At 71.9% G+C, this 63914-nt stretch overlaps 7 protein-coding genes across 8 annotated transcripts; 3 read left to right on the top strand and 4 right to left on the bottom strand.

Moving 5' to 3' along the window:
- Window positions 1-4727: 4727 nt before the first annotated feature.
- On the top strand, window positions 4728-15565 carry TBKBP1 (TBK1 binding protein 1). Its single transcript, XM_064524659.1, has 10 exons — window positions 4728-5004; window positions 6564-6795; window positions 6865-6987; window positions 7071-7175; window positions 7307-7460; window positions 8115-8284; window positions 8368-8417; window positions 13434-13552; window positions 13708-14438; window positions 14534-15565. Exons 2-10 carry the CDS (start codon window positions 6574-6576, stop codon window positions 14660-14662), a joined length of 1803 nt encoding a protein of 600 aa, XP_064380729.1. The 5' UTR covers window positions 4728-5004; window positions 6564-6573; the 3' UTR covers window positions 14663-15565.
- A 13372-nt stretch (window positions 15566-28937) lies between these two features.
- On the top strand, window positions 28938-37661 carry TBX21 (T-box transcription factor 21). Its single transcript, XM_064524504.1, has 6 exons — window positions 28938-29770; window positions 35604-35758; window positions 35854-35975; window positions 36214-36372; window positions 36884-36945; window positions 37031-37661. The coding sequence occupies exons 1-6, from the start codon at window positions 29277-29279 to the stop codon at window positions 37659-37661; spliced, it is 1623 nt and encodes a 540-aa protein (XP_064380574.1). The 5' UTR covers window positions 28938-29276.
- Window positions 37662-38240: 579 nt separating this feature from the next.
- OSBPL7 (oxysterol binding protein like 7) lies at window positions 38241-46221 on the bottom strand. 2 transcript variants are annotated; one of them, XM_064524658.1, is made up of 23 exons: window positions 46151-46221; window positions 44375-44561; window positions 44040-44162; window positions 43858-43911; window positions 43625-43738; window positions 43387-43512; window positions 43166-43286; window positions 42977-43080; window positions 42808-42900; window positions 42563-42692; window positions 42347-42471; window positions 42022-42129; window positions 41810-41941; window positions 41137-41227; window positions 40799-41064; window positions 40379-40516; window positions 40197-40260; window positions 40043-40121; window positions 39813-39957; window positions 39285-39429; window positions 39081-39207; window positions 38871-38993; window positions 38241-38794 (listed from the first exon to the last, which is right to left on the bottom strand). In XM_064524658.1, exons 2-23 carry the CDS (start codon window positions 44465-44467, stop codon window positions 38686-38688), a joined length of 2610 nt encoding a protein of 869 aa, XP_064380728.1. In that variant the 5' UTR covers window positions 44468-44561; window positions 46151-46221; the 3' UTR covers window positions 38241-38685. The 2 variants fall into 2 exon arrangements, with proteins under 2 accessions (XP_064380728.1, XP_064380727.1); XM_064524657.1 differs by having other exon boundaries at window positions 40799-41227.
- A 1210-nt stretch (window positions 46222-47431) lies between these two features.
- MRPL10 (mitochondrial ribosomal protein L10) lies at window positions 47432-50000 on the bottom strand. Its single transcript, XM_026115021.2, has 5 exons — window positions 49906-50000; window positions 49437-49606; window positions 48820-48984; window positions 48552-48696; window positions 47432-48224 (listed from the first exon to the last, which is right to left on the bottom strand). The coding sequence occupies exons 1-5, from the start codon at window positions 49940-49942 to the stop codon at window positions 47995-47997; spliced, it is 747 nt and encodes a 248-aa protein (XP_025970806.2). The 5' UTR covers window positions 49943-50000; the 3' UTR covers window positions 47432-47994.
- A 61-nt stretch (window positions 50001-50061) lies between these two features.
- On the top strand, window positions 50062-53810 carry LRRC46 (leucine rich repeat containing 46). Its single transcript, XM_026115036.2, has 8 exons — window positions 50062-50431; window positions 50544-50640; window positions 50739-50847; window positions 51316-51362; window positions 51771-51880; window positions 52702-52771; window positions 53078-53250; window positions 53362-53810. The coding sequence occupies exons 1-8, from the start codon at window positions 50401-50403 to the stop codon at window positions 53742-53744; spliced, it is 1020 nt and encodes a 339-aa protein (XP_025970821.2). The 5' UTR covers window positions 50062-50400; the 3' UTR covers window positions 53745-53810.
- SCRN2 (secernin 2) lies at window positions 53786-56724 on the bottom strand. The gene is made up of 9 exons (XM_064524655.1): window positions 56654-56724; window positions 56115-56280; window positions 55849-56030; window positions 55566-55765; window positions 55195-55410; window positions 54946-55111; window positions 54606-54783; window positions 54289-54458; window positions 53786-54200 (listed from the first exon to the last, which is right to left on the bottom strand). The coding sequence occupies exons 2-8, from the start codon at window positions 56277-56279 to the stop codon at window positions 54300-54302; spliced, it is 1266 nt and encodes a 421-aa protein (XP_064380725.1). The 5' UTR covers window position 56280; window positions 56654-56724; the 3' UTR covers window positions 53786-54200; window positions 54289-54299.
- Window positions 56725-58079: 1355 nt separating this feature from the next.
- SP6 (Sp6 transcription factor) lies at window positions 58080-63669 on the bottom strand. The gene is made up of 2 exons (XM_064524654.1): window positions 63513-63669; window positions 58080-61652 (listed from the first exon to the last, which is right to left on the bottom strand). Exon 2 carries the CDS (start codon window positions 61627-61629, stop codon window positions 60595-60597), a length of 1035 nt encoding a protein of 344 aa, XP_064380724.1. The 5' UTR covers window positions 61630-61652; window positions 63513-63669; the 3' UTR covers window positions 58080-60594.
- Window positions 63670-63914: the final 245 nt, after the last annotated feature.

Here is a 63914-nt window from a genome sequence, read left to right as displayed (position 1 = left end):
AGCCGTTTCCTGCGATTGAGCGTGATGGGAAGTGTCTGTGCTGCAAAACCCAGCAGCGCTCAGCCGTGCTTCGCTGGCTGAAATGGCTTTGTGCCCCCGCCTGACGCGGGAGCGCGGCCGCCCTGCCGCGGCATGTGCCGAATTGGGGCATCCAGATGAGAAACGCTCAATCTTCCCGCTGCGAGCAAGCTGGAGCTCGCGGCCGCGCTGCGTAGGTGCCGAGCGAGGATCGGCGCGGTCGCGGAAGGGCCGTGCTGCTCGGGAAGGGGCTCGGGAGCGGGTGTTATGCTCGCCGGTCACCTGATATGGCTTTCCTGCCGCTCGCGCCCGCCTGCGCTCGTCGCTGCAGATAGCGCTTAAGGCAGCGGTAGGGTTGCGTGAGGATTTATAACCCTTCGCTTGCCCCCTGCCAGGCTGAGCTCTGCGCCCGCCTCCGGCTCACCGTGGGAAACGGCACCGAAACCCCAGTGCTGAGGTTGCAAAGATCCCCTGATGCGGCGCGCAAGCTAGCGTAGCGATTCTGTGTGCTGCGTACAGCTGCCTCGGCTCCTCGGCAGAGCAGCTCTGTGCTCGGAGCCGCGGCTTCGGCGGAGTTGAAAGCACTTTGCGTGCAATTCCCGGCCTGCTGGCTCGCAGCTTCCCCGGGGGTGCTGATATTAGTGCTCGGTTGGGGACGTTATTGGGACACGAGGGGGTCAGTGCTGGGCTGCGGGCGCTTGCAGCCCCCATCCAGGGCTGGTATTGCAAATTGAGTGCAACTCGGAGGAGTTTTTACTGGAAAGCTGTGTCCCCCCCCGTCTCCCCCCCCCAGTAATCTGCTGAAGGTCACTTTTCTCGGTGCGTCCCTGGAAGACGGCGTCTCAACCGGCCCAGGGATGCCGTGCGCAGGTGGGAGCCGAGTTCGGCATTGACTTCCGAGGACGCGGTGCTCTTCTTTCAGCCGAGTGCTGCTGCTTCGCGGGTACAGATAAGCCAAGTGGAAAATGATCTGAGGTTTTCCACTCTAAGTGGATGTGCGGCAGGATGATTAGATTCGCTCCGTAAAGACGCATCTGTGCTGGCCTAACCTCTGCGCTTAAAATAGCCCTTCTACAAATGTGTCTGTGGCTTCTGGGGTAAATTAAGCGAGTTTCGTATTGCTGCATTAGAGCAGCATTTGCGAGCGGAAAAAATCCTGGGAGGATTTGCAGGATTCCTGCTCATCATCCCGGCGGCGCTGGGGCCGATGGAGGCGGTTAGATACCACGGCGCGGAAGATGAAGCCTCTCCTGGCTGCAAACTAACGCTGTTGGACGTGGCGTGTGGGATTTTTAAGCGTCCCCTGCTAGAAGGCAGCCGGGTTAATCTTTTGTCGGTAATGCCCGTTCCCCCGGGCCCCCCCGAGCAGCAGCACCTTCTCGGGGCGCTTGGGCCGGGAGCAGCTTTCTGCCACCCGGGACAGTTATTTTTCCTGGCGAGAGAGCGGGTGAGAGCCACCCCCCCGATGCGAGGAGGGTGCGTGGCACGGTCCTTCACTGGGGAAATGATGTGCGTTTTTAATCCCCTGCCTCTGCCAGTCGCGGGTGTGCGGTGGTGTGGAAGTGCACGGATTAGCCGAGACCCCGAGCGTGCCCAAAATGCACTGGAGTTAAATAATTCAGTTATCAAGTTAACATGGGAATCCGAGAGCGGGATGTGGCAGATGTCGGAAAACCCGGCAGCCGGGGAGGAGGCCGCCGTGGCCGAGACGTGCGCGGCGGGGAGCGGGCAAGGCGGCTGGACCCCGGCAGCCGGCGGAGACGGCACGCGGATGCTGGGGGAACGTGAGCCGGAGCAGGATTTTGGAGCAGCTGAGCAGCCAGCGGAGCTTTGTGCAGGGAGGTAGGTGGCTGTGTTTCCTCTGCGACTATCAAAGCCAGGAGATGAAAGCCGATCCCTAATGAAGCGCACGGGAATTTTGCCAGGCTCCTTCCCCAGCGGCGTTCCCCAGCGCGGCCAGGTGGTGCGGAGAGCACGGGGCTGCCGGCGCGCAGGGCTGCGGCAGGACGAGCGGTGGGCGCTCGCTCCTCCAAGGTAACTTTCCTTGCGCAGACATCTGGAGGTTTTATTAAGGAATAATTACCATTTCTGCAATAATCGCTGTGTCTGGAGCAGCAGAGCTGGTTACAGAGGCTTCGGAGAGCTGGTCCCATCGCAGGGTGTTTTCCTTCGGGTGCAGGCGTGCTGTGCCCCAGCCCCTGCGCGGCAGCCGCGGGCTTGCGGGGGCCTGGAACAGCCCCGGGCTCCCCCCAGGCCGCCGGCGCGGGAAGCGGCACCGCAGCACCTGCCTCCTTCGCGCACCCGCAGGGGTGAAGACGGGCTGTTTTCTTTGCATCAAAATTAACTTCCAACCTGATGAAGAAAAAAAGCTTCATTTGCACTTCAAAGCAGCTTGCAGCAATGTGCGAGCGGGAGCAGATCCCGAACGGCGCCGGCGCCTTTTCCTGGGCCCTGGTCGGGGCAGGGAGCAGCCCCGCGTCCCCCCCCCCGTCGTTGCCCCTCGACTTCTGCCTTGCCGAGCAGTGCCGTCCTGTGCTCGGAGCGACGGCACGATGCCGCCGACCCCCCGAGCTGTTGGTCTTTCTCCGGCCGTGCGCCAAGGCGAAGGAGCCGATTTCCTGGCAGAAATGCAGATGGAATCGTTGCGTTTTGCCCCTAAAAGCCTATTAGCGACCTCGCGCTCGGCCCTCACCGTCGCCTCCCGCCTGCTCCCGGCAGCACGGCCCTGGCGGCCCCCCGGCAGCCCCGGGGCCCACGGCGGCTCAGGGCTTTGTCCGGTTGCTCTCCCGCCGGGAACGCGCTCCCCGAAACGCGGCCGGCAGAGGGGACCCTGGGTGCCAGCAGAGCCGGCGGAAAGGAGAGCAGCTATTAATAAACTGCGTGCGGCAAAGTGCAAAAAAAAAAGAAAAAAGTAATTCCATAATGGCAGCGTCTCCCGGAGAACAATCCAGGGAATAAAATGTTCCGGGAAGGGGAGGTGAGCCCAGCCCCCGCGGCGCCTGCCCGCAGCGTCCCTCCAGCCTTTCTGCCCCGCTCATGGCCGGGGCTGGGGGGGAGGAGGCAGAGCAGGCCGGGGCGACCCCCCCCCCCCCCCATCGTGCTCCCCTCCTGGGGGGCACCCGGGATGCTCACCCAGCTGCTGCGCCGGGTGGCCCTGGGATGGGGATGGGGATGGGGGCAGGATGGAGGCACAGGGAATGGGATGGGGATGGGGATGGGGATGGGGATGGGGATGGGGATGGGGATGGGGATGGGTGCAGGGTGCTGGGGCTGGGATGGGGCTGGGATGGGGCTGGGAATGGGGACAGGGGGTGGGGATGTGGGATAGGGAAGGGCACAGGGCTGGGATGGGGATAGGGGATGGGGATGGGGACAGGCCTGGGGTGGGGAATGGAATAGGGCAGCAGATGGGATGGGGATGCAGAATGGAGCAGGAGAGTGGGGATGGGGATGGGGATGGGGATGGGGATGGAGGATGGGGCCGGGGACCAGGGCTGGGGCAGGGACGAGGCAGCTTCAGAGCGGGGCCGGGGCCGGGGCCGGGGCCGGGGCTGGGGCAGCACCGGCGGGCGGGGGGGCCGGTACCGGGCCGGGGCAGCGGCAGAGCAGCCGGGGGGGCGGTGCCGGGACGGTACCGGGGGGAGGCGGGGCGGTGCCGGGGCGGTCCCGGCGCGCCGGGGGGAGGGCGCTGGCGGCGGCCCGGGGCCCACGTGGTTGCGCGGTGTCTCCGGAGCGGAAGGAGCCGGAGCCGGGGCCGGGGCTGGGGCCGCGGCGGGGGCGGCGGAGCGGGGCCGCGGCCGGGGCCGGGGCCGGAGCGGGGAAGGAGCCGCATCCCGGCGGGCGCCGCCGCCGCAGCGCAGCGCAGCGCCGGTGAGTGCGGGCCTGGGCCGGGGGAGGGATGCCGGGGCCGGGGGAGGGATGTCGGAGCCGGGGGAGGGATGTCGGGCCGCCCCCGCCGCCCTGCGGCGCCCGGCCCCAGCGGCTCCCGGCCTCCTCCCACCCGGCCCGGCCCGGCCCGGCCGCCGCTCCTCCCCATCCCCATCCCCATCCCCATCCCCATCCCCATCCCCATCCCCATCCCTCCCCGCCGCTCTCCATCCCCATCCGCCCCCATCCCGGCCCCCATCATCCTCATCCGCCCCCCATCCTCATCCTCATCCCGGCCCCTTCGTCATCCCCGGCGCGGCCCCTCGGCCGCCCTGCTCCCGCACCCAGCCCCGGGCTCCGCGGATCACCGCCACATCTGGAGCAGGTGCCACATCTGGCTGCCTGCCGGGATCGATGGGGCGGCCGGCGGGGTCCCGAGCTCCCACTGCACCGGGGCCGCCGGCGGGGCTGAGCCTCCCCACAGCCTCGTGTGCCGGCCTGGTGCGCCCCTCGCCCCGCTGCCCCTCGCCCCGCTCCCCTCGCCCCGCTGGGCGCACGCCGGCATCGCTCCAGCCCCTCGTCCGGCACCGCAGCCATCCCGCATCCCGCGGCACAGGGGAGGCGGCCGAGGGGCGTCGAAGCAGTCGGCAGCAGAATCGGGGATGGTGGTCCCGCGCCGCGATGGAGCTCCTCCCCGCCGAGCTCTTCCTCCCGGTGAGGGGGATCGCGCCCCTCGGCACCGCAGCGGCAGAGCCCCGCTCCGGGCTGCCATTGGGCCCCCGCGCTGCAAGCGCCTCGGCGCCGGGGGATTTGCAGCCTTTTTGGTTCTCTTTAAAGGCGTTTGCAGGCCTCGAGGCCGGGACCGTCACTGGGGACCCGGCGGGAGCGCGGCCGGCGCGGCACCCCGTGGCGGAGCCCACCTCTCCTCCCTCGCCTGCGCTGTTGTCCCTGGAGCCTAATGACAGCGCCGCCGGCTCCTGCTGACCCTCTCGCGGCTGAGCTGAGCGCCCGCCTGCCGCGGCCCGGTGCCCCGTCGCCCCGTGCTGCTGAAGCCTGAGGCCGTGCCGCAGCCCTGCCCAGCCCGCACCGCCTCGCCCCCCGCCCGGGGCCCTCAGCAAGGCAGGTCGGGGGCTGGCGTGGGGGCGGAGGGGCCACGGGGTCGCGGTGGCATTTGGCTTGCTGGGCCGATGCCAGCAGGGATGATAACGGCACTCGCGGGCCTTGGGGCGCTTGTCGCAGATGGATTTCCCTGCATCGTACAGATGGGGAAACTGAGGCAGGGAGTGGTGGCGGCTGGGCTGGGGCGCTGCGGCCACCGGGCTCCTGGGCTCCTGCTCTGGTGGGGGTCACCGGGGGCTTGGGGATCCTCTCCCTGACTTTGGCACGGGTAATTTCAGGCTGTGCCTCAGCTTCCCCACGGGGGACGCTGGTCTGACACTGGCCTGAGCGGCGGTGGGGTCCCCTGTCCCCTCCGTCCCCGTCCTGCATTTCCAGGACACCTTCTCCCCAGCGCCAGGCCAGGCTGCTGGGAGCTGCCGGGCCGTTTTGGCAGCCCCCCAGCTCGGCGGGCAGCAGGGACCCGGTGGTTGGGGCTCAGCGGGCGCCTGGGCTCTGATGGTGGCTCCTGGCCTGGCGCTGGCCTCGCTCCCGCTCCGCTCGTCACCTCGCGCAGATAACTTCCCTTTCCTGGCTTTGTGCTATGAATTATTTGTGCGGCCGCGGCTCCCGGATGTCTGCCGCGCCGGCAAGGCCGCGCGCTGCTGTGGGGACCTGACACGGGGCGGCTGGGCGCTGGGGCAGCGGGGGCCCGTCCCGGCTCAGCTCCCGGGGTCTCCTGGGATCCCGGAGTCGATGCCTGTGCTGGAGAGGGGGTGCCGGCGGGGCGGAGGCCGCTGCTCCGGTGAGCATCCCCCGGCAGCGACTCCCAGGCAGAGGTGCAAAGCCGGCCGGGCCGAACCGGGCCAGGCCGCCGCGGGCAGCTCCGGGCCACGAGCCGTTCACCGGAGGCTTTTCATCCCCGGCTGCTCCGGGCGGCTTTGCAGCCAGGTCCGGGGCCGAATCCTGCCCGGCGAGCGGGACGTGCACCGGGCCGCTGCCGCTGCGGGGTTTGCGCTGACGGCGGAGCGGCGCCGGGCAGGATTCGGCCTCCCCGAGGGCGGCTCGGGGGCCGCGCTGCCGGGCAGGTAGCGCTCCCCGGGCTCCCGGCAGCGGTGCCAGTATGTAGGGCAGCACCGCGGCGTGGGCGGGCGGACAGCGGCCCCGGGGCGCGTGGCAGGGTGGGAGTCATCGGCACCGGGCGCTATTCCTGGCGCTTGCTTCCCTGGGGACGTCGGGAAAGGCGCTCGGCTGGGGATGCCGCCCGCCTCGGCCGGACCCTGCTGCTGCCAGGGCGGCATCCCGGGAGCATCCGGGCCAGGGAAAGCTGCCGGATTACAGCCCGAAGGTGCTGGCTGGGCTTCGGTCTCGGGGAGGGAGCAGCAGCTCGGCTCCCCCCGCCGCGACAGCAGCGCGTCTCCGCTCTCCGTCACCCCTCGCTGCTTCTTAGGGCCTCGAAGTTTTGCAAAGCCGGGGCTGCAGCGCGGCTCTGGGGGTCCCGGGGGGCGGCTCTGGGGGTGCCGGGGGAGCTCTGGGGGTGCCGGGGCTGAGCGCCGGGGCTGAGCGGCGGCGGTGGCCCGCAGGCACCGCGCCATGGACTCCATGTTCGAGGACGACATCAGCCTCCTGACGCCGGAGGCGCTGGGGCAGGACGAGGACTGGCTCGACAGCCCCACCACGGACCTCTCGGGCGAGACCTGCTCGGCCTCCCACTTCGCCCTCATCACCGCCTACGACGACATCAAGAACCGGCTCACGGGGCTGGAGCGCGAGAACTCCTCGCTGCGCCGCCGCCTCAAGACCTACGAGATCAAGGTGAGGGGCCGGGGGGGCCGGGGGGGGCTGGGGGGCACCGGGCCGGCGCTCAGGGCTCCCGCCCCGCAGTACCCGCTCATCGGCGAGTTCGGCGAGGAGCACATCTTCTCCCTCTACGAGGCCCAGGAGACCTCGCTGCTCAAGAGCGAGAAGGCGTCGCTGCAGCAGCAGCTCAACCAGTTCCAGCACGAGGTGAGCGGTGCCCCGGGGGGGGGTCCAGGGGGTCCTGCTGGCCCCCCCAGCCCCAGCCAGACCAGCACCTCCCTCCCCTGCAGCTGCAGAAGAGCAAAGAGCGGGAGGAGCAGCTGGACGAGATGATCCAGGCCTACGAGAAGCTCTGCGTGGAGAAGAGCGACCTGGAGTCGGAGCTGGGCGAGATGGTGGGTGCTGGGGGGGCAGTCTGGGGGGCGGCCGGGGCGGTTTCCCGCGGCCGCGGGAGCCTCAGAGCAGGGTTGCTCTGCCGGCCCCCCCACGGCAGGGCTCACCCCCCCTCCGCTCCCCCCCCTGCTAGCGGGCGCTCGTGGAGACGCACCTGAGCCGCATCCGGAGCCTGGAGCAGCAGCTGCGGCAGCGCGACGGCAGCACCTTCGGCAGCCTCGGCGCCCCGCTGCCCGGCCAGGAGGTGCCGTTCCTGCCGCTGCACGGCAGCCCCGGCCTGAGCCACGGTGAGCCGCGACCCGCCGCCCCGCTCCCCGCCGCGCTCCGGCCTCGAGCATCCCTGCGCTCTGGTCTCAAGCATCCCTGCTCCCTGCTGCGCTCCAGCCTCGAGCATTCCTGCTCCCCGCCGCGCTCCAGCCTCGAGCATCCCTGCGCTCTGGTCTCGAGCCTCCCCACGCCCCAGCCTCGAGCATCCCCACGCTCCGGCTTTGAGCATCCCTGCTCCCTGCCATGCTCTGGCCTCCAGCATCCCTGCGCTCCAGCCTCGAGCATCCCCGCTCCATGCCACGCTCCATCCTTGAGCATCCCCGTGCTCCAATCTCGAGTGTCCCTGCTCTCTGCTGTGCTCCAGCCTCGAGCATCCCCGCTTCCCCGCCGCGCTCCGGCCTCGAGCATCCCCACGCTCTGGCCTCGAGCATCCCCACGCTCTGGCCTCGAGCATCCCCGCTTCCCCGCCGCGCTCCAGCCTCAAGCATCCCCACGCTCCGGCCTCGAGCATGCCTGGTCCCCACCGCGCTCCAGCCTCGAGCATCCCTGTGCTCTGGCCTCGAACATCCCCGCTCCCTGCCGTGCTCCAGCCTCGAGCCCCCCCGCTCGAGGGGCAGCCCCGGATGCCCTGCGCCGGCGCGGTGGGGCTGAGCCGTGCCGTGCCCCGCCGGCAGTGCTGGATTGCCCCGTGGGCTGGCCCAGCCGCGGCCTGGAGCAGCTGGAGGCCGAGCTGGAGGCGGCGCGGCAGGAGGCCCAGCGCGCCCAGCACCGCGAGGAGCACCTCAAAGCCGAGTGCGAGCGGCTGCAGGCGGAGCTCACGCATCTGCAGGAGACGCGGGCGCAGGTACGGCCGGCGCGGGGGCCCTTCCGGGGCGGCCGCGTCTGCTCCGGGGTGCCGGGGCCTCACGGGATGTCTGCTCTCCCCAGGAGCAGTCGGAGCGGGACATGGCCTGGGTGAAGAAGGTGGGCGACGACCAGTAAGTGCCGCGTGGGGTCCCGGGGGGGACGGACGCACGGGGCAAGGGCAGGGGACGTGTGGGTGCGATGCCTCCCGGGGCTCCGCGGGATGCAGGTGGGATGGGGGATGCTCAGCACAGGGCTGCTGGACCCGCAGGACCCCAGTGCTCAGGCCGCTCCCGGGGGGGCTCACGCCAGGCACCAGCACCGTCCCCGCTCGGTCAGGCGGCCGAATTTTGGGGTGGCTCCGCCGTCCCCGGGTGTTTCCCCGCTTTGCGATACCGAACGCTGCCAGGAGCTCGCCCTGCCTCAGCTCCGGGCATGACGGAGGAGCAGGAGCGCCCCGGCAGCCCGGCCCCGCTGCTGTGCCGTGTGGCCAAGTTCGCCTTGGCCGCGTCCCCCCGCGGGTGCCCGACCCGCTGCGCCCCCAAAGCACCCGCGTGCTCCCGGCCCCGGGAGTTTGGGGGGGAAAACGCCAGGAAACGGGAGCCGCTTGCCTTCGCAGAGGAGCCGGGCGTGCGAGCAGGTCGCCAAAGCACCCTCGGGTGCTGGCACGCCGCACGCGTCCCGGCCGAGCCCCTCGGTGCCGGCGCCCACGGCGTGCGGTGTGCGGTGCCGCACAGGCCGGGCTCGGCGAGCGTGCCGCTGCCTCCAGAGGGCACTGACGGCTCGCCGCCGCCGCCGTGCCGTGCAGCCAGCCGGGCTGCCGGGCTGCAGGCCGCCGGCACGCCGCGGGGCCGGGGCGGCACGCTGGGGGTGCTCCGGGGCACCCCGTCTCCAGCGCGCGCCGGCTTTGCGCCCAGCCCCGCAGCGGGTTTGTTGCAGCAGCGTGACTCGGTGCTGTCGCTGTGCCCGGGGGTCCCGGCGTCCCCCCGGGGTCTGCTCCTGGCCTGCGCCCTGCTGCAGCCGCGAGCGCGGGCGGCTTATCCCAGCGCCAGGAACCCCCCAAGTTTGGGGGGCTCAGGCCAAGGATCCCCCAAGGTTTGGGGCACTCGGAGCCGCGGCAGGTGCCCGAGCCGGGCTGGCTCCTGCCATGGTGCTGTTGAAGCTGCCTTGATGCCGTTCCTGCACCGGCGGTTCCGTGCTTGGGGTGCTAATTAGCCCCATTAGCCATCGTAGGGATTGGCGGGTGCAGAGCGGCACCGTCACCGTGCGCTTTGGGCCCAGGGCAGAGTCCCGCCACGGCCGGGAACTGGTGGTCCCATCGGTGCGTGTGATTTTCCCCCAAAACGGCCGTCCGTGAACTTTTAATCAGGCGGCGGCTCCCTCACTGCGCTGTCCCGGCAGTTTTAGGCTTGCGGCCATGTCATTCCCTCCGCGAGCATCCCGGGGGGGCTGGACCACCGGGAGAGGTTCCCAGCGCTCCAGCATCCTCCGGGTGCCGAGATGGGGGGGACAGGACTAAACCCCAAGTCCCGCGGGGCGCAGGCGAGCCGAGGCGAGGCGGGTTGTCTCCTCCAGGCTCGTCAAGCAGCAGCGGTCCAGCCGCCCGGCGTGGCAGAGCCGGGGCTGCCGCGGTGCCGTGTGCGCCGCCGGGGAGGGCGCGGGGCCCCGGCCGCCGAGCTGTGGACAGATACAAGCTGACGCGCGCGCGGGCTCGCGAACGTGGCACCGCCGAGGTGCCGCTCGGCCCCGGCCCCGGGGGCGACGGCGTGATGGCAGGGCGGCTTCGTTAGCGGGGCGCCGCGGCACACGGCGGAGGCCCGCGGGCGCGGGAGGCACAGGGAAACTTTCTCCCCCCTCCTTTTTATTTATTGATGCGCTGGATGCTTCTGCTGCTTCTTGTCTCCGCAGCGTAAATCAGCGCCTCGCGCTCGCTGATTTGCAGTGATTTCCCCCCCCGGGGGGACTCGTCCCCGAGCGGCGGCAGCGACGTTCGGACGAGCATCGCCTCTCCGGCTGCATCCCGCCGCGGCCCCATCGCGTCCATCAATTACCCTCGCTGGGTTTTTTTCCCCCCCTCACCTTAATTCATCTCATCACTTTTAGCAAAGCTCGGCGGAGAGCTGGGCTCGGCCGGGGGCCAGTCTCCACCGGGGTCCCGGCCCCTCTCCTCCGCATCCCCCTGCCCGGCATTCACCAGCTGCAAAGGGAAATAAAACAATTTATTGCTGCTTGCCCAGCCCGCAGAGGGCAGAGCCCGACAGGCGCGGGGGGACGCGGGTGCTGGGCTGGGGAAACTGAGGCAGGATGTGGCCCGCGCCGGCCACCCTTCCCTCCCCGGCACGGCGCCCACGCCGCCGCCCACGCCGCACCGCCGAGCCCGCTCGGACGGACTCGGGTTTAATTTTGGAACAAACTTTACCTCCCCGGAGTTGTCTTTTCTTGTAAATACGGCTTTTTTTTGTAACCTGCTCTTTTCCACCACTTTTGGGTACGAAACACACCCTATCTGTGTTTTCAATCTTTGGGTGACTTTTCTTGCTTTCTTTTGCTGAATTAGTCAGCCTGTCTCTGTAGTGCGCCCGCAAAGGCAGGGAGAATTTCGGATTTGACTCACTGCCTTCGATTTCGGTATTTTTCTTTTGATTTGAAGGCAGAGAAGGAGCTTCCCAAAGCCTGGAGGCGCTGGGCGGCTCGGCCGCTGGAAAGCTCGGCTCCCTCCGGGTGGGATTGGGCTTTAGGGCCGGTTCCCGGCGCAGCTGCACCGAGACGTCGCCCGCGTCCTCGCTGGCCTCTGGAGGCGGCTGCTGAAATGGGGCAGATGCCGGTGGGTGCCTGCCAAGTGGCGATGCACCCGGTGCTCGGCCCACCAGCCGCCTCCCGTGGTCCAGGTTGGGGAATCACTACTGTCATGACAGCGTGAGGCCTCAGCGGAGCCGTCCGGCTGTGCTCCCATGCTTTGCTTTCCGTCGTTCCTCGCAGCGGAGGTATCTGGGCCATGGGGCCAACGGCAAAGTAACAGCGCAAGCTGCAGCGCGGGGCCGGGTCTGCCGGCGGCAAGGAGGCCGCGGGAAAGCGCCGTTTCCCGGTTCCCACCGCACCGGGCACCGTGGTGGTGATGCACGGAGCTGCCTCACCAGCCCTCCGGCACGGGACCGCGCGATGCACCCGGCTCCCCTGGCGCAGGAGGACGCAGCGGCTCCCGGGGACGGTGCACGGGCTGGGGCACCTCTGGACCGTCCCGTTTCGGGGCCGTCGCCGGGCTCGCGGACCTCCGCGCCCTTTGCAGCCGTTGCAAGGTGCCTCCCCGGCCCGGCTGCAGCGCGGCGGCGGCTCCGGCTCGCGCTCCCCCTGCCCGTCCCCTGCCCACGCGCGGCGCGCGGAGAAGCCTGTGGTTTGTGCTCTTTGTCGGAGGGTTTCTTCGCCGGCGTCGTTGTTTACTGGGCGTTACTGCTCGAAGGCGCCCCTGCCTCCCACTCCCCACCCCGCCGGGCAACCGCGGGCCCCGCGTGCGGGAAAGGGCTGCAGCCGGCCTCGGCGGCCCCCCACGCCCCCCCCCGGGGGGGGACCAACCCAGGCAGGGGCTGCAAAAAGCAATACCTGCCCCGAGCCGAGGAAAACCCTGTTGGTGGTGGGACCGGGCTCAGCGCGGGCTGCGGTGCCCCGGCACGGCTCGGTGGCACTTTTGGGGCGCATGGTGCAGCGCTGCGGGCTCCTGCCCCGGCCCGTGACAGCATCGCCGCGGCACCGGGTCGCGGCAGCCCGGCAGCGCTGCGGTCGGGCCCCCCTCGCCGGAGGGGAGTGATGTGGTCGGCATCGCTCGGCTGCTCGCAGCGGCACTGCCCCGGCCGCTGCCGCCGACCGCCGCGCCGGGAGATCGGTATCGCGCCGCCGCGGGGGGAGCTGGGGCAGGGGAAGTGGCACGAGTTCACGCGGGGCCGCGGGGCCCCGGCTCCCGTGCACCACCCTGCGCCCCCCCGCCGGCACCCGGCGGCTCTGAGCCGGGTCTCCGGAGCCCCCGGGCTGTTTCTGCAGCTCCCAGCGGGGATCCCGGGATTTTCCCGGCCGGTGGCCCCCGCACGGGCTCTGCAGCCGGGAGCTTCCCCCGGGGGCACCCGGGGGCTGCAGAAGGGAAGCTGCACCCTAAAAACAGGCGGTTTTGCTCTGCCCGAGCTGCGACCGCTCGTGGAGCCCCCGCAGCCGCGGTTCGGTGCTTCCTCCCCGCGGGGCACCGGCCCCGTCCGCAGCCGCTGCTGGGGGGGTCGGAGCGCGAAGCGGAGCCTGAAATCCCCGTCGGTGCCAGGATGGATCGCAAACGTGGCGGGTTTGGGAAATGGCATGCGGAGCTCCCCGGGCACCGCCTGCTCCTGGCCGCGCAGCGGAGATGGGGATGGGGATGGGGATGGGATGGGGACGGGATGGGGACAGGGACAGGGATGGGGATGGGATGCTCAGGACCATGGGGAAGGGCTGCGTCTGACAGGATGAGGAAGATGCCCGTGCTCGTGTCCTCGCTGCCACCAGGGAACGGCCACGGGGCCTCCGGGGACATGATGTGGGAATCTGGGGAGGGAAACTTTTCTTTTTCTTTTCTTTCTTTTTCTTTTTCTTTTTCTTTTTCTTTTTCTTTTTCTTGTTCTTGTTCTTTTTCTTTTTCTTTTTCTTTTTTTCTTTTTCTTTTTCTTTTCCCACTGATAAAATCACGGCTCCCGTGGAGGGGAGCGCGGGGCCAGACCTGTCGGCTGCTGTTACGAGCGGCGTCTCCCGGGTCCCCGGGGTGTCACAACCGCTCAGTCGAACCCGTCCGCGTGCAGCGGCGGCCGAGCCGGGCTGACAGCCCCGCGCTCACCTCGGGAGACGGCGTTCTCCCATCACGTCACTGGAGCGAATATGTTTTTTAAAAGCGACACGCAAGTTGGGGGAGACTTGATGAGTTTGGCAGGGCTGGGGACGGGCGGGTGGATGGAGCCGGCATCCTTCCCGCAGCCGGGCCGGGGGGGCGCGGGAAAGTCACCGAGCTGCAGTTTTGGGGGGGAAACGGCGGCCACAGCTTTTCCATCCCATAAAAAAGCGAAGGTTTGGGCCCGCTGGGGGCGAGTGCGGCAGCCGCCCGCGCCGGGCCGTGACGCTCGCCCCCGGCTGCCCCGCCGCAGGGTGAACCTGGCGCTGGCCTACACGGAGCTGACGGAGGAGCTGTGCCGCCTGCGCGGCCTCAGCGCCCTGCAGAGCCAGATCCTGCACGCGCTGCTGCAGGAGAAGAGCCTCAACGGCGGTAAGGGGGGGGCCGCAACGCGGGGAGCCCCGGCCGCGCGTCGCCCCGGTGCATCGGCATCGCGGCGCCGGTGGCCGGGGCGCTGCGGAGGGGCGTCCCCGCGGTCCGGCCGGGCTGACGCGGGGCCTTTCCCGCTCCCCCGCTTCGCTTCGCAGGCCAGCGCCACTCGCCGCTGTCCCAGTGCCACTCGCCGGCCCAGCAGCGCCGCTCGCCCGCCCCGCAGGGCCCCCCGCCCGCCGCGCCGGGCCGGGCCCCCGCGCCCCCCTGCCAGTCGCCGGCGCTGCAGCGGCGCTCCCCGGCCCCCGCCGGCAGCCCCTCGCCGGCCCCCCAGCGCCGCTCGCCGGCCCCCGGCCCCGGGCAGTCACCGGCGCAGCAGCGGCGCTCGCCGGCCCCCGCCGCCGCCAGCCAGTCGCCCGGGCAGCAGCGGCGCTCGCCGGCCCCGCCGCCCGGCCCGGCCCCGGCCGCGGCGTCTCCGCACCGGGCGCCGGAGCCGGGCTACGCCAAGCCCTCGAGCCGCCACATCAAAGCCAGCTTCCAGGGGCGCCGGAGCTACTCGGAGGTGAGCAACGTGGCGCCGTGCCAGCAGGGCCGCGCGCTCTGGCTGCAGCCCGAGGCGGCGACGCTGCCCAAGCCGCGGCCCTACGGCGAGCTCTACCTGGGCGCCGCGCCGGGGCCCCGGCAGCCCTTCGCCGAGCACGTGCGCTTCGAGAAGCAGTCGTCGGACGAGGACGAGTGGGCCGTGCCCAGCCCGCCCAGCCCCGAGGCCGGCGCCGTCCGCTGCGCCTCGTTCTGCGCCGGCTTCCCCATCCCCGCCGCCGCCGCCGCGCGCCGGACTGCGGCCGCCTACGCCCGCGCCGAGCACGCCCAGTCCTGGCCCTCCATCAACGTAAGCGCCGCCGTGCCTCGGTTTCCCCCGCGGGACGGGTTGGGACGGGATGGGGCGGCCGGGCAGCCGCGCTGCCGCCTCCCTCTGCCCCGCAGCTGCTGCTGGAGGCGGCGGAGTCGGAGGCGCGGAGCTGCCCGCTCTGCCAGCTCGCCTTCCCCGTCGGCTACCCGGACGCCGCGCTGGTGAAGCACATCGACTCGCACCTGGAGAACAGCAAGATCTGAGGGCGCCGCGTCGGCGCGTCGTGCCGGCCGCCCGCCCCGGGATCCGGCTGCTGCGTGGCCCCGCGCGCGGCGGCACGGCGCCCCAAATACCTCCGAGGCCTCGGGAGCTGCGGCCGGACTGCCGGAGCCCCCAGCCCCCGGCCCGGCCCCGCGCGTGGAGGTGGGTCTCCCCGGCCCTGTGGGTGCGGAGCCGGCCCCCCCCCCCCCCCCCGCCCTCGGGTTTCTCTGCTTGATCTCAGGGAGGATTTGAGGGAACGGATCCCGCGTCCGGGCCCCAGAAAGCAGGCGAAGGGCAGGGGCTGCCTGTCCTCGGTCCCCCCCGGCCACCTCGTCCCACCGGTTCAAGCATCTTTCCAGGCTTTTACATTAAAAGCGTTGCCCCCCCTACGTTCCTGCCCCATCTCCCCACGATGATGCTGCTGAGAAAGGAAACCCGCTGCACCGCGCCGGGTCCCGGTGCCACCGGAGCCACCGCTCCGAGCGCAGCCGGCCGGTGCCAGAGCCCCGGGAGCGCGGGAACGGCCTGCATCCGCCTCCCTCCCTCCGGCCCGCGCGAGCATCTCCCCCTCCGCAGCACGGCCCCCCCCCCGCGCCCCCGGCCCCGTCCCCGGGGCTGCGACAGCCCTGTGCCCCCCTGCACTGCCCCACACCTCCCCACACCTCCCACGTTAAATCTACCTCAAAGCCGCCAGGCTGGGAGCCGGGAGCGAGGGGGTCCCGCGCCGGGGGGGGTCCGCCCACCCGCCGCCCCCGCTCCGCGCTGCATGCCCCCGCGCGACGCCTCCGCACGCACCGAGCAAGGGCTCCGGGGCGGCCCCCCACTACCACCGCGCTCCCACCGGCTCCTCCGCCGCGGCGGCCCCGAAACACCACCGACTCCAATAAACCCCTTCCCCAGGCTGAGACGCTGCCGGGGGCCGATGTCGCCTCTTCTGTCGGGGTCCCTGGGGCGGGAGGGGACGCCGGGGCCCCCTCCCCGGTGAGGGAGGGAGGGAGGGTGCAAGGCCTGAGCAGCGAGAGCTTCGTTTTAGTGCATCGGGCCGGAGAGCGGGGTCCTGGCCGGGGCAAGCGCGGGGTCCCAGCTGGGGCGAGCGGGGGGGGTCCCGGGGCAAGCGAGGGGTCCCAGCTGGGGCGAGCAAGGGGATCCTGGGACAAGTGGGGGGTCCCGGCCAGGGTGAGCGGGGGTCCCAGGGCGAGCGGGGGTCCCAGCCGGGGCAAGCAGGGGGTCCCAGGACGAGCGGGGGGTCCCGGGGCTCAGCGGGGGGTCCCGGGGCTCAGCGGGCGGCCCCGGGCCGAGCCGGCTCCCGCGGCGGGTGCTCGCGGGCGGCGGGTGACTGGGTTCAGGGTGCCCGTTGCAGCGCCCTGCTCGCCCCGGCCCCGTTCCCAGCACCGCCGGGTGTTTCAGGTTTACTGGTCCTGCTGGCGGGGGGGGGGGGGGCGGGCGGGCGAGGAGAAATAGGACAATGAAAAGCAGAACAAAACCCAGGGCACGGCCGGAGCCGGGGCCAGCGGCGCCCGGCAGGATGGGGCCCCGGGAGCATCCCGCCCGGAGCTCGCCCCGCGCCCCGGGAGCGCTCGGGGTCGGCGGCCTCGTCGCGCTCGGTGCCACCGTCGCGTGCGGAGCAGCGCCGAGCATCCCTGCCCCGCGCCGGTGCCTCTCGCCGCGGCCGCTTCCCGGGATAGCGAGCGGCACGGGGGGATGCGGGGCGGGGGGAAAGGCGGCGGTGGCGACCCGCGGGCCGGAGCACCGCGTCCCCCCCTATTTCGGGATAAAGGCCGCGGCCGCGGAGGAGCCGCTCGGCGAGCGGGGCGCGGGTCGGGCGCGGGAGGCTCCGGCACGCGGCGGCGTGGAAACCGCAGAGGAAGCAGGCAGCGAGCGAGGCGCCGGGTAAGCGAAACGCCGAGGGGTGGAGAGCCCCGCGGAGCAAGGGAGGGCGCAGCCGCAGCCATCCCGGCCTCGGGGGCGCGAGGGAGGGAGGGAGGGAGGGATCCCCCGGGCCACGACGCCTCGGTGATGGGCTTGGCCAGCGCCGGAGCCTGGACGGGGGATACGGGCCCAGGGGCACGCAGAGCGTCCCCAATGGGTGCTGGGCGGCGAGCAGAAATGGGTGACGGCAGCAGGCCCGTGTCGGATGGACGGATGGACGCACGGGCAGCAGGTCCCTGCTCCCTGTTAGCAAGCGGTGCTGAGCAGAGGCGCCTTCGGGCCGAGCATCACCCGCCGGCGACGAGAAGGGGCGATACCCCTGCCGACAACGGTGCTGGACCGGAGTGGGCCAGGACCAGCTCACGGCGCTGGCACAGCATATAAACACCCTAAAACTCAGCTTATCTCATAAAACCACCGTCCCCCCTCGCCCCAGCCTGGTGCAGCGGGGAACATCCGTGTGATGAGTTGTGCCCGTCCTGAGGGAGGCTCCGCGCGGGGGGAGCGGGCGCCCGCGGGGAGGCCCGCGATGGGGAAACGGGGCGGGGAGGCTGCGCGGGGCGAGGCGCCGGCCCCGGGGTGCTGAGCCGGCAGGTTTGCAGCCCGCTGCCGCCAGGCAGGGCGCGCGCGGCGGCCCGGCGCGATGGTGCGAAGCAGATAGGCACCGCGCTGCCGCTGCGGCGCGGCCGAGCCGCTCGCTGCCTCCGGCGGGGGGGGGGGTGGGAGGGGGCACAGCCCCTGCCCCTGGGGGGGGGGGGTTTGCACTCGCGGTGAGGCCGATGCCCTGGCCCCACGCTCCCTTTTTGGCTTTCCCACGCTGCCGCCTGCTCCGTGCACCAGCTCGACGCTCCGCCGCGGAGGCCTCGCCGCTCCGGGGCAGGGGCGTGCGGCTCCGGCGCGGGGGCCCCCGGGCTGGCCTGCCCCCTCCCTGCGCCCGCCACCCACTCTCCCCGCGGGCTCCTCTCTCTTTTTTCTAAATCACGTGATAAATTTCTAGCGCCGGGTGCCCCGGCGGTTACTCATCCCCGCCGGCCGAGTCAGAGCGCTGCTTCCCTCCGGGGGCGGCTGCCGATGAGTCAGGAGGCTGCAAGCGTCTCCCCGAGGTGCCGGGCTGGGGGTCCCCGGCCGCTGTGCAACCCCTCGCCCGCGCCGCGGCCCCCACTGCCGTGCACGTCCCAGGGCGCGTTGCACCGGGCCCGGGCACCCCAGGCTTGGACCGGTTTGGGGGTGGCCGTCCCCAGCGTGCGCCCCGAAGCTGCCGGGCTGCAGGAGCTGCCGGGTGCCCAGGGCAGCGGCCGTGCGGGGTGCCCGGCCGGCGGGGATGCCCCGTGCAGCCCGCTGCAGCCCGTGGGCATCGCTCGGCTGCCTCGCGCCTCTGCCCCGGGGGCAGGAGGGGCCCGTGACGCCGGCCCCGCGCCGGGTGGAGGAACCCACGCGAGCCCCGTCCTGCTGCACAGGGAAACAGCCCCCGCCGGAGCCCCGTGCCTCAGTTTCCCCCGTGCACGGCGGACGCAGGGCTGCTGGGGGGTGGGTGCAGCCCTGTTTCCTCCGACCCCTCCTCCTCCTCCTCAGCAGCTCGCCGAAGAGAGCACAAACCGCAGTGCTGGCTTGCGGTTTTGGTCTCTGCCTCCCCCCCACCGGTGCTGCAGGGCTTTCATCGGAGCACCCACAGCTCGCCCGGGCTGACCCGCCTGCGCCCGGCACCCGCGGGGGCTCGGGGGCTGCAGTGCTGCACCCCGCGGCCACCCGGGCCCCGGCACCGGCACCTGCTGCTTTTGCGCCCTGCAGAGCGGCGTTTTGGGGTGCTGGGAGCCGCTGCCCCCCCTCCCCGTGCTGGTTACCAGCCTCTGCTGCAGAGCTGCCCCAAAAGCCGGGGGGGGGGGGGGGGCAAGGCACCCGCTCCTCGGGCAAGCAGAGGGCCCAGGCGTCCGGGAGCGGCTCTCGGCGCCGTGTCCCACTCCCGGGCTGCAGAGCCCTGCTGGCGGGGGGGGGACGAGCCGGGAGGCTCCTGCGGGCATCGCGGTGGTCCCCAAACCGGGACAGCGGGCGGGGGGGCCGGGGGGGGGTTCGCCGTTGCCCATCACAGCCTGGTGACGAGGGACAAGCCGTTCTGCGGCAGCCGCGACAGGGCTGGGCCGTGCGGGGCCTCCCACGGGCCGCATCCTGCCAGCAGCCCCGGCACGGCGGGGAGCAGCTCTCGGGGGGCACCGTCCCCCCGGCACGCGGCGGCGGGCGGGTGGCCCGAGGAGGGGGGACGTGGCTCTGCCAGCACCCGTCTGCCCCGGCGGGGACGAGGACGGCACAGGGACGGGGACGGGGACGTGCCGAAGCGCCCGCGGCTGGGTGCCAGCAGCTCGGTGCCCGGTGCCCGGGGCGGCGCAGCCCCGCGCCCCCTCCCCGCTCTCGCTCTGATTCACAGCTCCGCGTTTCCTAGGCGGCACCTTTCTCTTTTTTTTCCCGACAAAAACCCCCCTCTTATTTTGGGCCAGTTGAACCGTTTCTTTTTCCAGTAGCTTTTTTTTTTTTTGCTTTCTCTCGGTGTTTCTCTCGGTAAGGGGAAAAATGAAGCAAGTCTCTCTGCTTCGGCTTTCTATTTCTCCTGCCGGCGGCTGGCGGCAGCTGGGGCTCGGTGGCTCGGGGGGGCCGGGGCAGCCCGGGGCGTCCAGGGCCTCGCGCCGAGCACGGGACCTGCCAGGCCCGATGTCCCGGGGCTGCGTCCCGCGGAGGGGATTCTCTGATGGCTAGTAAGGGTTGAGCTGAAGCCCTTCGCGGACTGCGTGTTCCCTCGCCGCCGCCTGCTCTGCTGAAAGCCGTGGGGTCACGAGGCCTTGGCCACCTCGGCCTCTTCTGTTGAGCTTGGCCAAAACGAGCTGCAGGATTCAAAGCTGCCCGTGTGGGGGACGGACGGCCGCGCACGGCCTGCGCCCTCCCGCCGGCTGCAAAGCGTCTGCGGCGCGGGGGCTCGTGCAGCGCCGTGCGCACGGGGGCCTGGGGTCCCCGCGTGGGGTGGTCCTGGGCTCCCGTGCCCCGGCCCGGCTCCGCTCGCCCCCCCACGCCGGGACCCCGGCTTTCGGAGAAACGGCCCCTTTATAGGAAACGGCGCGGGGTGCTGCGAGGAAGCGCCCGGCGCCGCTGCCCGCGTGAACGTTTCTTTCCAGCCGTGGGCGCCGAAAGGCCCCTCTGTGCCGCGGATCCGGTGTGAGTCAAAGCCGGAGCCCTGGGGTTTAACCACAAGCCCCAGCGCTGCTGTGTCACGGGGGAGCACCGGCGCCAGCATTTATAAGAAATGGAGGGGCCGGGGGGGGAAGGGCCGGGGGCTTCGCCCACCTCCCTGCCCGCTGCGGGAATCCGCTGCCCGGCGGGAGCGGACCCGGCATCCCGGCGGCTCGGGGCCGGTGCTCCCACCGCGGCCGGTGCTGCCGCGGCCGCAGGCTCCGGCGGGAGGTGGTGGCGGCGGCCGGCGCTTCCCCGCAGCATCCCCGGCCCGCACGTGTGCCGGCAGCTGCCCGGCCTCGCGCAGATGCTCTTCCTGGAGAGAGAAAGCGGCTCCTGCGCGTGTCCCCGGTGCTGCTGCCGGGTGCCGCTGCTCCTGCCCGGCACCGCGGCGGGTCCCGTCCGGGCACCGATGCCGGAGCCTTCACGCTTCTCCCGGCCCTGGGGGTTTGCAGGGTGCCGGCACGGAGCTGGAAGCATCCGGGAGCCCGGTGCAAACGGGAGCCGGGTACCGGTGCAGGAGCAGCACCGGCCACGCGGCTCCTCCGCATCCAGGCATCATGGGATGCTAAAGCAAGGATGAGGAGGGCAGCGGCCTCGCGTTGCGTCGGGGAGGGGGGGCTGGCGGCCCCGGCTGCCATGTGCCCAGCGCCGGCACGCAGATGCTGCGCAGAGACAAGTGCCGCCGGGAGCCGCGGGGACCGGCGGGCTGCGGCCCAGCGCCGCTGCCCCGGGGAAGTGACAGGAGCCGGCGCGCGGTGACAGGGGCGCGCGGGGCCCGGTGCCCCCCGCCGCGGCCAGCACCCACGGTGGGGGGGAGCGCTCGGCTGTCACAACCGATCGGCGTCTGGGGCTGCGTCTCCGACGCCGTAAGTGGGGTTAAACTCGGGGTCACCCGTGTCGAGCATCAGAGCTGGGCTGGGTTTTTATTTCGTCTATCGGAAAACAACAAGCTCGCGGCCCCCCGCGGCGCGCTGGAGCTGCCGGGCGCCCGCCGCCGTCCCCGCGCCGCAGCCGGGGCGCTCGGGTCCCCACGCAGGGCGGTGGCGGGGACAGACATGTCCCCCCGGTGGCTCTTGGGGACGGTCCCATCCTGGGCTCTAAATATAGCGTGGGGCCGTCGGCGCTGCCGGCCTGAGCTCGTCGTGACCGCCGGGGCTCTGCGCCCGCCCGGGCACCCGGCCACCGCGGAGCAGCGCCTGGCTCGGCACCAAGCTGCTGCCAACCCGTCCCTGCCTGTGCTGGAGCAATCCTGCCCCCCTGCAAAAGATCCCCCCGGCATCCAGGGGGGTGTTTGGCGCTGGCAAAACCTCCCAGGAAAGCAGCTTTTTGGGAAGTCCAGCCCTGCTGACCGTGCCGATGGGAAGGTCGCCGGTTCGAGGCCGACCCCAGGCAGTTTGCGCATGGCTCGGGGACCCCCCTGGCAGCCACCCTGGCAGGCAGGGGTGACCCCAAAATGGGCCCCTTCACCCCAGCAGCAGGTCCCAAAGAGCCACTTGGGGACCTGCTTTCGGCCCGGCCGGGATTTGGGGCGGGGGTCTGCACCCCGGGGTGCCCCGCACCCCCGCCGTCTCGTGCCCCTCGCTCCTTCTCGGCTCCCGTGTCGCCGCCTGGGCTGGCGTTAAGCAGTCTGCAGCCGCGGGCGGGTTCTTTTAACTAGCTGCTGAAATTAAAACGGCTTCTCTCCTTCCCTCTGACCTATTTTTAACATTTGATTGGATTTTCTTCCCGCGCGCTGGCCCCTGGTGGGGCCGCGGTGGCAGCCCCGCGTCACATCAATTAATGCACGCGAGGCATCAGTTGTCACTTTGCATCTCCGAAAGGCCTTTTCCGCCGCCGCCCAGCCGGGGCCGGGGCCTCGCGCCCGTCGTTTGCTCAGCGGCGGCCGCGGTGTGCGCGGGGCTGGGTCCCCGGGGCGCGGGGGTTATTTGGGGCTCCCTTTCTGCCCGGTTTTGGGTTCTTCCCCTCCCTCCGCAGCGGCAGGTCCGCTGCACGGGGTGACGGGGTGCAGCGATGCTCCCCAGGGAAGTTTCCCGTTCTTTTAGCTTCTTTCCCTGTTGCAAGGCACTGCCGGCTCTGCGGGGCTGCCCAGCTGTCCAGCGCTGCCCCCCCGGCCCCTTCCTGTGGCCCAGGTGCCGCGCGGGAGGGCTCCCCGGCGGGGGCCGGGACACCCGAGCGCTGCTCCCGGCCCCGTTCCCGGAGCAGCCGGCGCTGACACCTCCACTTCCGTTTGGCAGCGCCGCGCGCGTTATTTTTAACTCCCGGCTCCTCCGTTTGGCACGCGGAGAACCTCCCCCCCCCCAGCCCCAAACCGCCCTGGCTGCCCCAGCTCCGGCTGCCGCCTGCATCCCGCACCACCCTCTGGGGCAGGATGGGACCCCCCAAGGCAGGGTCAGACCCTCTGGGGCAGGATGGGACCCTCTGGGGCAGGATGGGACCCCCCCCCAAGGCAGGGTCAGACCCTCTGGGGCAGGATGGGACCCCCCCAGGGCAAGATCGGACCCTCTGGGGCAGGATCAGACCCTCTGGGGCAGTATTGGACCCTCTGGGGCAGGATGGGACCCTCTGGGGCAGGATGGGACCCCCCCAGGGCAAGATCGGACCCCCCAGGTCAGGGTCAGACCCTCTGGGGCAGGATAGGACCCTCTGGGGCAGGATGGGACCCCCCCAAGGCAGGGTCAGACCCTCTGGGGCAGGATGGGACCCTCTGGGGCAGGATGGGACCCCCCCAAGGCAGGGTCAGACCCTCTGGGGCAGGATGGGACCCTCTGGGGCAGGATGGGACCCCCCCCAGGGCAAGATCGGACCCTCTGGGGCAGGATCAGACCCTCTGGGGCAGTATTGGACCCTCTAGGGCAGGATGGGACCCTCTGGGGCAGGATGGGACCCCCCAGGTCAGGGTCAGACCCTCTGGGGCAGGATGGGACCCTCTGGGGCAGGATGGGACCCCCCAGGTCAGGGTCAGACCCTCTGGGGCAGGATAGGACCCTCTGGGGCAGGATGGGACCCCCCAGGGCAGGGTCAGACCCTGCCATCTCTTCTCCAGGGCCGGAGCAGCCCAAGCCCCCTCGCAGGGATGCCGGGACCCCGCCGCGTCCCCGTCCTCCCGCCCGTCTCCCGCGGGGCTGCAGCAAACCTCCGGGTTGGGAGCCAGGCTGGGAGCCGTGGCACGCAGCGGCCCCCCTGCGCGGTGGGCTGCCTCGCTCGGCAGCGGCGCGGGGCGGCGTGGGGCCGGCGGGCTTGGTGCCCCGAGCCCCGCGCCGCGCTCACGCTAAGCCGGGCGGACAGGGGCTGCAGCCGGCCCGGAGCGCGCCGCGGGGCAGCGCGGCTTTTCACAGCACATCTGGCTCGCGCGGAAGCAAATCGCGGCGTACAGGCATCAGAGGCGAGGTCAGGCCGAGGCGGGTGGAGGGTGAAACGGACTCCCCCGGCCCCGCGGCCCCCCCCCCGCGCCCGCCCGCGCCGGCCTCCTCGCACGCTTGTGCACGCCCGCCCGGCCCCTCGTGCGCACGGACGTGTGGTTGCGCCTGCAGCCTCGCACGATCGTGCCGGCCGCCCTTGCACACCCGTGCATGCACGCAGCTCCCTTGCACACGCATCGGCCCCCTCGCATAGCCATGCATTCACACGCTGGTGCCCTTGCACACTTGTGCACACACACACACATACCAGCATGTTTGCAAGCATGCACTCTGAGCGGCCCCCTTGCACACCCATGCATGCACACACCAGCCCCCTTGCACACCCACGCATGCACGCTGCAGGCCTCCTTGCACACCCCAGCCTGCACGTTGCACCCCCCCCTTGCACACTCATGGCAGCCCCTGTGCTCAGGGATGCAACCCTGCACCCCAAGCCCCGGCGGCTCAGCCCGGGGGGGGGAAGAATCGGGGGGGCGATGCCCTGCGGCGCAGCAGCAGCGGGGAGGCTGCCCCGTGCCCGGGCGAGAGACGCCATTGCTCCCCACCCAGCGACTCCCGCGGCCCAGGCAAGCGGCGCAGAGGAGGGTCCGGTGGCACCGGGACATCACGGGGAGAGGGGACACCTGCCACCCTGGAGCCACCTCTGCACAGAGGTGACCCCGGCTGGGACGTCCCCCGGGGGTCCTGGCACCGCACCGCGGCCACCGCGGCTGGCGGAAGGGCAGGGCGCTGGGCCAGGGTGGGCAGCGAGGACGGGACGGCCCCGCACCGCCACCGCCGGGCATCGCGCCCGGAGAAACCCAAGCCGGGCACTGCGGCACTCGGTGGGGGGGGCACGGGCCGTGCAGGGGTTAACGGCGCGGGGCCCGGCACCCCGCCGCTGTTGGATGGCCCCGGCGTGAAACCATGCTAATGACTTTTCTTCCTGTGCCTCTCCGCTTACACCGCGGGCAGCGGTAACCGGAGCCCGCTTCCTTCCCCGAGATTAAGGAGCCGTCGGGCGGCCCCGCGCCGGCGCTGGCAGGCGCCCGGCCCCCCCCGGGCGGCACGGATTTGTAATCCGGGGTCAGCGGTGCGGGTGCAGAGACGACCCCCCCGCGCAGCACCGGGCTGCTCCCCCTCTGCCTCAGTTTCCCTCGCAAGGACCAGCGGCCGGAGCATCCTTCCCGCCCCGGTCCGGATTGGTCCCCCCAAGGGGTGAGGTGGCAGGATGCAGGATGCGCTCACGGCCTCCCACCCCGTCCCACCCCCCCGCCGAGCTGCCGCCGGCCGGGCCCTGCCGTGCGCGACGGTGCCGAAACGCGGCTGCGGCCGGGGTGGAGCACGGCGGCGGCTCGAGCGGCGCTGCCGCGCGGTTTGGGACAGGAAGGAGGAGGGATGGCGGCACGGAGGCGCAGGGCGGAGGCCGCCGAGGAGGCAGCCGAAAGCCCCGAGGCCGGGGGTGACGGCCCCCGCTGGTGCCCCGAGCCCTCGGCCCCTTCCTCCGGCATCCCGGGGGCGGCACCACCCTGTGACTCGGTTTCCCCCACCCGACGTGGCCGGGGGATGCTCCAGCGCCCGCCGCCGGCGCGGGGACGGCTGCTGCCCGGGCAGCGCGGTGCGGCGCAGCATCCGCGCGGCTCCCGGTCCCCGCAGGCGCCGCGGTTCCCCGCGCGGCACGGCCTCCGGGGCAGCTGGCAGGTGGCCGGCCGGCCTCGCCGGGCCTCGCCGGGCTGCGGTTTGCGTTCATGCCTCCACGAGCTTCTCAGTAACGTGCTGCCTTCGAGCGGCCGCGAGATGCAAATTCCTCCGGGGTGGGGGGAGGATTTTTGTTTTTTCCCTGAGACCAAATTTAGCCCCGTGGGTGCCCTGAGCGTTCAAGCTCATTTCAATAATGAAAACAGGAACAATGTGATTTACTAAGAAAATAACCCCCAAGTTTCCCCTCTGTCCCTAGCGGGCAGATTCCTGCTGGAAAAGCGAGTCCCCTCTGCAGCCTCGCAGGAGATGGCCTGGGCGGCCGGACGTGGGCACGGGGGGCTGGGGGCCGTGGGATTTGGGGGCAGCAGGGCTTGGGGACGGCACGACCTGGGCACAGCCGGGCTTGGGGACCTGCAGCCCTGCCCGGTGCCTCGCAGCCCTGCAGGGACGGGGGGGCTGCCCCAGACAGGCTCCACCGGGGATTTTGCCCCCAGCAAGGCACGGGGTGATGCTGGGCTTAGCCCAAGCCAGGATCAGCTCTGCCGCAGGAGAAAGGGACGGTTCAAGACGCAGGGGACCACACGGCCGCCCTGGGGCAGCAGGGCCGATGCCGTGGCCGGTGGCGGAAGCAAAGCTCTGGCGCCCGCCGGGTCCGGCCGAGCGCCGTGGCCGCGGGTGCTGGGCAGGGCGTGAGATGCAGCGAGCGCGCGCGGCCTGAGCCCGCGAGGCGTAGCCTGCAGCGCTTCCTCCCCCGGGGCAGCCCTCCGCGGGCGCCGGCGCTTCGGCGAGCACAGGAAACCGGACGGGCGTCAAAGAGGGACCGGGCACTCGGGGCGCAGCCCGCCCCCGCCAGCGCCCACTGCCCGGGCTTTCCCCTCTCCCGCCACCCCACCGTGGGCTGCCGCCTTGCACAGCCGTCTGCGGACCGAAAACAGGAGCGAGAGGGGGAAACTGAGGCACGGGGCAGGGCGGTAATTTGCCCCTGGGAGCCCAAAGGAGGCCCCAGGTCTCCTGTCCCCTAGGAAAGACCCTGGGGGCGAGGATGGCCGGCTGCTGCAGAGCCTGGCGGGGCCGGTGGCAAACCCGGCGCTGAGCAGCTGCCAGGCAGGTTTGGGCCTGAAATCGCGGAGCCCTGCTGCCGGGAAGGGCAGGGAGCCCACAAAAGCGCTGCTGTGGGGCTGCCCCCCCCCACCTGGCTGGGCTGAGCGCCCAGCACGGAGACGGTCCCATCCCAAGGGGCCCCACGCCGGAGGGGGCCAAGCCAAAATCTCGGCACTGAAGATGCTCATGGGCATTCCCTGTCCCCAGGGCCACCGGAGGCTGCGTGAGGTGACGGTCAGGACGGGCAGCCACCAACTCTTGGCTCTCCTCCCCCTTCCCGGCCCCGAGCGAGCCCTTCCCTGGCAGGGACACTCGTGACCGCGGTGACAACCATCACCGCCGGAGTCCCGCTGCGTCTCCCAGGGCGGGCAGCAGCCCTGGTGTCATTTTACCCCGGGGGGGAGCCTGAGGTACAGGGAGGACGTGACCTCCCCAGGGACGGAGCCACCTCCACCCCGACGGACCCTGCTTTGGGCCCTGTCCACGGCTGCGTCCCCAGGGACACGGGGTGGTGGCAGCAGCTCTGCACCCCCGGCCCGGCGCCGGCCCGATCGCGGGCGCAGCGGGAAGCGCGTGAGCCCAAGCAGCATCTCAGCGGCCGCGACGCTGAGCTCGCAGCGGGGGGGTGCCTGCGAATTTATCCTCGGCGGCGATGGTAAAACAGGAATGAATTCGCACGTCGTGACGTCAAGGAACACATGTGCTGCAGCACTTTCTTCTCTCCTTTTAATGAGTCGCTCCCCCCCCCCCGCCCCCCTGCCTTTGCCCCCCTGGCCTTTATTTTTCCTCCTAGAAAATTTTTCTGGAAAATTCTGTTTTTTTCCTTCTTTTTTGCAGTTGGAAACTTTGCAGGGTGATTTCTGCCTGTGGGTTAGGGGAAGGGGCTTGGCTGCGCCCCAGCAGCACCTGGGTGCCCAGTGCAGCCCTGCGTGTCTTGGGGGGTGCATGCATGTGCATGCGTGTGCGTGTACGTGCAGGCATGTGTGTGTGCATGGGTGTGCATGCATGTGTGTGTGTGTGCATGCATGCATGTGTGAGTGCATGCATGTGCACGTGCGTGTGTGTGTGCATTTGCACGCCAGGCCAGGGCTGAGCACGGGGCGGGGGCTACTCGCTGCAAAAATCCCCCGACCCAACAGCTGCTGCAATGCCCCAACCTCAGCCCTCTCCCCCCTGATTCCCAGGGGATTACGGAGCTGGGAGGAGCCGGAAAGGGCAGAGGGGGACAGCAGGGAGGCTTTGCATAGAGCGTGGAGCCTGGGGACCCCTCTAAACAATTAGGCCGGTGAAAAGCCTGCCCGATGGCTGTTAAGCTGTGTCTGATGGGCCAATACACAACGCCCTATAGAGACCGCGGGGTCCCTCGGCCGGCGGTGACTCACCGCCAGGACACGGGGGTCCCGGCCATCCGCCCCCCACCGCCCAGCCCGCTGCCCCCCCTGCACAGCCTTAACTCCCCATTTCCTCCGGCCCCCCGAGCCCGACCCCTGCAAGGCCCTGGGTGCCGCCGCCGCGGCAGCAGCTCCATCGCCCTCCCCGCCTGGCCCCTCTCCCCAGGCTGGGCCAGCACCCGCAAGCCCAGCGCCATGGAGCCCAGGGGATTGAGAGGCCGGCGGGTTTGGTAGAGACCCGCGTGTCCCCCCCGGGTGCTTTTTCCTCCTTTCTGGTCGTTTTGGGAGCTCCGCGATGCAGGATGAGAAAGGAGCTGAGCGCCCGGCCCCCCCCCCCCCCCCCCCCCCCCCCCCCCGCAGCCGGTGTCCCACGGGGAATGGAAAGTATCGACGAGCGTGGACTTGGGATGCTGCCAAGGGAAGCAGCCCCTCCGGAGCACAACGCTTTCGTGATGGCTCCAGGGGACACGGGGACTTCCCTGGGCACAGGCGGGTCAAGGGCAGGGGCCGGGAAGACCTGGCCTTGGGGGGGCTCTGGAAGGGGCACGGGAGTGAGCAGGGACGGGTGCCCGGGGCTGTTAGGATGGGGGGGGCACAGGGTTAGCACCCAGAGGGGCTCCCCAGCATGCCGAGCCCTCCAGGGAGCTGAAACCACCCCAAAACCAGGCCCCTTCGCCGGGAAGAGCCCTGTTCCCACGCTGGGCGGGAGGGACCCCCCAGTGCGGCCACACAGCGATGGGCAGCCCAGGCCCCGCGCGGCTGCCAGCCCCGCACAGAGCTGCAGACGTCTCTCCTTTGTCGGCAAGTGATGGGGTTGCTCCTCTCCCTCTTTCTTCTGTTAATCTTCAAAATAAAGCCGCGAACTTGCTCAAAAGGCCGCCGGGGAGCCCCAGTCTCTGCATTTCCACCCCGCGGCACTACAACACAGCACGGGGAGGGCTTTGCCCCCGGGTGCAGGGGGCCGGTGCCCCCGGGCGGTCACGGCTGGCGGGACGGAGCCGTCGTGCAGCCCGGCCACGGGAGACGCGTGAGGGCCGGCCGGGCGCAGGGCCGTGAGCCCCGGCCGCATCCGCTGCGGTGCCGGAGGGCGCGTGGGGACCCCAAAACTACCGGGCCATGGCTGCGCAGGAGGCCTCGGGGCACCCCAGAACCTGCACCTCCTGTGTCCCCATATCCCCCCGGGGTCCCTGTATCCCCCCGGGGTCCCCATATTCTCCCGGTGTCCCCAGCCCCCCTGCGCGCTGTGTTCTTCATCCCCTCCCGGGTCATCACCCCCGTCGTGCGTGCCCTGTCCCCCCCCATGTCCCCATGCCCCCAGCGCCCCATGCCACCGTGTCCTGGCGTGCCCCCACCCCCTCCCGCGCCCCCCGTGCCCCCCAGGTCCCCGGTGCCCCCGGCCCGCCCCGGCCCCGCCCGGCCCCGCCCCGCTGCCGCCGCCGGGGGCCGGGGGCCGGGCCGGGCCGGGCCGGTGCGGCCGCCTCCGCGGGGCGGGGCGGCGGGGCCGGGCGGGGCTCCCGGCGCGGAGCCGCTTCTTTGGATAAGAGGCGCGGGGCGGCGGGGATGGGGCAGGTGCGGTGAGCGCGGCGGCGGCGGCGGCAGCAGCAGCGGGGCAGGGCGGCCCCCGGGGACTTTTCCCGTCCGGGGATTTTTAATTTTATTTTCTTTTTTTGCCCCCCCCCCGCCCCCCCCGCCTTGCTTTGCCCGGCTCGCCGCCCCCCGGGCCGCCCGGGGCATGGAGGGGGCGGCGGGCGCGCAGCGCGGCGGACGCCGCTGAGACGCGCCCGGCTCCGGGGGGGGCTCCGCCGCGGCGCCTCGGGGCCGCCGCCGGGGCCGGGGCCCCATGAGCGGCTGAGCGGGGCCGGGCGCCCCCGCGCCCGTCCATGGGCGCGCTGGAGCCGCCGACGGGAGCCCCCAGCGCCGCCGTCCCCATGCTCAGCGGCGCCGCCAGCTTCGCCAAGGAGCCGCCGGGCCCCCGCGACGCCGCCGCCGCAGCCGCCGCCGGTTACTACGGCGAGGCGGGCGGGCCGGAGCCGGGCGCCCCGCCGCTGCCCTACGGCGCGCCCGCGGTGCCGGGCGGCTTCGGCGGCCGCTTCCTGGGGCCGTGCCCGCCCTACCGGGCGCCGCCGCCGCCGCCCGCCGCCGCCCCGGCCGCGGCTCCGGGCTACGCGGCGGCGGGCGAGGGCTACGCGGGCGCGGAGCTGTACGCGGGCGCGGAGGGCGCCTACGCGGCTCCGCTGTGCCCCCGCGCCGGGCCGCTGTGCGCGCTGCCCGGCTACCGCGCGGCCGGCAAGGTGCAGGTGATGCTCAACAACTACCCGCTCTGGGCCAAGTTCCACAAGCACCAGACCGAGATGATCATCACCAAGCAGGGCAGGTGAGCCGCCGCCGCCGGGGGGGCCGGGGGGGGGTCGGGGGGACCGGGGGGGGGTCGTGCCGCGGCGTGCGGGGGGCCTCGGGGCCGGGGCGCAGCTCTCGGCGCGGCGGAGCCGGGGCTCGGTGCGAGGAGGAGGAGGAGGGACGGGGAGCCCGGGGCTGCCGGGACGGCGCTGGCCCCGGTGCGGGTCCCGGGTCCCGGCAGCGCTGGGGGACGCGGCCGCTCGCCGGGCCGGCGGGGGCTGCTCCATGTCCCCGAGCATCGCACCGGCGCCGGGCGCTCGCAGGCAGCTTTTCTCCGGCCGCAGCCCGCGGGCCGGATCCTCAGCTCCGCGCAGCAACAAGTGGTGAAGTCCCAGAGCCGGGGCCCGGGGGGGGCCGCCAGCCCCCGGGCGCGGGTGTGTGTGTGTGGGGACAGCCCGGACCCCCCCCTGCACCCCGTCTCCTCCCCCGGGAAGGAGATCTGCCCCCCCACAGCCTCCCCGGCTCACGGCACCGCTGGGATAGGCAGAGGTCTGGTGTCCCCTGCGTGCAGCCGGTGGGTGACATTTCGGCAAGCGCCCGGGTGCCCAAACGGCCGGCGGTGACACCCCGGGCCGGGCACCTGCTGGTCCTCTGTGCCCCCTCCGCGCCCGGCTTCTCCGGGCTGCGAGTTCCCCGCAGCGGAGCAGGGAATCGAGCGCGTGCCGGGGTCCGAGAGAGGCTGCTGCCCGGCGGCGTCACCCGCACACCTGAAAACTCGGCTCCGCGGCCCCCAGCCTGGCTGCTTGAACCCCCCGGAGCGGGACGGGGCGGCGGATCGGGCGCGATAACAACCTGCGGGAAGCTGTGGAGTTCCCTGACTTGGAGCACGAGGGACCGCCGAAACGCCGGGTGCCCAAGACACTGGGTGCCCGCCGGCGCCGTTCCTTCGGCCTCGCACCCCGGGGGGGGCCAGAACGGGGGCCGCAGTCCGGGGAGGCCCTTCCCGCGCATCCCGGTGTGCCACGCGCCGGGCTCGGCTCGCTTCCTCCAGCTGGCAAAAATCAGCCCCGCTCTTGTCTCGCTCGAGTGATTTTTTCCCCCCCGTCCCGTCCCGCCGCTCCGAGGCTCTTTCGGCTCTCGGCAGCTCTTCCCGCGGCGCTCTCGGGGCCGAGGCGCAGGGAGCACGGCGGCTCGGGGGGCCCGGGGCGGGCGGGGGGGCCGCCGGCCGCGCTCCTCTCCCGTCTCCCCCTCCATCCTCCCCTCTTCCCTTCCGCAGCCGAGACAGACGGTGTCACTTCGATGCTGCAACCAACCTGCTTAATGTGTTGGAAGTCTAAACGCGTTAGGGCCGCTTCGTTTGCCGCGCTGCGTTCCCGGGCCTGCTCTCCCAGGGGCTCCCCCCCCCCCGCTGCTGGACTCGGGGCCACTCAGCAGCAAACCATCGCCGTCAGGGACGGGGGCCGCGTCGCCGCGGGGGGGGCCGCGTGCCGCCCCGGGCCGTCGCCGCCGGCCTGGCGGAGGGGTGCCAGGCGCCTTCGGCACCCGACATGCTTGTTTCTCGCGTGCTCGGCATCGCCATCGCTCAGCTCGTGCCGAAACCCGCCGCGATTCACCCCGTCGTCTCCCTCCCGCCTCCCCCAGTGGTGGGCAGTGGTTTGGGGGGGTGATGCCCATCTCCGGCTGCGTCGGGGCGGCTCGGGGCTGGGGGTCGGGGGGGTCTGGTGCAATCGCTCCTCTCCGCCCCGGAGCGCGCCGGGGCTCTGCCGCCGTCTCCCAGGCTGAGACGGGGGGAATTTGGGGTGTCCTTCCCAGCTCCGTCCCCGGGGCTCTGCGGAGGGGCTCGGGGGGGGGCTTTGCGCCGGGGGAGGCTTGCGGGGGGCTCGGGGCGAACCCAGCCCCGAGGAGACGTCGAACTCGGAGCCGCAAAACATCCGTTTCCCCCGACCCCGAGCTGCCGCTCGCGGAAAGCTCCGCGCGGGGCCTGGCCGTGGCACCGCCGAAAGGCAGGAAAACCCCCGGCGAGGGCGCGGGGCTGGCGACCGGGCGCCGGGCACCCACGGCACATGGGGGCCACGCGGTGGGCTGCACCGTGGGGCTGGGAAGTCCCGTGCCAGGGATTCGGGGGTGCCAGGGCGGCCTCGCCGGGGGCAAACCCGGCCTTGCATCGGGGAGGCGATGCTGCGGGTCCTGGCGGGGGGATTTTGCCCCACTGTGACCCCCCGGGTGCCCCCATGCCGAGGCGTTCCCTGTGCCGCTCCTTCCCGTCCCCCCCCGCTCCGAGGCCTCCCCCGGCCGCCGTCCCCGCCGCCCCCGCCATCCCTCGCCCGCTCCTCCCAGGGCTAAAAAAATTTCCTCCCGGTTTCTCACCCGGGCCCCCCCGCCTCCCCCGCAGCCTTCGAGGCTCTGCGCGTCCCCCACCCCGGGCCGGGTTTCTGCGGAAAGCCCCCGAGGGCTCGCCGCGCGCGGGCGGCCGGGGCGAAGGGCCTGGGGAATTCCTGCCTCTGCGCCGCGCTGCGAGGCCGGGCCGGCACCGCCGTTGCGGGGGGACGCGGGGGCTGGCGGTGCCCTTGCGGGGGGACGCGGGGGCTGGCGGTGCCTTTGGGGGCAGACGGGACTCGGCTTCGTGTTGGGGGGGGACGCACGGGTTCATTTTGCCATTTCAGTACGCAGGGCCTGGCTGTGTGTTTGAGGGGGACACAGGCTGACTTTGCATTTGGGGGACATGGGAGTTGGTTTTGCCTTTTGGGAGGAAGTGGGTTGCCTTTGCATTTGGGTGAAACGGGGAGCTGGCTTTGCACGGGGGGGACACGGGGGTCGGCTTTGCCTTTGGGGGATGCACGAGTCAGCTTTGCATTTGGGGGAAGCAGGTTGACACTGCATTTGGCAGAAACGGGGTTTGGCTTTGCCTTTGGGGGATGCACGTGTTGACGTGACATTTGGGAAAGCAGGTTGACATTGCATTTGGCGGAAACGGGGTTTGGCTTTGCGTTTGGGGAACGCGCGGGGCGGCTTCGCATTTGGGTGAAGCAGGGGTTTGGCTCTGCATTTGAGGGACGCGCGGGGCGGCTTCACATTTGGGTGAAGCAGGGGTTTGGCTTTGCATTTGGGGGACGCACAGGTTGCTTTTGCCTTTGGGGGGCCCCAGGGCTGGTTTGCCCGGGCCGGCGTTCCCGTGCCAGGAGGGGCAGGCGGCTGCCCGGCTCGGCAGGACGCTGCTCCCGGCACCGCCGCTGCTCCGCTCCCGGCAGAGCCGGAGGCCGCAGCCGTGCCGCGGGGGCGAGGAGCAGGTGCCTGCGCCCCTCTCCTAGGCAGCCGCGGTTCTTGCGGCGGCCGGGGCTGGCGGGGGAGACGAGGCGGCTCAGGAAGCCGGCGGCCCCCGGCACTGCCTGCGGTGCTGGGCTCGGCGCGGGGGGCACCGCCGGGACGCGGCTCCCTGCCCCGCGCGGGTTTGCAGGCGGTGCCTGAGCTGAGCTCCGCGGTGCTCACGAGCCCCCAAACCCGCCTGCGTTTGCCCCAGAGCCCGTGTCGCCGTGTCTGAATGTCCGAACGCGGGGACCCGAACCCCGACGGCAGCAGCTCCCGGTCGGGGCCGAGCCCGGGCTGCCTCCTGCCTGAGCAACGGCCCTGGGAGCGCCAGCGCCGGCGCATTTAAAAATAACCGCGAGGCGTGCGTGGTTTCGGGCCTCGCCTCCACCCTCGAGTGCCCCGGCTGAGCCCTGTGGTTTGCACCGTGGCAGCGCTTAAAGCACAAACCTCGCTTGCTCTCTTCGTTCTTTTTTTTTGTTATATCCTCCCTCTCGGTCCCCGGGAGCCGGAGCCGCCGGGGAAGCGGTTGGCGGCGGGGCGAAGTGGGAGCGATGCACAGAGGCTGCTGCTCCCTTCCTCCCCGGCTCGGCTCGGCTCGGCTCGGCTCGGGGTCGCTCCGAGGGGCAGCATGGGGGGCCAAGGGCCGGCCCCGCCAAGGGCTCTGCCTCGTCGGGCATCTGCTCTGGACAGTGTCGAGGCGGCGGTCGCCTCCGCGATAACGGCAGCCCCTTCGGCACGGCCCTTTGATGTGGCCAGGATTTTTTACCGGCGGCAGGAACCACCTTCCCTCCAAACGGGCCGCCGCTTTCTCGCTCGCTTTAGGTGCAGTTTTAGCCCCGGGGGAGCAGGAGCAGCTGGGTGTCCCTGCACTGAGGGCTGCTCCTGGCACAGGCGCCCCGCAGCCGGAGCCTGAGGTCACACGCTTTCGGCTCGCGGGTGGCTCGGCCGTCTCCGGATGCCTGCATCCCTCTCGCCGTGATGCTCGCCGGTGCCGGTGAGCCCAGCCTGGAGCACGTGCTCCTCGCCCCGGCCGCTGCTTTCTTTTTCTTCATCTCGCTCCTGCGCGGGGGCAATTTTGAGTCACCAGCGCCCGGCGCTGCCTGAGCACGTTCTTTCCGCTCGCCTTCAAATGCCGCCTTCCCCGGCACGAGTGGCCCCGGCCCGGGCGGCGCTTCCTGCCGCCGGGACGCCTCGGGGGGCAGCCGGCCGTGCCGGGGCGCTGGGGCTCCCGGGCTGGGGGGGGCGGCACCCGCTCCCGCGCCCCCTCCCCTGCCCCAGCGCTCCGTGTGCAGCAGCCCGCCAGCCCCGTCACGAGTTCGCAGGTCTCTGCGCGGGGCTGGATTTGCAACGCAACCCCCCCCCCATGCCGATGTCACCCCATAGTCACCGCTCTGGCAGCCCCTGGCCCCGCTTTGGGAAGGCACAGGGAGGGGGGCCCGGGGCAGGTGGCCTTGCCGTGGGGGCAGGCGCCGATCCGGCAGGGCGAGGGGACCCTGGACCCCGGCTGGGTTCTGCCGGGGGGCTGCGAGCCGCCAGGGCCCAACTCTGCCGGGGGCCGGGCACCGCTGCCGGGGCGCCGGCGAGGCTGTCCATCCGTCCCCGGGCTCCCACCAGGGCCAAGCCCAGCCCCGACGCCCCGGTCCCGCCGCGGGGCCCCACGGGCTTGTTGGGGCCGTTTCGGAGCAGCCCCGGCAGCTGCTTTATGAGAAACGCCAGCGTTTCGGGGACGCGGGGGGCGGCGAGCCCAGCCCCGCGGCTGCTGCTGCAGGGGGTAAATCCAAATCCCCCCGCCGTCACCCGGTGTTTCGCGCCCGCTTCCCGCCCGTGCAAAGCCTGGAGGAGCGGTTTGGGATGTGGCATTGCCGGGGTGCGTGTCCGTCCGTGTGCGTGTCCGTCTGTCCGTCCGGGGCCTTCGATGCTGCTCCCCGCCGGTGATGGCGCGGGCGCTGTGCAGGACTGGGGGACGTTGGGGGGTGCCAACGCCTGAGCCGGGGGCTGGTTTCCAGCCTTGGTCTCCAAAAGCCGGAGACTCCAGCGGGTGCCAGAATGACCCAGTTTGGCCCGTGCTGGTGCGGGGGGGGGCAAATGCTCCGTCTCGGCACCCCCAGCCAGGGCACAAGGCTCTCCCAGCTGCAAACCTGAGCTGGCAGCTGGGACCAACTGGGGCTACTGGGGCTGGTGGGGGAAAGGGAGGAGGGAAGGAGCTGGGGGCAGATATCCCACCCCGAGGGCTGGGTGGGGGGTCGCCGCTCCAGCGCGCGGGTGCGTGTGCGGGGCCGCTCGGTGCCCCCCCCGTCCCGTCCCCTTCCTGCCCTTGGCGCAGCCCAGTGCTCAGCCCGAAATAGCAGCGGTGTTGGTTTCCGAAGCGGAAGGTGCTCGGGGAGGGGGAGGAGGATGCTGGGGGGGGGGATCGGCCCCGCGGAGCGTCCCCCAGCTGCCGGGGTCACTCAGCACCTCGCGGGTGGCAGGAGGGGCGGGCGCGTGCTCTGCCTCGGTTTCCCGCGTGCCCCGGGGCCGCTTCCCGCAGTGACGCTCGCTGAGCCCCTGTCCCCCCCCCCCGCCAGGCGCATGTTCCCGTTCCTCAGCTTCAGCCTCTCGGGGCTCAACCCCGTGGCCCACTACAACGTCTGCGTGGACGTCGTGCTGGTGGACCAGCACCACTGGCGCTACCAGGGCGGCAAGTGGGTGCAGTGCGGCAAAGCCGAGGGCAACATGCCAGGTACGGCCCCCCCCTCATCCTGCGCTGCCCCTGGGGGCTGCGTGCCCCCCCCCCGGAGACGGGCGGCAGCGCCGACCACGGGGTCTGTGCCGCAGGGAACCGCCTCTACCTGCACCCCGACTCGCCCAACACGGGCGCCCACTGGATGCGCCAGGAGGTCTCCTTCGGCAAGCTGAAGCTCACCAACAACAAGGGGGCCTCCAACAACGTCGGGCAGGTAGTGGGCCGTGCCGGGCCGTGCAACGTCGTGCAACGCCGTGCCGGGCCGTGCAATGCCGTGCCGGGCCATGCAATGCCATGCCGGGCTGTGCAATGCCGTGCTGGGCTGTGCAATGCCGTGCAATGTCATGCAATGCCATGCTGGGCTGTGCCATGCCGTGATGCACACCTGCAGAGCCCAGGCCCCCCCCACGCGCCCCCCCTGACCACCCGGTGCCCCTCTTCTGGTGCCCCAGATGATCGTGCTGCAGTCGCTGCACAAGTACCAGCCCCGGCTGCACGTGACGGAGGTGAAGGAGGGCGAGGGCGAGGAGGCCGGCCAGTCGCCGCACACCCAGACCTTCACCTTCCCCGAGACCCAGTTCATCGCCGTCACCGCCTACCAGAACGCTGACGTGAGTACGACACCCCCCCCCCGGCACCCCCCCAGCATGCCAGAAACCCCAGTACCCCTCCCAGTATCGCCCAGCATCCCTCAGTCCTCAGCATCGTAGAAACCATCACCCCCCCACACCAGCATCCCGGGTACCCTCTCCCCGCATCCCCCAGCATCACGGAAACCCCTGGTACCCTACTAGCATCCCCCAGCCCCCTCTGCCAGCATCCCCAGTCCCCTCCCAGCAGCCCCAGTAACCCCTCCCAGTATCCCCCAGCATCACAGAAACCCCTGGTACCCCACCGGCACTCCCAGTCCCCAACATCACAGCAATCCCCATTCCCCCCCCCCCCACCAGCCCGGGACCCCCCAGGGGTGGCAAAGCCCCCCCATATCAGATTTGATGGGGGCTGTTCTGGGGGGATCTTGGGACAAGCAAAGGACGGGAGTGGGATGGGGGATGCTCGAGGGTGAAGGGGGGAACAACAGCCCCAGTGCCCCCCATCTCTGCTCTGTCCCCCCCCCCCCAGATCACCCAGCTGAAGATCGACCACAACCCCTTCGCCAAGGGCTTCAGGGACAACTTTGACTCGTGAGTACCCCCCCCCCCCCCCCACGCGGCACCTGGGGACCCCCCCCCCCGCCAGCGGCCCCGCTGACCCCCGCCGTGTCCCCAGGATGTACGCGGCCTCGGAGGGCGACCGCCTGACGCCGTCGCCGCCGGACGGCCCCGGCTGCCCGCCGCTGCTGCCGGGCGCCCGCCTGCAGTCCCTGCTGCACGAGCAGTACCCGCTGCCGCCCGGGCGCTACTACAACGGGGAGCGGGGCGCCCCGCTGCCGCTGCCCCCCAAGGACGCCCCGCGCTGGTACTTCGCCCCCCAGCAGCCGCCGGCCGAGTACGGCGCCTACGAGAGCGGCTACGGCGGCGGCAAGCTGGTGCCCTACGGGGTGAAGCCGCTGGCGCTGCCGCCCGCCGCCCGCCCGCCGCTGCCCTACTACGGCGAGGGGCCGGGGGCCTTCGGGGCGCCCGGCGCCTGGAGCCCCGCGCCGCTGGGCTGGTACCGGGACCCCCGCGAGGACAAGGGCAAGGAGGCGGCGGCGGGCTGGCCCGAGCCCCCCGCGACCAAGGCGGGCGCCGCGCCGGACTCGGGGCTCTACGAGGGCGAGTGCAAGCGGCGCCGCGTCTCGCCCTACCCGTCCAGCGCCGAGAGCTCGCCGCCCGCCGCCCGCCCCGCCGACCCCTACGACAAGGAGCCCGGCGCCCAGCTCGGCGCCCAGCCCGGCTACTACGGCTTCTACGGCACCTGAGCCGGGGGGGGGCCCCCGGCACCGCGGGGGGGGGGGGGGGGGTGCACGCCCGGCGCCCGGGACCCAATGCACCCTGCCCTCGCTGCAGGCACGCCGGGGCCCCTTGCAGAGACTGTGCCCCCCCCCCCCCGTGCCCCCCTCCCTATTTAAGGCCGGTGGCATGGGACAGATGGGGGTTTGCAGGCAGACGCCAGCGGGAGGATTTGGGGGTTTTTTTGTTTTTTTTTGTTTTTTTTTCCTGTTCAGGGTTTTGTCGTCGGGGGGTTTGGGGTGGGGGGGTTAATGCTGAAGTATTTATTGAACCCCCGTGTGCCCGGTCGGGGGGGGGGAGGCGGGGGGGGCCGCATATCTCACAATAAAGGGGACGCTGTGGTTCACGGTGGCGCCTCTTTGCTCGCCTGCCTGGGGCGAGGGGGGAGGGAAACTGAGCCACGAGGGGGGGGGAACTCGTGCTAAGGGACACCCCCCCCCCCCCCCCCGCCCCGGCAGCTGGATGTGCAGCCTCCCCCGCCCCCGCAGGGCAGGAGGGGACCCAGGCGTCCGGGCTGCGGCGGCGAAGGAAGCGCTCGGCACACTGAGCTCTTTGCACCCTTTATTAGCACGAGGCCCCGTGCACAGCCCGGGGGGGGCACGGTGGGGAGGGAGGGGGCTGCCCGCCCGCGGGCGCCCAAGGCCCCTCCCGCAGCCACCTGGGGGCCCAGGGGGGGCCCCAGGGCAGGGGGGCACTGGCAGCCCCTGCCCCCAGGGCCCCAGCCTGCCCCCGAGGCTCTGCCGGGGGGGGGCTGCGCTGTCTGTGCTCCCCCTCCCCAATTCACCCCCCCCCCCTTTTAAATCACAGTTTTGCTTAAATACAGGCAAAGTGGCCCTGATCCTCCCCCCCCCCGCCGAGGGGGGCCGGGGCACGGGCGCTGCCTGGCCAGCAGACAGCGGGCTGGGGGAGCGGCGATGCCGGGGGCGGGGTGGGGGGGTCCAGCCCACGCCAGCATGTGCCACTGCTGCAGCGAGCTGGGCGGCCTCAGCGCCGCTACCAGAGCACGGCACTGTCCAGGTGGGCAAAGCCGGGGTCCAGGCGCAGCTTCCAGTACGTGTTGTTGGTGACCCAGGACTCCCTGCCGCCGGCGTCCGTGAGCCGTCTGGGGCGGGGGGGGGACAGGGTGAGGCTGGGGGCTCCGGGGCGGCCCCGGCCCCCCCGCCCCGGCTGTGCCGAACCTGAAGAAGCGGGCCTGGTGCGCGATGTTGTTCTCCTCCATGACGCGGCGCCGGTCCCGCTGCAGCTGCTCGATCTGGCGCTTCTGCGTCTCGGCCGCCGGCACGTTGCCCTCCTCCAGGTACCTGGGCGGGAGAGCATCCATCCCTGTGACGAGCTGGGCGGCCTCGGCTGCCTGCCCACCCCGGGGGGGGGCGGCGGGCGCTGCTCACCGCTGGTCCGGGCGCAGGCGGGTGTCGGTGGAGGGCAGGACCCGCTTGAGCTCGGGCGTGAGCTCGTTCAGCTCCAGGGCGAACTGGGTGAAGCCGTAGTTCCGCTCGTGGTCGCGGGGCATGGGGTCTGCGGGGGGGGGGGAGCCCTGAGCGCCCCGGCCCCTCCCGCACCCCGCGGCCCCCCCGCGGCCCCCCGCTCCTTACTGGCTCTCCAGACGCACTGGCCGCCGGGGGCCGGGCCGCGGAAGAGCCCCTCGTGCCACTTGCCGGCGAGGCGCTCCACCACCTTCCCGCCGCGGCTCAGCACGGCGCCCTGCACCTCGTTCACGCTGGAGCCCCAGTACCGGGCCTGCGGGGCGGGCGGGCGTGGGCGGGGCCTGCCGCCGGGGGCGGGGCCTGCCGCCGGGGCGGGGCCACTGGGAAGGGGCGGGGCCTGGGAGGAGGGGCGGGACCACTGGGAAGGGGCGGGGCCACGGGGTGGGGAGGAGGCAGAATGATGGGCAGTCGTGGGTGGGTGAAGGGGGCGGGACCAGCTGGAGGGGCGGGGTCAATGCTAGTGGGCGGGGCCATGGGGTCTGAGCAGGTAATGAGGAGGGGCAGTGAGGGTGGTGGGCGGAGCTTAGGGATGAAAGGCTGCCCCTGGGGGAGGGGCATAACCAGTGAGGCGAAGCCTGGGCCAGGCAGGGGGCGGGGCCCAGCGGGGTGGGCGGGGCCGGGGCGGGGCCCGCCTACCTTGCAGAAGGTGATCTTGCAGTGGAAGGCGGCGTCGCGGGTGTTGCGGATGAGCACCTCGCCGTAGTGCTCGATCCAGCGCGGGCCGCTGAGGATGTTGTGGATGCACGTGGTCACCTTGTTCCACTCGAAGTGGTCGCCGGACCTGGGCGGCAGCCGGGGCGCCGTGGGCACGGGCACGGCCGCGGGGACACGGGGACGGCGGCGGGGGCACGGGGACGGGCGCTCACCTGGGCAGCCGGACGTTCACCGTGCCCATGGGGACGATCTCCAGCGATTTGCCCCAGAACTTGTTCTTCCACTTCATGTCTGGGGGACAGGAGGTGAGACCACCACGTCCCCTGCCGCATCCCCCGCCCATGTCCCCTGCCCGACGTCGCTCACCTTGCCAGAAGATGAAGTTGTCAGACTCGGCGTGGCAGGCGGAGATGGGCGGGTGGTGGCAAACCTGGAGCGGGGAAAGAGGGACAAGGCAGTGCCAGGGCCCCAGGGCCACCAGGGCCCCATGGCCACTGGGGTCCCATCGCCACCAGGCTCCCCGGGCCACCGGGGCCCCGTCCCCGCACCTGCTCGCTGATGAAGCGGAAGCCCCGGTCCGGCCGCACGCACTCGTAGGTCTCGCCCAGCACCGGGTTGAAGGGCTTGCTGCCCGCCCGGTAGTAGGTGGAGGCGTAGGCGGACACGGCGAAGGCCGCCACGTAGACCTGGCCGGGGGGAGACCCCCGTCACCCCACGCCGGGCTGGGGCGGGGCAACCCATCGCTCCTCCCACTAAGGGGGCGTGGCATGCAGCGACCCCTCCCCTTTGGGGGCGTGGCACCCCCTGGCACCACCCCCTGGCTGCAGAGCATCCATGACCCCTCCTGCTAGGATGGGGCCTCCTTGTCCCCTCCCACGGGGGTGTGGCACCCAGGCCCCTCCCACTGGGTGTGGCACCCCTAGGCTCCTCCCACCGTGGGCAGGGCACCGCCAGGCCCCTCCCCGTACCAGGCGCTGGCAGGGGTCGGGGCAGCGGCTGGCGCGGTCCAGCAGCCCGCTGTACTCGAGCTCCTCGCAGAGGCGCTGCAGCGTGTTGAGCGGCTCGTTGAGCTGCACCGGCATCGACACCTTGGACAGGTCCTTGCCGATGTTGTTGCGCAGGATGTTCCAGAGGCTCACGTCGCCCGTCGGCACGTGCGGCGCCGGCAGGCAGCTCCGGCGCGGCGCCCCCGGCCCTGGCAGCCGCAGCGGCGGCGGCGGCGGCTCCCCGGCTCCTGCCGGACACGGGGCGGTGGGTGGGGGCCCCGGCGCCACCCCCCGCCGCCCCCGCGCCCCGCTCCCGGTACCTCTCTGGAAGCAGGCGGCCCCCGCGGCCTCGGCTGCATCCTCGGCGATGCTGTTGGTGGCCTCGCTGACGCACGACTCGTCATCCGAGGCCTGGGGGACGGCGGCACAGAGGGGCCCGTTGGCTCCGGTGGGGGCGCGGGTAGGGGATGCGGGGGGTCAGGGTGGGGGGGACCCCCGACAGGGACCTGCAGCAGGGTCCACTACCGGGCAGGGGAGGCCTCGCAGGGGAGGGCAGGCAGGGGCCCCGGCGTCCGGGCAGGACAGAGGAGCAGGAGTACTGACGGGAGCGCGGGGGCCAGGGAGGACGGGCAGCGGGGGGAGCGGGAGCGGCAGCAGCACCCACAGCCCCCGCCCACCAGGCTCAGGGACACGGGAGCCCCCGAGCCCCCTGCGGGGGGGGGCTGCGAGGGTCCAGGGGGGACACAGGGACCGGGGGGGACATGGGGACCGGGGGGGACAGCGGCTCCCGGGCCAGCTAACGGAGAGGGGGACAGGAAAAGAGAGAGAACGGAGAGATGAACCCATAGAAACAGCAGCAGCCCCAGCGAAGTGGGGAGCGGGCACCGTGAGGCGGGGCTCTGTGGAGCCCCTCCCCCTGGTTTAGTCCCACCCCCTGGGTTTAGCCCCACCCCCTGGGTTCAGCCCCACCCCCCTGGGTTCAGCCCCACCCACCTCGTTCTCGGAGGAGCTGGCGGAGAGGAAGACCTCGCAGGCGTCGAAGAACTCGGTGTGCGAGTCGGCCAGCGAGACGATGCTGCGGTTGGAGAGCTGCTGCTCGCGGCCCTTGGCCGGCAGCGCGTCCGGCTGCGGGGACGCGGACCCGCGTCAGCCTGGGGGCCACCAGCCCCCGTGACCCCCCCGCCGCAGCCGCGGCCCCCCCTGACCTCGTCGGGGTGCAGCGAGGCGAAGGAGTCCATGGTGGTGTCGGAGGAGACGGAGAGGGAGTGGAAGCGGCGCAGGCCGTCCCGGGGCTCCAGGCTCGGCAGAGCCGCCTGCGGAGACAGAGGCTGGGATAAACTGGGGGGCAGAGACCCCTCGCCCCCCAGCACGTCCCCGGGGCACCTGGGAAAACCCCTGCTGCCGGCCACTCGCCCCGGCTGCTAGCTCAGCGCTAGGCTGAGACCGTGCCAACTCGCTCCACCCACCGGCAACTCAACAGCAGCGCCCAAAGCTGGGCCCCCGCCGTGCCCAGCGCCCGCAGCGCCTCACCCCGGCGTTCCTGGGGCCGCCGGCGCAGGGGCCGGGGCGCTGCAGGTCCAGCGCCCGCCGCAGCTCCTCCAGGCGGGCCCTCTCGGCCGTGAGCGCTGCCACCACGCTGCTGAGCGAGCCGTGCACTGCGGGCAGAGGCGGGCGGGCGGGCTCAGCCGGCACGGCCCCCGGCCCCGGAGGATGCCCCCGGCTCGGCCCCCGCCCCGCGCATCCCACCTTTCTGGGCCAGGATCCAGAAGCTCCTCTGCAGCTGGCCGTACTCGGGCGGGGGGCTGAAGGGCAGCTGGCTCGCACACGGCTCCAGGTAGCGCGAGAGGTTGGGCACCGAGCCGTGCAGGCGGCCCACCTGCGAGGGCAGCCGGGGCTGAGCGCGGCCCCTGGGCCTCCCCCCAAAGCCGCGGGCCCCCTTCCCACGCGGGGCGGCCGGGCCCGGGGGGGCCGCTGCCCCGCGCCCGCCTCACCCTTCCAATGGTGTCGTCCTTGGCGAAGCTCTGGGTGCACCAGATCCTGGTGCTTCGCTTCGCCTTTTTGGGCCTCTCCGAGGCGGCCGAGGGCTGCGAGGAAGAGGAGGGGGTTGAGCGGCCCGTGGTGCTGTGGGGCGCCGGGCACGTGCCGCCGCGCCGCGCTCACCTGGCCGTGGGAGATGAGGGGGGCCGAGGGGATGCGGTGCAGCGACTCCAGGCTCTGCAGCATGCCGTTCAGCTCCTGCAGCTTGGCCTGGCACTCGCACAGCTCTGGGGGTGGAGGGCAGCGGCGGCAGCGTCAGGCGGCAGCGGGGGATGGCCATGGCCCCCCCGCGCCCCATCCCGTCCCGCTCACCTGCCGAGCAGCGCTCCAGCCCCTCGCTGTCCTTCAGCCAGGCGTTCACCTTGTCGCGGGAGCTGGCGAGGGCGGAGAGGGCCGGGGCGCTGCCGGAGGGCAGGATCCGCGTCCAGGAGCCCTGGGCAGAGGGGAAGGGGCGCCGTCGGGGCTGCCGTTGGACACGTCGCTCGCAGACGCTGCCTCCCACCCGGGGACGGGGACCCCAGGCTGACGCTGACCTGTGCGGCGGCGGGGGTTCGCCCCGCGGGACCCCCCCTAGGGCCGGCGAGGGGGTCGGGCTTCTCGCCCTGGTGATGGGAGCAGAGGCTGCTCACCCAGCTGCTGAAGAGCTCCGGCGACTTGATCTGCGGCAGAGAGGGCAAATTGGGGGAGGCAAGACCCAGCACCCCCGGCCCCATCCCACCACCGGCCCCAGGCCCAGCTCCAGCCCCCGAGCCGGCGTCCCCGAGCCGGTACCTTGAGGTGGTAGATGTTCTCCTCGGTGTCCAGGTCTACCCGCTGCGCCTTCTTGTTGACGGACATGACAGACTGACGGACGTCGATGGAGCCGTGCAGCTTGCCCTTGAGGACCTGGGGGAGCCCGGAGAGCCCGTCTGCCGGGGCGGGGGGACGGGAGGGACGTCCTCGCAGAGGAGAGGGGGTCTGAGCCCCACGGGGAGGCAGGACAGACGCCCCGGGCCCGTACTCACGTCCTGGTGCGTCGTGGCGTACTTGAGGGTGCCGTTTTCCAGCACAAAGTACCTCTGGGGACAGAGAGGGCAGATCGTTAGAGGGAGACAAAGACTGATGTCTGCATCCCCCCATCTAAGCACCAAACAGGGAGCTTCAGCTGGGCCCCCGCCCCTCCCCGGACGCCCGCCAGCCCCGTCACCTTGTGCCAGCCCTTCAGAGGCCATTTCCTCTTCTTGAGCAGGTATCCCTCGTGCCGCTCCGGCTCCCGGCCCGGGCTGCCCCGGGTGCGTGTCGCGTCCACCAGCTCCCAGCTCTCCGAGCCCTGCCGGGAGGGGCGTCAGCGCGGGGGGGCCTCAGCCCTGGGGGCAGCGTGCTCCCAGAGGGGTCCTCCGCCCTCACGAAGGGGGGTGAAGCCCCCTGGGACCCCACAGCACCCCCCACCAGCCGGGATGCAGGGGACACCGCGGGCAATGCCCAGAGACCCTCCCGGAGCAGCAGGACCCTGCTGTGCCCCCCGGCCCGGAGCCCCCCGACCTGCTGCCCGCCGCTGTGCTTGGAAGACACGGTGCTGTTGGAGCGCGACGGGGCCCTTCTTGGAGAAGCCGGGTCCTTCTCGTGGCTGCCCATGGCCGGTGGGCGGAGGGGGCCGGGGGGGTCCGGGACGCGGGTGCTCGCCTGGCGCCTCGGAGCGGGGCCGTCACGGCCGGGGCGGCGGGACACCCTGCGAGGAGGGGACACCGCGTCAGGGCTGCTGGCGTCCGCCCCCCCAGCGAGCTCGCCGGCTTGCACCAAGCTCTTTTCTCCTTCTCTGCGCAGAGATCCGGGGCCGGTGTCCGAGCGGTGCCCCGCCAGGCCCCGTGCCTCGGTTTCCCCGCTGGAAAGGCCGGGGGACCCTCCCGCCCGGGGAGCGGGGACACGTGCACGGGGTGGAGCCCTCGACCCACCCAGCGTTATCTCGCCCTCGCCGCCTGGCCCTCGCCGGCCTGGCGGTGCCGGAGACGGAGACGCGGGTTCAGAGTTCAGCCCCGCCTCGCCGCCGCTCCGCTCCCGCCGCCCCATGTGCTGGGTGCCGTGGGGCAGCCCCCCGTCACCCTGATCGGGGAGCAAAGGGGGGCCGGGGCCACTAAGGGGTCCCTGCAGCCCTGCACAGGGAGTTGCACAGGACTTACCCCCCACGGTGGAGGCTGCGCCCCCCACCAAAACCCCACTGGGCCGGGGCGAAACCACTGTGTGTCCTACCCCAAAGCTGCTGTCGGGACCCGCGGCCGGGCCGGATGCCCTCTCCCCGTCACGCTCGCCCTCCGCCTGGTACCTCGGGACCCGGCAGCTCCGCTCGCCCGCTCGGCTGCCACAGCCCCGCTGCTAAATCTCCCCAGATGTGAAGAGCTGCTTCCTTTTACCCCTTCCCCTGCCCTGGCGCAGGGGCGTCTGCTCGAAACGCAGCCACGGGATGCACAGCGCCCCGCCGCTCCCCCCGGCAGACCAGGATGCGGCCGCCTCCGGCACAGGGCATTTCCTTATGGCCCGTTTGCTCCTCCCATTTACCCAAGGGGGAAACTGAGGCACGGGGAAGCTCTGCCCCTGCTCCCGAGCCCCTCTGCACCGCTGCCTCTCGGGGCTGCACGCAGAAGCCGGGTGTCCCGGCCACTCAGATACCAGCCCCAGCGTAACCTCGCCGGGACAGCGGCCAAGCCACAGCACAAATAGAAACGACACCGCACATCTCTTCCTGGAGATGGGAATAATTGCAGCCCGGGGGCTCCGCGCTGCGGGGCGGGGGACGCTGCTGGGACCGGACCGTGTTTCCCCCACACACACGCTTACAGAAGAACCGGGGGGTCTCCCATCCCGGCCTGGATCCCCCCGAGCCTGCTTAGCTTGGCAGCGAGCGCAGCCCTGGGGGTGCCGGGGGCAGAGCTGACCCCCTGCAAGGGGGCAGATTGGGGCCGGTGCTGGGAGGGAGGGGTCTGCCGGCCGGGCCGCCCCCTCTCCCCACGCAGCCCCCATCACGGGCGCACAGCCCCTAGCTGCCCCGGGCAGGGCTCGGCCCCGCGCTCCCTCCACCGGCCCCCCCATGGGGCAAAGCCAGCCCGGCGCCCCCCAAGCATCCCCCCCCCCCCGCTCCGCACCCCCGCAGGGGGCAAAGCGCAGCCCGGCCGCCCCGTCTGCCCCATGCCGGCGTCCATCCCCCCACCCCGGGGCAGGGGGGGCCGGATCCGGCTGCCGCGGGCGGCGGGCGAGGAGAAGCCCTTGCAAAGGGGCGCGGGGCTGGAGGGGCCCCCCGCCCCGGTGCCGGTGCCCGGCCCTCACCTGTGCGGGCGGCGGGCGGCGCGCCGGGGCCGGTCGCATCCTGCCCGGCGGCTGCAGGAACCGGAACACGGAAGGAGGCGGAGGCGCCGGGCCGGAGCCGCTCGGCTCTGCCCCCTGCACCGTGGAGGACCGGAGCCGGCAGCGCCGGGTGCCGCGGGGGCCCCGGGACCCCCATCCGCCCGGCGGCGAGAGGCGCCCGGCCGCGGCGCCGCCGCCCGCCCGGGGCCGCCGGTACCTGGGACAGCTCCAGCCGCGGCGGAGCCCCCGGCGGCGGGACGGGACCCTCCGCGCGGCCTCGGGGCTTTGCTCCGCACCCGGGGAGGGGGGAGCCGCCAATCCCCCCCCGGGCGCAGCCCCCCGAAAGCTCGGCCCGCGGCAGCGAACGGGGCCGGCGCCCACCCCGCGGCCAAGCTTGCGCCCACCCGCCCGGGGGAAACCGCAGCGGCGCTGGCTGCCCTGGGGGCCCCGCGCAGCCCTCCGGCACGGCCCAGCAGCTCCCGCCCCCCTGGGGGGGTGGGCAGCGTGCAGGCAAAGGCTCCTTCCCCCCCCCGGCAATTGCACGCAGCAGCCCTGAGCAACGGGGCTTGGCCCAGGGGCCAGCACTGCACGAGCCACCAGGGCATACACAAGGGACACGGCCCAGGCCCGCCTTCGACATGCCCTTCCTGTCCTCTGCTTTGCCTTTCTGCACCGGAGATTTTGGGCACCGGAAACACCCGTTTCACCCTGGAGCGCTGTTAGGCCAAGTCTACACCAGTCCCCTCCTCCAGCTGGTCCAACGCAGAGGAAAAGGCTGCTGGGGAAGGGAGCTGAACGGCCCCTCTGCTCATCTCCCAGCATCCGGCTGCAGCACCAAGACCTCGCTTTGGCCTGGGCAAAGCTCCTTCACCCCCCAACGCTTCCGAGAGCTGGGCCCGTGACAAGCGCAGGGCTGGTAGCCCAAGGGAGGGGGAGGCGAGCCCCCCTCCCGCGGCAACCCCGGGGCACGCGCTGCAGCCTTCAGCGCTCACTGGTGCTCAGAGCTCTGCTCTGGGGTTTCTCCCTCCCGCCCCAGACCCCAGCACTGAGGGCAGGGGTAGGACACAGCGCGGGTGCAGGGAACAGCTGTCCTGACCCAGCAGCTCTGTCCCTCCACCGCAGGGGAGCCAGAAACCCCCCCAGCAGAACCCCCCCAAGGCCACCCTCCAGCTTCTCCAATAGTGGCAACACCGGGCAGAAGAAGCCCCCCTCCCCTCCCCGCCCTCCCAGCCCTCCAACATCAAGGTGGGTCCAGCCTTCAGGCCTGCTTGTTACCACCATGTGGTTCACTTTAATGGAAGAAAGACAGCTTCCCCAGAGCTGGGCTCCATCAGTGCCAACCCTGTCCCCAGCTCCTGGGGAACGCCACAGCCTGCCTCCCCTCGCTGCTGGGGCTGCTGCGGGCACAGCGGTGTCCCAGCTCCTAGCTGGACCGCCCGGAGCGGGGTATTCCTGCACGTACGAGCTGGGCGTCTCCCACGCCAGCAGCAGCCAGTCTCTTCCCGCGCTCTGCCTGCTCCAGCCAATTCCCGGGACTCTGCCCTACGAGCGCTGCGCTCCCTCCCTCCAACCGCGTCCCCATGCCAGAGCGCAGCACACAAACACGCCAGGCCGCTCCCACGCACCAGCAGCGTGGGGAGCAGGGGGGAGGCTGCACAAACGGGGCTCCCCACGCAGGCTGCTATATCACAGGGCCCTGCTATCGTCCTCAGTCCCTCCTGGATGTGACACAGGACCAGACCTTCAACTCCCAACAGCCCCACTGCAGCCTGGTGAAGGAGCAGACTCCTGGCCCCACGCGTGCCGGACCCGACGGGGAGCCAGCGTCAGTGCGCTTCGGAGCTCTGGGAAGGCGACGCCCCAGCCTGCAGCTGCCTGATGTACTCATCGAGCAGGGCCGCGAGGCGCACGGGGCCACGCTGGAGCAGGGAGCACGTCTGCGAGGGCAGGAGGGCCAGGGCACCCACTGTCTGCCCTTGGGAAGCCTCCAGGGAGGGCAGTTTGGCAAAGTTCTCCACCCCTTTCTTGCTCAGGATGGTGTCATCGATGCAGGCGCCTGGAAAAGAGGAGCAGACTCCGTGAGGATGAGCAACGGGCTAAGAGGCGCCAGAGCCAGAGGCATTTCACCTTTCCCAGGTGCATCAAGAAAGGCTTGTTAGCGTCAGAGCTCCAGGCACTTAAATCTCACAAGACACTTGCCACAGCAGGACCAGGGGAACAGACACCAACTCGCGAGCAAGACGCCCCATCCTCCGCTGACTTCTGCCACAAGTCAGCTGCAGTCCCCCTGCGTCCATCCCCCCCGTCCCCATTTCAGTTCAAACCTTTGCAGCAGGGACCCTCTCCCCCCACCAGCGCGCCGGAGCCCGGGGGAGGCTCTCACCCAGCAGGTTGATCTGTGGCACGCCCCTCAGGACCCGCAGCATCTCTTTTGCCTTCGTTTCCGGGCTCACTAGCACAATATTGCGTCCCACAAAGAGAGGGAGGAGATTCTTGTACTTGGACTGGGACAGCACAGGTCTGACGATCTGAGGGGAGAAAGCTCTCAGAGGGTGGAGGGGAAACGAGCAGGCTCATTTCACCCCCGCAGGCAGCACGAGGAGCCGCACCGCAGCACGACGCGCCCAGCCGCACCACGGCTCCGCTCGCACCTCATTCAGGAAGAACTTGACCTCGATGTTATGCTTCCGGAGGTAGTGCCTCATGAGCAGCATGTCTTCGTTGGGCATGGGGTTGTACTGGCACACCACAATCATTCTGTTGTCCCGGAACGCCTCTGCTACCTGCCGCCGTAACAGCCTGACGTAGCCGTCCTCCTGCAGGGAGCGAGCGCAAGGCCAGTGCGTGACTGCCGGGATCGCGAGCAGGAGCGCCTGGCCTCTCCAGCCCGATAAGCTGCAGGGGCAGAGAAGAGCCAAAGGCCTCCCCCACTCCGACCCCACAGTCGGATCCACTGCTCCTGTGACGGGGCACTGCCATGGAAGGGACTCGCCTGATCTGCTGCTGGTTGCAGGCTCTGGGGCCTCTCATTGCCACCCGCAACATGACAGAGAAGGGCCATACGCACCCAGGAAAGTGCTCATGCAGGTTTCAGCTGGGTTAATTACCTTAGCAGGGCTGTGCCAGCCGAGATACATACAGCGCCCAGTCGGGGCAGTGAACCCAGCGCCAGTGGCCCCCACAACAGAGGCCTGAGAGGCTACTAGACCTCCCCGACCAGACAGGCCTGCAGCTGCACAACCACAACAGCCCCACACAAGCAAATTACCTCCTCGACCACCTCCTTCTTGGGGGGCAGGCACTGCTCCGGGACGGGTGGCTTCGGCGCCAGGTACTCGGTCACGGCCATCAGCTTCTGGCGCTGGAAGTGCATGGCCTTCCAGTGGCGGGTGACCGCCTTGGAGGCGTGGCGGACGACCTGCAGGGCGGGCAGCCAGCCTGCGGAGAGGGGACACACGGGCGCGGGTCAGGGCCGGTGCCCCGGCCTCAGGCCCCCGGTGGGGACCGGAGAAAAGCCGGGAGAGGCGGGGACTGGCTAAGGGGAGACCGGGCCCGCAGCAGCGGTCCAAGGAGAGGCCGGGACGGAGCCGGGGCAACGGAGCCAGGCCCGGGACCCTCCCCCCGCCCCCGGGCGTGGACTCGCCCCCGGGTCTGGACCACCACCCGACGCTACGGGACTGCCCGAGCGCCGCGGAGCGGGTAGGCCCGTGGGAGCTCCCGGGGAAGGCGCCCCTCACCCCGCCGCCACGGCCCGCCGCCGCTCAGCGCCGCCATGTTCGCCTCGGAAGCGGGCGCAAAGCCTTGTGGGGAGGCGGAAGACCCGCCGCCGGGCGCGCATGCGCAGAGGAGGAGCCGAGGGGGCCAGCGGCGGCTTCGCCCCGCCCCGCCCCTTCCGGTGCTGCCGGTCTCCTAGCAACGGGCACGCCTGCGGCCTTGTCCCGCGGCCCCGGGTCCTGGCCCTGCCCCCCCCAGCCCCGGGGGTTCCTTCTCCGGTGTCCCCCAGTGCAGCGGCCCAACCCCAATCCCCCCCCAGCCCGGGGGTCCTAGCCCCATCCCCCCCAAGCCAACCCCCAGTGGGGGTCCCAGCCCCAATCCCCTCCCCAGCCTGGAGGTCGCAGCCCCCCAGCTTTGCCTGTTCCTGCCCTAGTTGCCCCAGTGCCCCTGCTCCTGGCATCGGGCAGGGGGCCACCCCCAAGGACCCAACGGGGGGACAGGGATCCAGGCCACCCACCATGGCTGGGCTGGGGGAGACCCTGCTGGGGGGTGAGTGAGCCACTGCAGGGCCTGGGGGGGTCGCGGTGGGACCGCCAGGTTCGGACCCCACTGGACCGGGCCCGGCTCTCCGGGCTGCCCAGGGACTCTGGGTTTCTTGCAGGCCTGGAGCAGACACCCCCGGGGGTGACCCTCACCGACACCCTCGTCGCCACGAGGAACCTGCCCCGGCTGGTGGAGACCCAGAGCCCGGAGAGCCGGTGAGGATCTGCCCGGGGACACGGGACCTGCCCTGGCCACACAGGTGGCGGGGGGGCTTGCAGGCACTTAGAGCTCTCCCGGGAATGACTCCGCCTAGGTCTGAGGCGCTGATGGCCCTCTCGACTGTCCGCTTGGATCGGGAGAACATCTGTGCTATCGGGAGGCTCCAGAGCCTGCAGGAGGTTCGCAGCCTCTACCTGCAGCAGGTGAGGCACTGCAGCAGCCGCGGTGTGGCAGAGAGAAGCGCTGCTCCTGCAGGTAAACGCTGCCCGAGTGAGAGTATAAAGAAATCTCCCACTTCTGCTCGAGTGTTTTTGCCTCCCCACGTGGCCAGATGCTTTGCGGAGGGGCAGCACTGCTCCCTTTCCCATGGCCTGAGGACACTTCACTCTGGGTGAACGCAGAAGAAAGAGAGAGCTGGGAGTGAGGAAAAGAGGACAGCAGTTCTGAAAGCAGAGGGGGTTATTCAGTGGTTTTTAAACCCACACAGGAAGCTGTAGGGTCTTTCTGTACTCTGCTGGGCTCCCCATGCAGCAGCAGGCCCTGCACCCTCTCTGTCGAGCCCCCGTGGCGGTGGTGGGGGTGTCGCATTGCCCACTTGTGCTTGGAGTGACCCGGGTGTGTTCTTGAAGTCTGTCTTTTCACGCGCTAGAGAATTGTGTTGTTTTTTTCAGAACAGAATCGAAAAGATTGAGAACCTGAGCTGCCTTCCCTACCTGCGGTACGTGCAGCTCCTGCCCCTGCACCTGCCGAGGCTTCCCGTGGCTTTCCCTGGCCCTGGCCCGTGGTCAGAGGCGAGCAGGGCTCCCTCCTTCCTTTGCTGGAGCTGGGGGTTCGAGTTACATGACATCTTCCCAGTAGTTTAAGACCTTGCCATCCATTTTTTGGCCCTGCGCACCACAACTTCTCCCTCTAACACTGTTTCCTTCCCAGCCACGTGGGCTCAAAGACAGACTGTTCCCGTCTCATCATCCTGTCTGAAAACAACAGGCCCTGGGGGTGTGAGAGGAGGTCCTTTGGCAATCAGCTCCTGCAGGGCCCCGACCCTGGGGGCTGTGGCATTCCTGGCCTGCGTCACTCGCTCATTCGCTGACATGGCTTCTGCCTCCCCCCTCTCTGTGCTCTGCAGGTTCCTCTCTCTGGCTGGAAACCGCATCCGCAAAGTGGAAAACCTGCGGCCCCTGCAACACCTGCACTTCCTGGATCTGTCCCAGAACCAGATAGAGACACTGGACCCAGGTAGGGAGGCAGGAGCAGGTCCAGACGTGGCCTGCGTCTGACCAAGAGGGGTTACCCCGATACCAGAGGCCCCAGCAGAGCCTTGGTCCGTGTCTGGGGTCTGCTGGGGCCTCTGGTACTTTGGTAACAGACACTCCAGCAGAGCCGTCCTCTGTCCGGGGATGTACGCGAGCGTCACGCCAGAGCAGCCCCATAGCTGGCTTTGAGCAATCGCTTTTGCTAGCAGACTCCAGGTGTCTGCTTCCACCTTGTGTCCTGCTCTGGCAGGACATTCAAGCGCCTCGTATCAGCCCCAGGGATTTCAGCCTGAGTGCTGCAGAGGGGTTCGCTCACAGCAAAGCTGCTCCAGCCCCGACGGCCTCGTGTTCATCTCAGGAGCCACATCCTGCCCTTGCTAGGCAGAGAGGAGACAGATGGGTTCACGCTGCCTCGGCCTTTCAGCCGGCTTCTCCCATGGGTGATTTTTGCCAGGGGGAGAAGGGACAGAGGGATAATATCCCACTCTCCTCTTCTGTAGCGTTGCTAGTGCAGCATCAAGCCCTCTGCTTGAAGAAGGAGGTGAGGAAGGGAACAATGAGGGCCTGTGAAAATCCTGTTCTCACCACCAGACTGTGGAATACACGTTCCCTCCCTGCCTGCCTCAGTTTCCCCAGCTGTGAAACAAGCGGCCCCTTCCCACGGCAGGGCTGTTGCCTCAGGAACGTGTGAAGAGCTCCAGGAGAGAGCAGAGCGCAGGGGTTCGCTGCGCTTGCAGCTCACTGGAGCAGGTGGGGCTTAGGCCCTCGCTCAGCACCTTTCTTCCTTCCCTTTGATCTGTGCAGACGAGCTGCCCCGGAGCCTGCGTCTCCTCGACTTGACAGGAAACGAATGCACCCACCAGGACGGATACAGGTGGGTCGCGGGCACTTCCGGGGGCGAGCGGAGGGGGGAGCAAGCCCCCGAGGCGTGCAAGCAGCTCAGCAAGGTTACACCCATCACCTCGCCACAGCATCAAATACAGTCTTGAGCCCCTCACCCAAACCCAAAATGTCTCCGCTCAGAGGGTGTGGGGTGCTGACCTGTCCCCCCAGACAGCGGTGCCCCCCCGAAGAGAGCTGCGCTGCGCGGTGCCACAGGGACACGGTGTCGCCCATGTGGTCCGAGACCCGAGGCGATGCCGGGGGACGGGAACATTCATCGTTTGCTCGGTGCTTGCAGAGAGCTGGTGCTGGGAGCCCTGCCCCGACTCCTGCAGCTGGATGCCCAGCCTGTCCCTGCTGGCCGAGACGCTGCCCCCGACGAGGAAGAGGAGGAAGGGATTTCTTCCAGCAGTGAGGACGAAGAGGATGAGTCCCTCTGTGAGCTGAGTGGCCCTTTCACTGCAGGCAAAGGTGCCCGGACTGAAACAGGACGTGTCTGACACTTGGGCTCACGTGGCCGTGCCAGGCTCTCCTGCTCAAGAGGGACTCACTGTCACTCTTCTCTCCCTCCATCCCTGGCAGATTTCTTCACGGATCTGCACCGGGAGCTGGCCAGGCGCTCGCAGAGGAGGCAGAGGGAAGCACTGGATGAACACAAAACCCGTCTGGAGGAGCTGGAGGAGCGTCGGGGCCTGCTGCTGCCTCCCGCACCGCTTGGCTCAGCAGACGCAGAGACCTGCCCAGCCCTGAGCCCAGGAGCAGCCTCTGCCACAGCCCCCGGCCCCGGGTGGCCCCAGCCCTGTCCCCCAGCGCAGCCGGGGACACAGCAGTCACCACCGCCGGCAGTCGGCAGCCAGCGCGCCTGCCCACCGCCAGAGCGAGCTCCCAGCGGGAGCCGGGGCCGGACCAAGGCCCTGCAAGGGGAGACTCGTGCCACGGCCCAGCCCAGGGGAGCGAAGAAATAGGCAGTACCCCAGTCCCGCACCAGCACAGCATGGCATGCAGGTGGAATTAAAGCCTCTTTATTCCTACATCGGTTTGTGTGTCTGTGTGCCAGGGACTCGCAGCAAGCCCGCAGCCAGGGCCCTCTGCAGCAGGGCTGGGAAGGGGAGGACAGCATGGGACAGCACTGGGAGAAGACATGCCAGGCAGGGGGAGGACATCGCATCCTCCTCCGCGTGGCAGGTCCCTCTCCTTCCTCCTGCACCTGCGCTCGAGGGTCACAGCCACCCCGAAAGTGCTGATTCTTACAGGACAAGTGACGGGGCCAGGGGCTCTGCATCCCTGGGCAGGGCTGGGAGACGCCGGCCGAGCCGTTTCTCTCCGTGCCGTTCCGTGGCCGGCAGATGGGCAGCGGGAGGTGAGGAACCGGGACACGGCAGAGGGAGGAACGCTTTCTCATCTCCTTGCAACGCTCCCAGCTGGAAAGACAGAATGAGGAGAGATGGCAGTGATCCCCAGAGGCTAAGCTGGGGCCCAGCTTCGGCCCTTTCTCCCCTCCCAACCCACCTGCATGGAGTTTATTTGTAAAACTTCATCTCGGTGTCCACGCAGTCGAAGAAGAGCTCGGCGAGCTCCTCCGGGCTCGGAGCCACGGTCCCCACCAGCAGCGCGTTCACCGCCTCCAGGCCCTGCCTCTCCAGCTCCCGCAGCGTCTGCTGGAGCTTCTGGCCCTGCTCCTGGTGGGGTCAGTGAGAGAGGAGCTGAGACCTGGCATCTTCAGGACACTCAACTGCCTCCCGAGTCACCAGAGGGAGAGCGGGAGGGCCAGAGCCCCGAACAGCAGCTGGGACAGGGCTCCGTGGGGGGAACGGGGTTGCCGGTACCGGGTCGCTCTCCATCAGCTCCAGCGCTGCCTGATGCCGGCGGTAGAGCTCGTGCCGCCGATCGACTCTGCTCTGGAAGCGCGGGATCTTCTTGGCGGGGTCATCGGCAAAGCTGGGAGATCTCACCTGGGGCGCAGGCTTGAGGCCGGGCACGAAGATGAAGGGTTTGAACACGGATCTGCAGAGAAGCGCAGAGACCATCGGGGCCCCAGCACCTACCAGCACGAGGACGGACCCTGCTCCCCAACAGCGCTCAGCCCGGGGCACGGCTCTGTCTCGTCCCCACCTCCCCGTCACAGCGGCAGCGGGGCTGCGTCCCGCAGGATGGGCACGTCCTCACCTGGAGGGGTCAGGGGTGGCCGTGAAGAAGTGGACGCAGGGCACGGCAGGGTCCCGGGGCAGCACGGACACCATGCTGCCCGCCGTGCGGAAGCCCTCCGAGTCCACGCAGATCCTGCTGGCCTTGTCCCGGAGGATGGCCATGAGGGTCTCCGCCGTGACACGGCCTGGCGGGCGGAGAGCCACCGTCACGGCACCGCCAGCCTCCTCCGCACCAAACGCCGCGGCAGCGGGGCCGCGCCGTGCCCACCTGCGTGCTGCCGCAGCAGCTCCTTGCCGGCGTGGTAGCGGGCCTTGGCGGCCTCCATGCGGGCGGGCTGCTCCGGCAGGGAGAAGACCTCGGCGAAGCTGAACTCCCCGGCCCCGCTCCACCAGCCCTGGCTCCGGGCGCGCTGCCGCAGCCCCGCGTGCTCGGCCGTGATGTCCGTGCCGATGCTGAGCTGGTTGGAGATGTTGCGGCTCCCCTCTGGAGAGGACAGAGCGGATCGAGCTCGGGGAGAGCCCTGCCGGAGGGACCGGCGGGCGGACGGGCTGAGACCCGGCACGCTCGACACGCAGCACCGCGAGGGAGCCCGGCCAGCTCCGCGGGACCTTCCCCCAGTATGACCAGCGCCCGCTCACCTCCGATGCGCTGGGCTGCCCAGTACGGACCAGCCGTCTCCAGCACCCAGGCCTCAGTGCGGTCGGCCACAAGGAAGGTGTTATGGTAGACGAACGGCACCGGCTCCTCCTTGCAGCTGCCGCCCTGGCCGTGCCGCTCCAGCAACGCCGCGATCACCTCCACGGCCTCGCGGGCCGAGCCGCCCCGCTCCAGCGCCAGCCTGGCACGGGCACGGCAGCGGGTCGGCGGCCGGGAGCCGGGCGGGGGGACACGGCGCGGGCCCGGCCCCCCCGCCGCCCTCACCTCACCAGGTCCATGCCCAGCAGGGCCTCCCCCTCGCCGACGGGCTCGCGGGTCCACACGCCCTCGTTGCCCACGCAGACGCCGTGCTCGTTGGCGCCCATCTCGGCGCCCCACAGCCAGGCAGGGCGGCTCAGCACCACGGCGTGGGTCCGCTCCGCCTGCTCCACCTCGACGTAGGTGCACTGAGCGGGGGGCGGAGGCGGCTGAGACCCGGCGCGCTCGGCGCACCGTCCCGGGCGGCCAGCCGCGCTCGGCCGTGGCCTCACCTGGACTTTCTCCCCGGGGCCGTGGCGGGCGGCGGGGAAGTACGCGACCTCCTGCACCTCGTCGCGCGGCCGGTCCGCGTTCTTGCCGAAGACCACGGCCGGCGCCGCGGTGGCCGGCGGCAGCGCCACGAAGCAGTCGCAGGACGAGGGCGCCGGCGCCGCCATCCTAAACGGGCAGAGAGGGGGTCCCGCGGGGGGCGATGGGGGGGTCCCGCGGGGGGCGGCGGGGGGGTGGTCCCGTGGGGGGGGGCAGCGCGCCCCGACGGACGCCCCCTCCCCGCTGCCCGCTCCCCCCCCGGGGCCGCCGCGGCGCCGGGCAGAGCTCGGGCTCCCCGCGTGTCCCCGCGTCGCGCAGGGCGCCCGGAGCCCCGGGAGCTGCGTCGGGCCGGGGGGGCACGGGGGGGCGGCGGGGACCGAGCCCCCGCGGGGACGGGAGGGACGGACAGTCCCGCAGCGAGCGGGGGCGGTGAGCGGGACCCCCGGCACGGACCGGGCACGGGACCAACCCGCCCGCCCCGTCCAGCCCCGGCCCCGCGCACCTGCCGCTGCGCCGCCGCCGCCGCCGCCCGGTCCCGCCCCGTCCGGCTCGGCTCGGCCCGGCCCGGCGGTGGCGGCGCCCCGTGGCTGGAGGCCGCACGGCGGATGGGGCCCGCGGGGCAGGGAGGGGGTCGGCACCGGGCGGGGAAGGGCGCCGGGACAGGGACCCTGCCGGGCACGGACCGGGCACCCACCGGGGACCGGGACCCCCATGGGGCAGCGATGGGGAGCGGGATCCCCCACGGGGGCCGACACCAAGGATGGACAGGGACCGGGACCCCCCCCCAGATACCCCCCTCCAGGCAGGGATGGGGACCGGGACCCCCATGGGGCAGGGACATGGGTACCGCCGAACGAGGCAGGGCACCCGGGTACCCCAGTGGGGTGAGGGGGGGTCCCAGCTACCCCCAACCAGGCCGCGACAGGGTCCTGGGTACCCCAGGGGGCAGGGAGGGGGGTCCCAGAGGTCCCCCAGCACAGACCCTGGTCCCACTGTCCCCAGGGGGGCAGGAGGCTCAGCCCCCACGAGCCGTGGGGGGATCCCATGGGGCAGAGGCTCCCCCCGCGGGCTGCCACAGCCCCCTAACCCCCCCAGCAGCCCCCCTGCCCTGCGCCGGGGCCCGTGGGGGGGTCGCAGGGCACCCGGGGGCCCCGTGCACGGTGCTGCGCGTCCCCAGAGAAGGGGAGGACGGAGGGGAGGGCCGGGCCGGGCGAGTGGGCAGGAGGGAGCAGAGCTGCAACGTCTGCAGCGCCAACACCTCTGCCTCCTCCCTTGCTCCGGTTTGGAAACGCTCGGCTGGGGCGGGGGGCCGTGCCCGTCCCCGCGGCCGTTGTGCAACGGCGCCCGCCGCGGCCCCCGGGGCTGCGCGGCTCCCGGGCCGGCCCACGGCGGGGGCACTCCCCGGGCTGGCGTGGGGCGTCGCGGCGTGGGGCTCGAGCAGCCCCCGGCTCCGGGGAGCGGGGCGCGGGCGAAACCCGGGCTGGGGCAGGGAGGCCGCCGGCGCCGCGCGTGTTTTGCAGACGGGCCGGGACGGCTGCAAACATCCGCGGGTCAGGGAGCCGAGTGAGTCACCCCGCGGCTGGCGAAAACCTCGGGGGAGGGGGGGCAGAGGAGGAACCAGACTTTCCCCGGTCAGCGGCGCGCCCGGCCCGCCCGAGGTGCCGCCAGGCCCGCGGCCCGCGTTCCTGCGGCCTCAGTTTCCCTGCAGCCCCGACACTCCCTGCCGCGGGCCGGGCGCCAGCGCCCGGGCAGGCGGGCGCGCACGTACAGCGCCGTGCACCGGGAGCACCGGGAGCCGCGGCTGCCTTGCTGCGGTCACCCGCGGGGGCACCCCGCTTTGGGGGGGGGGGGTGCCGGGACCCCCGGTCCCCGCTGGCGGTTAGAGCCGGGCGCTGCCTCCGCGGCACAGACGGAGACGGAGAACCGCGGCGTGGAAAACACACGGTTTATTACAGTACAAAACACGAAACCCCCCCGCGAAGCGACCGCCCCGGCGCCGCTCCCCGCGCAGCCGCCGCCGCCGCCAGCGCCTCCTCGCCGGGGCGCCCCGACGGCAGCGGCAGCGCCGGGGCCCCCGCAGCCGGGACCCCGGGGGGGCCGCGGCGCCGCCCCCGCAGCGGCCGGGCGGGTTTCTCCGTGCGCGGGGAGGCGGCTCGGGGCCGCGGGCGGGCAGCCCCGCGCCGCAGCAGGCTGGACTGGTTTCGGCGGGTGGGGGCCGGCCGCGGGCCCTCCCCGCCCGGTTCTGCAGCCTGCCTTGCCCCATCGGCGGGAGGCAGGGCCCCCCCCCGCCCCGAAAACCTGCCCCCGGCCGCGGCCCGACGTGGCGTCCCCCCGCCGGGGCGAGACGCCCGGTCCCGGCCCCCGCGGGGGACCCGGCGCAGCCCCCACGGCCCCCACCCCGCGGCCCGGGTTTGCCGGTAAATCATTTGGGGACGAGCCGGGTGCGGAGCTGGCTGCGCCCGGGGGGACCCAGGGCTCGGGGGGGCCGGAGGCACCGCAGGCACGGGGGGGGGTCTCGCTGGGGTGCACAAAGTTGGGAATTTTGTGCTGGAAACGGTAAACGCTGGAGTTGGGGACTTCCTTCGAGAGCTGCGGGCAGCCCGGGTCACCCGGATCCCCAGGGAGGGGACGCAGCCCTGCGACCCCCCCAGCGAGACTTCGCCCTGCACCGGGTCTCTCCGGCCGCCCGTGGGCTCCCTGCGTTTCCCCACGGCTCAGCCCCATGGCTATCGGCCCCACGGCTATCGGCCCCATGGCTCAGCCCCACGCGGGACGGGGACAGGGCCCTGCGATGGGTCCTGCCCCCCCCACCAAAGAGGCCCACAAATACAGCTTCAGCCCGAACCATCCACCCTGCCCGAGTGGCAAAGCCTGGCTTCACCTTAATAAAATAATAATAATAATAATTAATAATTATTAATAATAATAATACTACAACAGTCAAAAACAAAGGCTTCGGGGAGCCCCTCTGGGCACAGACCCCCCCCTCGACACCGCCTCCACCCTCCCCTCTGCAGCCCGTCGGTCGATTCGACGCGGGCAGCCTGCGCAGACCTGGCCGCGGCCCCCCCGAAGCCCCCAGGAATGGGGCCATGCTGGGAAATGGGCTCCCACCCCGGGAAATCGGCCCCCCCCAGACCTCCCCCCTCCCCGGATTCCCACCCGCGGTCGGCTGGGGTGGGCAGTGGGGCGGGCTGTGCCCCCCCCCACCACCACCTCTGCCCCCCAGCCCCGGCCCCAGGTTCATCGTCTCCTTTTTCCAAGGGGTTCAGTCAAAATTGGAGGGGAAAAAAACCCAAAAGGTCCCAAAACCGGAGCATTGTGGGGGTGAAGGGCAGCTGGGGGGTCCCTGGGGTAGGGGATGGCCAAGGGGTCCCCAGGGGAGGGAAGACATGGGGACCAGGGAGGGGGTCCCCGCGGAGGGATGGCTGGGGGGTCCCGGGGGGGACGTACAGCATGCACGGGGGGGCAGCTGGAGCTATGGGGTCCCCGGGGAGGACAAGTGGGGCGCGCTGGTGATATGGGGTCTGCGGGGACGCCGGGGCCCCGGGGTGGGGGCGGGCCGGGCCGGGTGGAGGAATGCGGCCGCGCTGGCTCTCCCGGGGCCGCGGCCGCCGCGCGCTTCACGCCCGGGGCCGCGGCGGGCGGTGGGCGTGGGAAAGCAGCAGGTGTGCGGCTTGGGCAACCGCGCCGGGAGGCGGCCCGGCCCCCGGCCCCCCCGCGCCCCGGCCCCCCACCGCCCCGGCATGGGTCCCCCCGCCGGCCCCCGCGGCACAGCATCCCCCTCCCCGGCTCCCGGGCGCTGTTTCTCGGGCCTCTATTTGGGCCAAAAACGGGAGGGAGGATCCCACCCCCAAGCCTGGCAGAAGGGGGGGGCTCAATGTGGGACCCCCATGGGGCAGGAGCCGCCTGCCAGCCCCACGGGTGCTGCCCCCCCCCGCCGGCACCGAAACCTCACGGGTGGCTAAAGCGCCACGGTGGGACCCAAGGCCGAGCTGGTCCATGGCCCCCGGGGATGCTTGGGGAGGGGGCCGGGCCCCCCGGGGCTGGGGGGCAGCAGCCCCCCACTCCCCGGCGAGGGCTCACGGTTTCGCTCTCTCTCTCTCCCTCGCCTTCCTCCCCCTCGGGCCGGACGTGCCCGGGCAGCGCCCGCACCTTCGGAGGCGATTGATGTCGCTCCCAAACAGCCCCGGCGCCTGCCAGCAGCCTCCCGAAAAAAAAGGTTCGGGAAGCCGGGGGAGGATGGGGGGGGCCGCGCCGGAGAGGGAGGGTGACAAGTGAAACCGCCCGGGGCGGCTCCGGCGCTCCCGGCCGCGGGAACCCTCCGGCACCGGGGCGTCTCGGTGGGCTTCGCGCGGGACCTCCCACCTCCGGCATCACCGGCTCCGGCGTGGCGGCGGCAGCGGCGGCGGCGGGGGGGTCCGGCCGCGGGGCGCCGGCGGCTCAGTTTGTGGGGGCGGCACCGGCGGCCTCGGGCTGCACCGGGGCTCCGGCCGCCGCGTCGCCCGCGCCCTGGGCCCGGCCGCCGTCCTTGGGGCCGTCGTGCGTCTTGAGGTGCTTGCTGAGGTGGTCGGCGCGCAGGAAGACGCGGCCGCAGGCGGGGCAGCCGAAGCGCTTGGTGCCCGTGTGGCTCTGGAGGTGTCTCTGCAGCTCGTCGGAGCGGGTGAAGCGCTTGCCGCAGAAGAGCCAGTTGCAGACGAAGGGCCGGTCGCCGCTGTGCCAGCGCAGGTGGGCCTTGAGGTGCGAGGTCTTGGCGTACGCCTTGCCGCAGCCGGGGATGTGGCAGTTGTGCAGGTGCCGCCGCCGGGCGCCCTCGCCGCCGCCGCCGCCCCCCCTCTCCGCCTCCTGGCAGTTGGGGCAGCGGCAGGCCGCCTGCCCCCCGCCCCGCGGCACCCCGCGCCGCCCCCCCTTGGGCCGCCCGCCGCCCTCCGCCTCGGCCCCCCGCGCCTCCGCCGGCCCCTCCGGCGCCTCGGCCGGCCCCTCCGCCGGCGGCGGCAGCAGGTGGGCCGGGGGGCCGCAGAGCGGCGGGTCGCCCGCGCCGTAGCCCGCCAGCGCCGCCGGCAGCCCCGGGGGCCCCGGCACCTGCAGCCCCCCCGGCCCGGGCGGCAGCTCCATCCAGCCGGCGCCGGCGTGCGGGTCCCACCAGCCCGCGGCGGTGCCGTCCTCGCCGGCGGGGCCGGGCGGCCGAAACCAGGGCTCGTAGGGATGCGCCATGTCCGGGGCCGCCTGCAGCAGCTTGGCGTAGGGGCCGGGGGGGCCGGCGGGCAGCTCTAGCCGCGCATGGGGCTCGTAGGCGCCGGCGGCCGGGAAGGCGGCCTCGGGGGGCGGCGGGGGCGGCGGGGAGGCAAAGTCGGCGCCCGGCGCGGCGCTGCCGGGGGGCTGGAAGGGCGGCAGCGGCGGCAGGTCCAGGGGGCCGGGGGAGGCGCGGGCGGCGTCGGGGGGCTGCTTCCCCAGGGCGCCGCAGACGGCCGTGAGCATCGCCGGGCGCGGGGCGGGCGGACCTGCGGGGCCGGGGGGCACGGCCGGGGGGGAAGCAGAGGAAGAGCCGTGAGAAGGGGGGCACACGCGTCCTGCCCCCCCCGCTCCAGGCCGGCCGGCCCCACGGAGCCAAACGGGTTCCCATCCCGACCCGGAGGCTTGCGCAAGGCAGAGCTCCCGGCACGCCGCGGGGGAAACTGAGGCACGCAGCAGCGCCCGCGCCCGGGGGCATCGCCGCATCCCCCTGCCCGTCGCCCCCGCTGCCCCCCGAGACGCCCGGCGCGGCCCCCCCGGGTTCGGCTCGGTGGCCCGCGCCTCGCCGGCATCGCCGCCGTGACTCACCGGCAGCACCGCGAAAGCCCCACTGGGGCCGGGCCCCACCCCGGTGTCGAAATCCACCTGCCGGGACCAGCTCCCGCCCCCCGACTTCCCACCGGCGCCGCGGCCGGGGGCGCCCCGGCCCCCTCCCCGCCGCCCCCTCGTCCCTGTCCCCATCCCCGTCCCCTCCCGCGGCCGCCGGCCCGGCCCAGCCCACGGTGCTGGGAGCAGCCCGGGGGGGAGCCCTGCGGGCCAGCGGGGGCAACGAGGGCTGGTCCCCCCCGCCCCGAGGGGCCAAACCCCCAGAGCCCCCCAGCACCCTGGCCCCGGGGGCAGCCGCGGGGGTCCCCAAGGCGGAGGGTCTCCAGCCAGACGGCACCGGGGAGGGCAGGGGGGCCCCGAGGAGAGGGGCAGGGGGGAGCCGGTGGCTGGGGAAGGTTTCGGGGTGCTGCTCCCCGGGGTGGGCTCAGCCCCGGCCCTCGAGGGGTTTGGCACCCATTTCCCATGGGAACCGGGCCCCATCCCTGCTCCGGCGGATTTTCCCCCAGGACGGGGCCGGCTGCGTCCCCCCATGCCCGGGGCATGGAGCGGGGGCCGGTGCCGCACATCGCTCCCATCCGGCTGCCCAGCGCCGGTCCCCAGTGCCGCTCCGGCGGGGCCCTGTGCCTCCCGCGCCCGACCCGCCGGCCCCCAAGGATGCCGGGTCAGGGTCCAGCTGCAGCCCCCCGGCACGAGCCGCCCAGCCCCCCCAGAGCCGGGGACGGAGGGGATGGGGCAGGCGCGGCCCCCCAAAGCAGGGAGCTGGGAGCAGAGGGGACCTGCCGCGGGGGCAGATCCCGGTGCCTGCGGCAGGCGGCAGCTCTCCCGGCGCGCCGTGCTCCCAAAAGTCCCCCTCGGCTCGGACCGGCGCGGAGACCCCCAACCCCCCCGCCAGCACTGGCAAGCCCCAGCCAAACCCAAGCACCGCAGCCCCATTAGCATCAGCACCGGTGGCAGCTGCCGAGCAGCCCCTGGAAAAGGGGGAAAAGGGGCAAGAAATCCGGCTGGGAGCGCGCCGCTTGGCCCTTCCCTGCTGAGGATGCCGTTGGCCCGGCCGTCCCGGGAGCCGGGCAGCTCCCAGGGCATTTTTCCATGCCGAAGCTTCCCCGGATGACGGCAAAGCGCCAGGGGGGCCGGCGTGGCCCCCTCCCTGGCTGGGCCACGCGACGCTCCAGCCGTTTCCCCGCGGGGAAACTGAGGCAGCAGCGGGTGAGGTGGCCCGTGAGTCACGGCAGCGCCGGGCAGCGAGGCGGCTCGGCCCGGCCGCGGCACGGGATGGCCATGGGGCTGCTGCCGGGACGCTCGGCGGGGCTGGAGCGAAACTCCCGGGGGCCGGAGGGGCCCCGCACGCCCGCGCCTCCGCTCACGCCCTCGCACGAGGGCTTGGCACCGGCACGCGGCCCTGGGTGCCGCGGGAGGGCGATGCCGACACCGGGGCCACCCCGCGGGGTGCCGGCGGGGCCCGGGGCTCGGCGGATGCCGCGGCGGCGTGCGAAGGCTCGCCGGGGCGGGCGGGCGCGGGGTACCTGCGGGTCTAGCGGCGGCGGGCTCCCCGCGGCTCCGTCGGCATCGGCGTGGCGGGCGCTGGCCTCCCCGGGGACCCGCGGGACCCGGCGCGGCTCCCGGCGGCGGGGCACCCACTGGGCCGGGCGAGCAGGAATGGCCGGGTCCCAGCCCGCTGCGGGCTCTTCCCTCCTCTCCACCTTCCCAGCTCCACCCCTACCTGGCCCAGGTGGTTTTAACCCTTGGCGGCGGAGCCGGCGCCCGTCGGCAGCAGCCTCGTCCCTGTCTCGGGATGCGGCGCTTGGAAGCGGAGGGAGGGGACGGGAAGCTCCCGGCGGCACCGCGCGCAGGGGGTAATTAGAGGCGAGAGAAGCAACCGCCTCCCTCCTGCGCCCATGGCCGCCCTCCTCCTCCTGCCCTCCTGC

The sequence above is a fragment of the Dromaius novaehollandiae genome, chromosome 22 (genome assembly GCF_036370855.1).
Source record: "Dromaius novaehollandiae isolate bDroNov1 chromosome 22, bDroNov1.hap1, whole genome shotgun sequence".
Classification (NCBI taxonomy): domain Eukaryota; kingdom Metazoa; phylum Chordata; class Aves; order Casuariiformes; family Dromaiidae; genus Dromaius; species Dromaius novaehollandiae.
The sequence above is the reverse complement of the archived record's forward strand: the minus strand, read 5'-3'. Positions and strand labels throughout refer to the sequence as shown.

Coding starts and splice junctions, on each gene's coding strand:
- TBKBP1 (XM_064524659.1), top strand. CDS start 6,574: ATGGACTCCATGTTCGAGGACGACATCAGCCTCCTGACGCCGGAGGCG. Junction 6,796..6,864: donor TCAAGACCTACGAGATCAAG/GTGAGGGGCCGG, acceptor CCCGCCCCGCAG/TACCCGCTCATCGGCGAGTT. Junction 13,553..13,707: donor GGAGAAGAGCCTCAACGGCG/GTAAGGGGGGGG, acceptor TTCGCTTCGCAG/GCCAGCGCCACTCGCCGCTG.
- TBX21 (XM_064524504.1), top strand. CDS start 29,277: ATGGGCGCGCTGGAGCCGCCGACGGGAGCCCCCAGCGCCGCCGTCCCC. Junction 36,373..36,883: donor CCGCCTACCAGAACGCTGAC/GTGAGTACGACA, acceptor CCCCCCCCCCAG/ATCACCCAGCTGAAGATCGA. Junction 36,946..37,030: donor TTCAGGGACAACTTTGACTC/GTGAGTACCCCC, acceptor CCGTGTCCCCAG/GATGTACGCGGCCTCGGAGG.
- OSBPL7 (XM_064524657.1), bottom strand. CDS start 44,467: ATGGGCAGCCACGAGAAGGACCCGGCTTCTCCAAGAAGGGCCCCGTCG. Junction 41,942..42,021: donor CCTCGCTGCACCCCGACGAG/GTCAGGGGGGGC, acceptor GCGTCCCCGCAG/CCGGACGCGCTGCCGGCCAA. Junction 40,517..40,798: donor CCGACCCCTGCCAGCGCCTG/GTACGGGGAGGG, acceptor CCCCCCGGCCAG/GTCTACGTGGCGGCCTTCGC.
- MRPL10 (XM_026115021.2), bottom strand. CDS start 49,942: ATGGCGGCGCTGAGCGGCGGCGGGCCGTGGCGGCGGG. Junction 49,607..49,905: donor CGGCGGGCCGTGGCGGCGGG/GTGAGGGGCGCC, acceptor CCCTCTCCGCAG/GCTGGCTGCCCGCCCTGCAG. Junction 48,697..48,819: donor TCAAGTTCTTCCTGAATGAG/GTGCGAGCGGAG, acceptor TTCTCCCCTCAG/ATCGTCAGACCTGTGCTGTC.
- LRRC46 (XM_026115036.2), top strand. CDS start 50,401: ATGGCTGGGCTGGGGGAGACCCTGCTGGGGG. Junction 50,848..51,315: donor GCAGCCTCTACCTGCAGCAG/GTGAGGCACTGC, acceptor TGTTTTTTTCAG/AACAGAATCGAAAAGATTGA. Junction 52,772..53,077: donor ACCCACCAGGACGGATACAG/GTGGGTCGCGGG, acceptor CGGTGCTTGCAG/AGAGCTGGTGCTGGGAGCCC.
- SCRN2 (XM_064524655.1), bottom strand. CDS start 56,279: ATGGCGGCGCCGGCGCCCTCGTCCTGCGACTGCTTCGTGGCGCTGCCG. Junction 55,766..55,848: donor CTGGGCATGGACCTGGTGAG/GTGAGGGCGGCG, acceptor TGCCCGTGCCAG/GCTGGCGCTGGAGCGGGGCG. Junction 55,411..55,565: donor GGCAGCCCAGCGCATCGGAG/GTGAGCGGGCGC, acceptor TGTCCTCTCCAG/AGGGGAGCCGCAACATCTCC.
- SP6 (XM_064524654.1), bottom strand. CDS start 61,629: ATGCTCACGGCCGTCTGCGGCGCCCTGGGGAAGCAGCCCCCCGACGCC.